Genomic DNA, 69,132 nt, shown 5'->3' on the forward strand with positions numbered 1-69,132 from the left:
ATATGTAAGAGTTTTACCTCCTTGTTCACGTGTGTAACACATCTATGCCTAGTGTCCAGGAGGTTGAAGAGGGTGTGAGATTCCTTGATGCTGAAATTACAGCCACTTGTGAGCTGTCACTCGGGAGCTGGGGATCGGTCTCAGGTACTCTGGAAGAAGAGATAATGCTATTAAATACCGAATCATTTCTTCATCTTCAGCAAATGCCATTTTTTTTTGTAAATGTAGTGCCTAAGCTGTCCTGTCTTCTGGATAGACCACTGTTTTCTCAAATGTGATACTTTAATATTTAACACACACCCACCTGCTTCTTACCTTAATATATATATATATATATATATATACATATATATATATATATATATATATATATACACACACACAAACACACATACACCAGAAACACACAAACTCACACACAGAGACACACGCACAACTGCTCTTTCCTTCAAGTTTACTTACATATTTACTTACACACACACACCCCCACACACACACCTGCTTCTTACCTTCAAGTAGACTTAGTTATTTTCATAGTTATTTATTTATGCACTTTACGTGCTGCACACTGCCTCCCTCCAGTTCACACCCTCACAATCCTTCCCCCAGTCCTTTCACCTCTGAGCAGGAGGGAACCCCACGGGTATCTCCTCACCTTCATATCCAGTCTCTGTGATCACATCCCCTGCTACTGAGGCCAGACACAGCAGCCTAGATGGATGGGGTGGGGAGGTAGAGGTCATATCCAGAAAGAGGCAGAGAGCTGGGATAAGAGATGCCCATGAATCAATGGGTGTTTAATTAGCTGAGACTCACAGCCTCAGTGATATGGACCTGAAGAAGTCATCTCCTGTAGCCAGAGAGCAACCAAAATGGTATGATAGAGACACCATCTTAGACCCAAAATTTATTCTGACCACAGGACATGCAGGGGCCGTGCATAGAGCAGAGAGAGAGGAATGATTAACCAATGGTTAGTGCAGATTGAGACCCACCCCATGGGTGAGCACCGATCCCTGACAGTATTAATGATGCTCTGTTAGGCTGGCAGACAGAAGTCTATCATGGCTTCCCTCTAAGAGACTCCACTAAGCCGCTCACTCCGACAGAAGCAGAAACCCACTATCCAAACCACGGGTGGAGCTTGGGGACTCTGATTGAAGAACAGAATGAAAAGGATTATGGCCAGGGTTGGGGATTTAGCTCAGAGGTAGAGCGTTTGCCTAGCAAGTGCAAGGCCCTGGGTTCGGTCCCCAGCTCAGAAAAAAAAAAAAAAAGAAAAGAAAAAGAAAAAAAGAAAGAAAGAAAAGGATTATGGCCTCTAAGGGCATAGGCACTCCACGCGCTTTGTCTTCATGTGGGTACATAACAACTAGAATTGGGATTTCCCAAAACATGTTGTCTGTAGATGGGACATCTGTGTCTTTAAAATTCATTTGTTTATTGACTCATTTTATATCCCAATATCGGTCTCCATCTTCAGGGTACGCCAACACCCATTATCGGGGGAACCCGTAAAAAGACAAAGCTACACATTTCCTACCTATGTCATGGGGCTCAGGTTCAGTCCAAGTTCACTCTCTGGTTGGTGGTTCAGTCTTTGGGAGACCCCAAGAGTCCCTGTGAGTTGACTCTATTTGTCTTTCTGTGGATTCCCTCATACCATCTGGGCCTCGATTCTTCACCTGTTTTTGTGTTTGTTTTTTTTTTTTTTAAGACTCTCCAAGCTCCAATTAATGTTTGGTGGTGAATCTTTTCACTTGTTTCTGTCAGCTGTTGGGTGGAGGCACTCAGAGGAGAGTTATGCTAGGATTCTGTCTGCAAGCACGATAGAGTATCTTTAATGTGTCAGGGATCAATAATTGCCCTCGGGGTAGATCTCAATCTGTGCTAACCATTGGCTGGACGTTCCTTCCATGTCTGCTCTCTCTATCTTTGTCTCTGAAGGTCTTGTAGGCTGTGTTCATTTTGGATTGAAGGTTTTTTGGGTGGATTTTTTTCCTTCTCACATCCTGGGAGCAATCCCTGGCTACAGAAGTGGCCAATTAAGGATCTGTATCCCGACTGTTAGAGTCACCCCAATAGACACCCTGGGGATTCACCTTTCCCAAGTCTCTGGCACTTTCTAGAAATGTGCACCCCACACTTGTGATTTCCATTCCCCTTTCCCTTTTTCTCCTACACCTGATTCCTTCAAAGCCCACTCCCTTCCCTACCTCCCCTCCCATTCCGTTTCCACCCTCCCTCCATCCTCCTCAATATCTATTCTGCTAAATGCATTTTAACGTCAATATTTAGGGAAAAACACTGAGTAAGTATAGGAAGTATCCCATAAGTAATTGTAGTGGATGTTTAGGCAAGATATGAACATATGAAATTTTATAGAGGCATAAATTACTATATATATTGTTAGAATAGTCACTGTCTTCATTACATTCAACATGAAGTAAAATCATTTATATATTCTATTAAGTTATACAAGGGAATCTATTAAATGAGTTACACATATCACACAACTTTATTACCTTTAAAGCTCTCTTTATTGCAAATATTTACACAATGAAAAGTACAAAGGTTTAAACTCATGTAAGTGTACTTTGTTTTAAAGTTAAAGTTTATATACAGGATGATGACAACAGTCATCTCAGATTCACAGGGATAAATACATCAAGGAATCATCTATTACCTTACCTGTCTTCTTTCCTTTATTCCTGATGAAGACTTATCTCATTTGCAGCCCCTGCGTTGACAGATGGATCAGAAAATGCCTCAGTGTCTACAAACCAGAATCCTTCGATAGAAAAGATAAAAGACAACATCTCCAAATGGTATATGCAATCGAAACTTCTTTGTAGATCTTGAAACAAAATGCAAAGAACAAACCCACATCCTAGGATATTACTTCATATAGGAACTGGTAGCTGTAAGAAGCATTCTCAGGGGATTTTAAACTTCTGCACCTAAGAACGAAACTGCCTCCGGGAACATGATGATTTATTCCTTTGATAAGAAAGTCAGTCTGTCTCTTGACAGTCGTGTTGTCTGTCCACCACTAGAGCGACGGCCATGCTTTATGAGTGTGTACAGATAAACACATACCGTTTTTCACGCCTTCAAAGAATTTCAAGAAGAACCTGAAAGAGAATATATAATGTTTTAGAGATGAAATATGGGTATTTAAAATAGCCAGCATAAATATGTTGTTAAAATTAATAATTTTGACTATTCCTGCTATGAATAAAAAGACGGTTATGTAATGTCTATCAATTCCCAAAGCCTGAAACATTGTGGAAAACTGTCTTATTTCTCCCTAACTTGGTCTTTGGTCACCAACCTTTTCATTGCCCATCTAAATTCTCTGTTTCTCAAGTAGATTAGAGGACTACGTGAGGGTGTCACTCTCATGTAGAAGAACAAGGAACTTTCCGTACTTGCATGTATTTGCTCTTGGGAGCATGTAAATAAAACTTTCAGTTCCAAGACAAAGACATGGCCGTCCAATGGGACCCACATGAAACAAAATCTTTCTTCCTGCCTTCATTGAACATTAGCACACTGGTAACAATGCAGATAACAATATAATGGAATAATCCTGTAATAATAATAATAATAATAATAATAATGATGATGATGATGATGATGATGATGATGATGATGATGATGATGGAGTAATCCCCTCAAGGGATCATAGAATAAGGAAAGTAAATGTTGAGATGAGTTTTTCAAGGTTTATTATATCAATGAAAGCAATTTTCAATAGGACAGACTCCTCACACATGAAAATCACTCAACCTGTCATGGCTTCACAGAGAGAGTTGAGAACAAGAGTGGTTTTTTATGAGAAGAGAAAGATTCGCCAACCTTCTAAAAAGAAAAACAATCTAGACAGTCTCTGTGAGGATGGTTAGCTTATGCATGACTAACACAAACAAACACACACACACACACATATGCACACACACAAACACACACAGATACACAGCGACACACAAAAAGAGACATAGACGGTTGGAAAAACAGACATACACACAGAGAGACACAGACAGACAGACACATTAAACTCGCAGACGCTGACACACATACACAAACACACAGACACACACACGTATACACAGACAGACAGACACATAAACACATACAGACTCACACACAGACACAGTCACACACACATACACACACACATATACACAAACACAGACACACAGACGATAACCAATATACAGATATACACAGACACAGACAGAGACACACACACACAAACACACATATGCACACACACACACACACGCACACACACACACATACACTCATCTCTTGTCTCCTTCCTAGAATGTCCAGGTGCACAACAGGTGTGAAAGGATTAAGTGGACCAGGAAACAGTCAGTCAGAAGAAGATTATTCTGCCTGCAAGAGAATTTTGGTGTCTTCCAAGGATTTCCATGTCACAGCTCTGTTAGAAGGTGTTCAGGGACGCGCTGTGTGCATATATTTTACTCAGGGTGAACAAGGGCTAAACAAACCTTGGAGAGCAGGAAGGGGTTTTCGTGGGCATTTACATCAGTTGCAGGCTTAAGGTACCAGGAAGGTCTCATTTGCTATATCTTTAAAATCTCTGTCCCAGCCTTGGTCTGTTGTTCAGGGATCTCCATTTGACCTCCTCAGAAACCGACTCCACTGAATGTGCCACATCCCCACCCCTGAGGTCCCACTTGATCGATTTCAAAGGATTGAAGGTTCGGACTCTGTGTTCTCTATCAGATTAAATCCTCCGGAGTTTGCCCTCTACATGCCATGAGTTAACCAGCGCATCCATCGAGTTTCTGCATTAACCCGTATGTCCCCTAATTCGGGCCGGTTCTCTCTGCACCGTGCTGTCCCTCCATCATCCCCACCAACCTTCTGCTCCTGTCATCAGTCGTCCTCACTCACCCTCAGAATCTGTTCCAGTTTTCCTTTCAGAGAGGTCGATGCTTTCCCCCTCACGGGCCTTCTCCTTTCATATGTCCTCTCTGCATTTGCGGATTGTAGATAGAATAAGATTTATCTCACAGCCGATACCATGCATAGGTAAAACGCCCACCATGTTTGTGTCTCTAGGTCTCAGCTCCCTCTCGGGCTGATTTTTTTTTCTAGTTTCAAATATTTTCCCTGAAGCTTCATGAAGTTACCGTGCCCCCATCCCTATGATATCATTCCCCCACCCCCATGATATCATGCCCCACCTCCATGATGTCATGACCCAACCGTACGATGTCATGCCCCACAACCATGATGTCATTCCCCACCCCCATGATGTCATGCCCCACCCCAATGATGTCACACCCCCGTCCTTGTGATGTCATGTCCCCGGTCCCCTCCTTGCCAGAATGGTTGTATCTACTCACCAGGTAACATTCTGAATGCTGCCCTGTCACCACAACCCTCCAGGCTCCCACCATTTACAGTCCCTCCTCCTATCCTCTCCCCTTCTTCTCTGAGAGAGTGGAGGACCCCTCTGGGTGCACCCTCTCCCCTGGCACATCAAGTCTCTGCAGGACGAGATTCATCGTCTCCCACCAGGTCCTGAAAACGCAGCCCGGGTAGGAGAACAGGATCCACAGACAGGTGACCGGTTAGTGACCCCACGTGAAGACTATTGTGCTCCTCTGCCTCTCTCAGACCTTCCCTCAGCTCCTCAGTGAGACTCACTGAGCTCCATCTGATATTTGTCCATGTGTCTGTGCTTCTGTGTCAGTCGGCTGCTCGGTGAAGCCTGCAGAGGACAATAACGCTACCTTCCCGTCTGCAAACACAAGAAAGGACCAGTAATAATGTCAGGGTTTGCCGTCTGCCGATAGGATAAGTCTCACATCCGGTCACGTATCCTGTCAACATTCCCTCATTTCCTCTTCCATCTCTGTCCCTGTGTCTCTTATAGAGAGGGCAATCTCTGGGTCAAAATTTTGGGGGTGGGTTTGTTTCCTTATCCTTCCACCTTGGGTCCTCCGTGGCTACGGAAAGTGATCATTTAAGTCTCCGTATCCCCACTGCACCGAGTCTCAGCTAAAGTCACCCTCATGGACGCCAGGGCAGCCTCTCCCATCCCAGATTGCAGGATAATCATAGAGATAGCGCCCACCCTGGACAGTCACTGATTCAGTTTATTCTCTTGGCCCTCTGTCTCTCTTGCTCGTCTCTCCCAAGAAATGATTCTCAAACCCCATTTCCCTTCCCATCCCCTCAGCCACACAATCCTTTCCTTCCATCTGCCTCCCCTCATTAGTTTATTCCTCGTTCTGAGTGAAATTCAATCATTTTTCTTGGGTCTTTCTTCATGTTTAGCCTCTTTGGTTCTGTAGATCATAGTGTGTGAATTCTGTACTTTATGGCTAATACCCTCTTTTAAGTGAGTATGTACATGTTATTTTCGGTCTCAGTTACCTCATTCAGAACAATACTTTCTCATCCCATATACTTGACCGCATCTTCTCAATGTCCTTATTTTTCATACCTGCGTAGTATTCCATAGTGTAAATGAACCATATTTTCTGTAGCCATTCTTTGGTTGAAGGGCATCTGGGTTATTTCTATGTTTGGTTCATTATTAAGAAAGCGGTTAGGAACCTTATGGAGTACATGTCCTTGCGGTATGGCAGGGTTTTTTCAAATATAAGGCCAGAAGGAGTATAGCTTGGTCTTTAGGAAGAATATTCCCCATTTTCTCATAATCCATTGGAGTGATATGCAAAGTCATTATTCGGATTTGATCTTCCCCCAGCAAATGTTATTTGTATCCTGATATTTATCTGCTTCCTCAAAGGAGGTTGCCCCTGGCTAGACCTTTATCATGGATTAAGGAAATCGCATATGAAACTTCTGTCCATTTTGACTGTTCAGTAAATGCTAGAGCCTATGGCAGGGAGCCAGAGGGGAAAGTTGATACTGGAGGGTTGAGGATAGGGTTAGGTAGAGAGGCAGAAGAGGGTAAGAGAGGTATAGTATTATTACTATATTATAATTTAATATACTAACATAATATATTAATATCAATTTTATTTTATCATGATATTAATATATAAAAATTTAATATATTAATACAATATATTTATTAATTATTATAATAATATATAATTTTATATATTAATATATTATATTAATATTTATTATATATTATCATAATGTTGATATATAACAATTTAGTATGTTAATATAGTATATCAATATTGATTATATTATTATAATGTTAATATATACTAATTTAATATATTAATTTATTATAATAGTATTTTATATATAAATATATATACACACACACACACACACACACACACACACATACACATATAAATATATATTGCATGGTATGAAATATCCACAAAGTTAATTCCAAGTGGAGCTCGCACGTTGATGGGAAATGCTGAGGGCAGAATATTTTTTTCAGTACAGTTTGCTTATATGGTGGATCACTTTGATGGGTTTTCATAGATTGATCCACTCCTGCATCCTCAGGAGGAAGCCAACATGATGGCACTGAATGGCGGATTGAAATGCCCTTGGATTTTGTTTTCAAGCATTTAACTGAGTATTTTTTCCACCAATGTTTGTAAGGGAAATTCGTCTGAAATTCTTTCTTTGTAGAGTCTTTTGTGATTTAGGTGTCAGGGTGACAGTGCTCTCCTGGAATCAGTTTGGCATTTTCCTTCTGTTTCTGTGTTTTGGAGTAGGTTGAGAATTCTTTGAAAATCTGGTAGGAGTCTCCACTCAATCAATCTGGCCCTGAGGATTGTTCAGTGGGGAAACTTTTAATTACTGTTTGTGTCTCTTTAGGGGTTGTAGAGCTATTTACATAGTTTATCTTACCTCAATTTACCTGTGGTCAGGGTTATCCATCTACACAATCATCCATTTAATTCAGAGATTCTAATTTTGGAGACAGCAGGTTTTTGAAGTGAGACCTAATGATTCTGTGACTTTAATCAGTTTCCTTCGATGCGGCTCCCTGTTCATTTCTGATTTTGTTATTTGGATGCTGTCTCTCCTCCTATTACATATCTGTCTGAAGGTTTGTCTGTCGGGTTGATGTTCCCAAGGAACCATCTCTTGTTTTTGTTGATCTTTTTATTCTCTTTGTTTCTGATGGATCACTTTCACCCAGAGTCTGATCATTTCTTGCTGTCTCCTCCTTTAATATGTATTTGCTTCTTTTCATTTTAGAAATTTAGGGAGTGCTGGGAAGTTGCTAGTGTGGGGTCTCTCCGGTTTCTTTATGAAAGTGCCCTGTGCAGCATATGCACGTTCCTCTTAGCACTGCTTTCCTTAAGTCCCTTAAGTTTGGAGAAGCTGTGCCTTCATTTTCATTAAATTCTAGGAACCCTTTTTGTTTTTCATGTCTTCTGTGAACTGGTGGTTCTTCATTTGCGAACTATTGAACTTCAATGAGTTTATACACTTTTTCTCACTGTTGAAGTCCAGTTTTAATCCATGTTGATCTGAGAAGATCCAATGGTTAGCGCAGTCTTTCTGAATCTGCTGTGTCTTGTTTCGAAAGGGAGAACATGGTCAGTTTAGGATAAGATTCCATGAGGTATTGAAAAGAAAGTGTGTACTTTTGTATTCATGTGAAATATTCTGTAGATATAAGTGAGGTCAGGTTAATTGAAACCCATTCCAGTTACATCTTCTATTTTTATTGTTTTCATTTTTAGTTTCTGTCTCAATAACCTGCCCTTGGTGAGATGCCACATTGATGTCCCCCACTATGAATGTGTGAGGTTCGATGTCATAGTTAAGCTTCAGCATATTTCTCTCACCAATGTGGCTACTTTTGTATTTGGGATATAGACATCCAGAATTGAGATGCCATTTGGTGTATTTTTCCTCTGATGAACATGAAGTGTTGTTCCCCTTCTTTTTGATTACTTTTGGTTGAAAGTCTGATTTGCTGTATGTTAGAATGGCTACACCATCTTGTTTCCTGTTTCAACTTCTTGGAAAACATTTTCCAAACCCTTAGTCTGTGGTTGTGTCTATCTCAATAGCTTGAGTGTGTTTCTTGAATGCAACAAAATGAGGGATCCTGTTTTTAAGTCCATTGTGTTACCTTCTCTCCTTTTATTGTTGAGTAGAGGCCATTAATGCTTAACAGTATTAATGACCAGTGATATTTACTTCATGCTATTTTGATGTTGGGGGTGCAGGATTTTCTTGCTTGCATTTATTTATTTATTTATTTTTTTGGTGGGATGTTTGAGTGTGTATGTTAGTATAATATCTGTTCTGTCGGGTGCATGGTTTTTTTGTTTCCATGTTGTTTTTTTTTGTTTTTGTTTTTGTTTTTGTTTTTTTGGAGGGGGCTGTTAGAGTATGTAGGCGAGTATGTTATCCCTTCTGTAGGTTATGCTGTGTAATTTTGAATTTCTAGTGGGAGGTTGGGATGGTTCAATTTCTGAAAATCCATCAGTATAATCCACTATATAATGAATCAGAAAAAAAATCACATGATAATCTCATTAGATGCTGATAAAGCAATTCCGAACCCGCTTCATGCTAAAAGCATGAGAGTGGTATGGGAGACCAGTCCTATTGAGAAACATAGTAGAAGCAATGAACAGCAATCCGGTAATGAACATCAAGCTAAATATAAAAAAAAAATTAAAGCAATTCCATTAAAGTGAAGGACAAGGTAAGGCTGCCCACTCTCCCTATTCAGTATAATATTTGAAATTCTATCCAGGGTAAAAACATGGTTTAAATTTGGTTCTGACATGGAGTGTGGCCAAGTGCTGTGAAGGAGGAATGCACAGCGTTTTAGAAATCCTGGGGTATGGCCCACTCTTTAGCACCGCCTCATTGCACCTTGGTGAGTCATAGCCCCAAGGACCAAGTGTACTGAGTACTTCATGCAGTGTTTCGCTCAGTTGTTCCCCTCATATCTTTCTAATTCTAAGAAGTACATAAAAATCCTCATAGAGCTTCCCACCACTCAGACAGCAACATCATTGGCATTTGCAATAATAGTGGTCGAGGTCTTTTAGGAGTTTCCTCTGTGGCAGACCAATGCTTCCACCATCACCCAAGGAAATGTAGAATAATGAGCGATGGCCACCACCCATAAAAAGCATTTGTAAAAATTAAGTGGTTCATTAACCTGGCTAACATGATTTAACTACTGGCTCTGATGTTAAAAAAAAAAACAAATTAGGGAACAATTTGAAGTTTGGAAATGCTGGGGCTTTTTAAGGTCATGGATCAAGAACATGGCCGCACTGGCTAATGGTGTGACTGTCACAGAGGCTGGACTCTTGAGGACTGGTTTCTGTCCTAGTTGTACCCTCAGCTTCCTGCTAGGATCTAATAAGGATTGACAATCACAGGTGTGCATTCTGATAATTTAAAATAGATATGACATTTTTTACACAGATGTTTAGATTTGTGCTTTTTAAAAGATTCTTATTAGAGCACTTTTAGAGATAAATAATATGATATTTAACCATTTCTCTGTATATTCAAATTGCTGCCTATAGAGAAGGGGAACCGACTGAGAAAACTACTTTGCTTATTCTTTGTTACTCTGTAACATATTGCTTACTTATGAAGTTATGTTGTCCTTCGGAGTAATTTGTTTTCTTTACGTTTACTGTTTAATATTGGTTCTCATACAGTATTAGGTATCACTTTTCTCAGTATCAAGAACGAGAAGAAACTAGATCATGGTCACATTTGCAGCTTTACAGGGCTTGAAAGATTTCACTAGGATTTAAGAGCTACTTGTTGTGGTTTGCCCTGAAGTTGTCTGTATTTTGATGCTAATTCCACTGCCCCAAGGACAGCTGCCTAGTCATGTATTCAGAACTCAGGTGACTGCACCAGAACCACATCCCATTGAATTTGTAAAGTACAGGTGAGGGGCAGGTACAGGATAGAAGGAGGCGTGTCATTGGAGGAGAAGGAAGGAAGGGCGGAGAGATGTTTGAAGGAAAAGGAGGAGACTAGAGGAAAGAGGAGAGTCAGAAAGAGAAGAGGGTGAGAAGCCAGGGCCGGTGAGGTTAAGATTCGGTTCTGTGTATTTACTGGTTGTTATTAATGTTCCTAAGGGATGGATGGTACCAGGCTTTGTATATTTAAGTGGGCAATTATATATTATCCATTGGGTCAAAATTATTGTGTTGTGCGTTCTTCTATGTGAGTGTTTGAGTATAGGAAAGTGTGTGTCTCCAAGGGACACTGGGCCGACAGGGAGTAGGGATGTGTTTTCACCAAGATATCTACCAGATATATTGGGACACTACGGTGCTCGTGATGGCAGGGTAAAAGACAAGTTTTCTTTTTTCTTTTTTCTTTTTACATCAACAGATGGCAAACCAAGGTGATGGGCAACAATCGACTACTAATCATAAAGGTTGAGAGGACCTTTTTATTTTCTAAGGAACAGGACACAGGTGCCATGTTAAGTCTTGAGAACTTAAAGGTGGGAAATCAAACAAAGAAATGGGGAAGCATCCTGGGCTGGCATGCTGTCCATCCCTGCTGTGTGATACATAATGGCAGCTCAGAGTGTTAAGAGATTAAAGCTGCTTTTTAAAGAAAGTTTTTTAGAAAGTCTTTCAGGATACTCATATGCTTTTTAACGTGGCCTCCACGAGAATTTTGGGTGGAAATCCTACTTACACAAGATACTTCTTTTTTTTTTTTTCAGGTATTTTTAACAAGTGATTAAGTGTGTTTTTAGAAAGAAGAGAGTAGAGAGTTTACCTGAATCAGGTGGGGATTTTCATCTACTGTTCAGAACTTAGGGAAAAATTATTCACTACCACGTAGAGAGTTGTGATGAAATGTCTATAACACCAGGGAAAGTGAACGCAGACATATATTTTAGAAGTAATTAAGGGTAAAGAAAAATCTGTGGCTTTGGGTAGAAAGCTTAACAGATTGAGATATTTTGGGCAAAAGTCCTGGTTTGATGTGTTGCTTATTGATATTAGAATTGATAGAAGGTATTTGTTTAATTTTATGAATTACCCCACTATATGGCTCGTTGATGATGGCTAGCAATGTTTTATGGTTACTTTTGATATTTACCACAATAGGAAGTTCAAATTTTCTTAATGTGATCTCCACGGGAACTTTGGGTTAATTTCCTGATGTCACTGAATACAGAGTGATATCAGGCTCATTGTGTACATAAATTCCTTTTTTAAAAATTGTTTAGTCTTCATGATGGGTGTGACTTTGAGTTTCATGCTTATATTATTACCCTGGGAGAGAGTGCAAGATACAAGCTTTTCTGGTTTCAGACTAGGGAACAGAGTATTTTGGGAGAAAGATTTTGTCCTTGTGTTTTTCAAAATTGTGATTAGGCTCTGGAAACCTCAGAGTCATACTGATCAGATTTGAGAGCGGTAGACCGCCTGAAAAAATATATTCAGGAAAATTAAACAAAAAGATATCTCAATTCTAAAACTTTGTCTTGAGAGTTGTATTTTGCAAAGTGTAACTCCTTGGAATCCTGGTCTCAGTGACTTTCAGCTGGGTCCAGTCAGGACATAGCGGCTATCAAATTTGCTTCATTCTTCATACCCTCTACCCCTAAGGATAACTCAACGCCCATGTACACCTTGCAGAAGTTATGGAGGAGTCCCCGTCTGAATTCCCTAGAATTTGTGGGGTTTGGCTGGAATTGGTTATTCTAAAGTTTTTTTATAAGGAATTTAAAATTGGCTGGAATTTAGCAGGGAGGAATAAGATAGATTGAGCTATTCAGTCCGAATCGTTTTTGGTAACTAAGCTTGATCTTATCTTTGTTTGGGTATAGAATTTATTTGACAAAAAAAATTTAAAAGTACAAGAAGAGACAGTCCTAATATTGTTGTCATTACAAACTTCTGAGTTGATTACACCTGTGAGTTAAGATTCACATAGCAAAGTCATGGCTCTGATTTGTAAGAGAACTTTCAAGACAATATTAAGATATAAAGACAATAGTCCAGATTATCTTAGATAGATAGATGGTTTTCAACAACGTCAGAAATCCACAAAATTTGAGATTTAAACTTATTATTTATCTTTAGTTGCTCCTAATTGTTCCCCTTTGGCAGATTTAATGAAGAATTTGAACATCTCTACCTCCAGGTGAGGCAATATTTGTGGCTAGGCAGTCACTGGAAAAAAATGCCTGTTTCATCTGCTGATTAATACTATCCAGAAAAGGACAAATTATGCAGAGGATTTGACTGATAAACCCTGCCATTACAGGGTAATCAGACCTTCCAAGTCTTTATTTCAAGAGGCGGTCAGTTGATCTTGGGACAGAAGGCTGAAGACTTGCGCTCACAAGTTGCTAACAGGGGACTGTGCTAGTGGAGATTTGTCTCTACAACCTCTCAGTTCTAGACGTCCTCTTAGGCTTCCTATGTACATAGATATTTGGTAATTCTCAGATTTCTGATGGGGTTGGATACTGATTATAGTCTCATTGGTTATCAGGCTGTATAACTGTGAATATACATATTTTATTGGATAGTTATCAGATAGTATACAATCTAGCCAAGACATAATATAGATTTTAAGCCTATTTGAAACTGGAATGAAGAACTAAATGTTCTTTCTAACTGGTATAGTGATGGACTGGGTCTTGAGTATATCATATGCTTTATAATTTTTATTATGGTAATAATATTACTCAATTGATATGTAAATGAAAAGACTGTTTAACTGGACAAAAAGGGAAAAATGTTGTTTACACAGAAGTTGTCTCTATTTTGATGCTAATCCACTGCTCCAAGGACAGCTGCCTTTTCGTGTATTCAGAACTCATGTGACATCCCCAGAACTACTTCCCCATTAAGTTTGTGAAGTACTGGTGAGGGGCAGGTACAGGATAGAAGGAGGCCTGTCATTGGAGGAAAAGGAAGGAAGGGCAGGAAAGAAGTTTGAAGGAAGTAGAAGAGAGTAGAGGAAAAGGAGAGACAGGAAGAGGAGAGGGTGAGAAGCCACGGCAGGTGAAAGTAAGATTCTGTTCCGTGTATTTACTGGCTGTTATTAATGTTCCTAAGGGATGGAAGGAACCAGGCTTTGTATGCTTAAGTGGGCTATTATATCTTATCAATTGGGTCAAAGATTATTGTGTTGTGTGTCCTTTTATGTGAGGTTTTGACTGTAAGAACGTGTGTGGCAGTAAGAGACACTGGGCAGCTGAGGAGTGTGGATGTATTCAACCAAGATATCTAGCAGAGACTTGGGAAACTACAGTGCCAGAGATAGCGGGTAAAAGACTACTTTTTTTTTTTTTTTTTTTTTTTATTAACTTGAGTATTTCTTATATACATTTCGAGTGTTATTCCCTTTCCCGGTTTCCGGGCAAACATCCCCCTCCCCCCTCCCCTTCCTTATGGGTGTTCCCCTCCCAACCCTCCCCCCATTGCCGCCCTCCCCCCATAGACTAGTTCACTGTGGGTTCAGTCTTAGCAGGACCCAGGGCTTCCCCTTCCACTGGTGCTCTTACTAGGATATTCATTGCTACCTATGGGGTCAGAGTCCAGGGTCAGTCCATGTATAGTCTTTAGGTAGTGGCTTAGTCCCTGGAAGCTCTGGTTGCTTGGCATTGTTGTACTTTTGGGGTCTCGAGCCCCTTCAAGCTCTTCCAGTTCTTTCTCTGATTCCTTCAATAGGGGACCTATTCTCAGTTCAGTGGTTTGCTGCTGGCATTCGCCTCTATATTTGCTGTATTCTGGCTGTGTCTCTCAGGAGCGATCTACATCCGGCTCCTGTCGGTCTGCACTTCTTTGCTTCATCCATCTTGTCTAATTGGGTGGCTGTATATGTATGGGCCACATGTGGGGCAGGCTCTGAATGGGTGTTCCTTCAGTCTCTGTTTTAATCTTTGCCTCTCCCTTCCCTGCCAAGGGTATTCTTTTTCCTCATTTAAAGAAGGAGTGAAGCATTCACATTTTGATCATCCGTCTTGAGTTTCGTTTGTTCTAGGGATCTAGGGTAATTCAAGCATTTGGGCTAATAGCCACTTATCAATGAGTGCATACCATGTATGTCTTTCTGTGATTGGGTTAGCTCACTCAGGATGATATTTTCCAGTTCCAACCATTTGCCTACGAATTTCAAAAACTCGTTGTTTTTGATAGCTGAGTAATATTCCATTGTGTAGATGTACCACATTTTCTGTATCCATTCCTCTGTTGAAGGGCATCTGGGTTCTTTCCAGCTTCTGGCTATTATAAATAAGGCTGCGATGAACATAGTGGAGCACGTGTCTCTTTTATATGTTGAGGCATCTTTTGGGTATATGCCCAAGAGAGGTATAGCTGGATCATCAGGCAGTTCAATGTCCAATTTTCTGAGGAACCTCCAGACTGATTTCCAGAATGGTTTTACCAGTCTGCAATCCCACCAACAATGGAGGAGTGTTCCTCTTTCTCCACATCCTCGCCAGCATCTGCTGTCACCTGAGTTTTTGATCTTAGCGAATCGCACTGGTGTGAGGTGAAATCTCAGGGTTGTTTTGATTTGCATTTCCCTTATGACTAAAGATGTTGAACATTTCTTTAGGTGTTTCTCAGCCATTCGGCATTCCTCAGCTGTGAATTCTTTGTTTAGCTCTGAACCCCATTTTTTAATAGGATTATTTGTTTCCCTGCGGTCTAACTTCTTGAGTTCTTTGTATATTTTGGAAATAAGGCCTCTATCTGTTGTAGGATTGGTAAAGATCTTTTCCCAATCTGTTGGTTGCCGTTTTGTCCTAACCACAGTGTCCTTTGCCTTACAGAAGCTTTGCAGTTTTATGAGATCCCATTTGTCGATTCTTGATCTTAGAGCATAAGCCATTGGTGTTTTGTTCAGGAAATTTTTTCCAGTGCCCATGTGTTCCAGATGCTTCCCTAGTTTTTCTTCTATTAGTTTGAGTGTGTCTGGTTTGATGTGGAGGTCCTTGATCCACTTGGACTTAAGCTTTGTACAGGGTGATAAGGATGGATCGATCTGCATTCTTCTACATGTTGCCCTCCAGTTGAACCAGCACCATTTGCTGAAAATACTATCTTTTTTCCATTGGATGGTTTTGGCTCCTTTGTCAAAAATCAAGTGACCATAGGTGTGTGGGTTCATTTCTGGGTCTTCAATTCTATTCCATTGGTCTATCTGTCTGTCTCTGTACCAATACCATGCAGTTTTTATCACTATTGCTCTGTAATACTGCTTGAGTTCAGGGATAGTGATTCCCCCTGAAGTCCTTTTATTGTTGAGGATAGCTTTAGCTATCCTGGGTTTTTTGTTATTCCAGATGAATTTGCAAATTGTTCTGTCTAACTCTTTGAAGAATTGGATTGGTATTTTGATGGGGATTGCATTGAATCTGTAGATTGCTTTTGGTAAAATGGCCATTTTTACCATATTAATCCTGCCAATCCATGAGCATGGGAGATCTTTCCATCTTCTGAGGTCTTCTTCAATTTCTTTCCTCAGTGTCTTGAAGTTCTTATTGTACAGATCTTTTACTTGCTTGGTTAAAGTCACACCGAGGTACTTTATATTATTTGGGTCTATTATGAAGGGTGTCGTTTCCCTAATTTCTTTCTCGGCTTTTTTCTCTTTTGTATAGAGGAAGGCAACTGATTTATTTGAGTTAATTTTATACCCAGCCACTTTGCTGAAGTTGTTTATCAGCTTTAGTAGTTCTCTGGTGGAACTTTTGGGATCACTTAAATATACTATCATGTCATCTGCAAATAGTGATATTTTGACCTCTTCTTTTCCGATCTGTATCCCTTTGATCTCCTTTTGTTGTCTGATTGCTCTGGCTAGAACTTCAAGAACTATATTGAATAAGTAGGGAGAGAGTGGGCAGCCTTGTCTAGTCCCTGATTTTAGTGGGATTGCTTCAAGTTTCTCTCCATTTAGTTTAATGTTAGCAACTGGTTTGCTGTATATGGCTTTTACTATGTTTAGGTATGGGCCTTGAATTCCTATTCTTTCCAGGACTTTTATCATGAAGGGGTGTTGAATTTTGTCAAATGCTTTCTCAGCATCTAATGAAACGATCATGTGGTTCTGTTCTTTCAGTTTGTTTATATAATGAATCACGTTGATGGTTTTCCGTATATTAAACCATCCCTGCATGCCTGGGATGAAGCCTACTTGATCATGGTGGATGATTGTTTTGATGTGCTCTTGAATTCGGTTTGCCAGAATTTTATTGAGTATTTTTGCGTCGATATTCATAAGGGAAATTGGTCTGAAGTTCTCTTTCTTTGTTGTGTCTTTGTGTGGTTTAGGTATAAGAGTAATTGTGGCTTCGTAGAAGGAATTCGGTAGGGCTCCATCTGTTTCAATTTTGTGGAATAGTTTGGATAATATTGGTATGAGGTCTTCTATGAAGGTTTGATAGAATTCTGCACTAAACCCGTCTGGACCTGGACTCTTTTTGGTTGGGAGACCTTTAATGACTGCTTCTATTTCCTTAGGAGTTATGGGGTTGTTTAACTGGTTTATCTGTTCCTGATTTAACTTCGATACCTGGTATCTGTCTAGGAAATTGTCCATTTCCTGAAGATTTTCAAATTTTGTTGAATATAGGTTTTTATAGTAAGATCTGATGATTTTTTGAATTTCCTCCGAATCTGTAGTTATGTCTCCCTTTTCATTTCTGATTTTGTTAATTTGGACACACTCTCTGTGTCCTCTCGTTAGTCTGGCTAAGGGTTTATCTATCTTGTTGATTTTCTCAAAGAACCAACTTTTGGTTCTGTTGATTCTTTCTATGGTCCTTTTTGTTTCTACTTGGTTGATTTAAAAATATGGAACGCTTCACGAATTTGCGTGTCATCCTTGCGCAGGGGCCATGCTAATCTTCTCTGTATCGTTCCAATTTTAGTATATGTGCTGCCGAAGCGAGCACAAAAGACTACTTTTTATTTTTATATTTTTGCAACAACACATTAACTTCTGTATTTGAAATGCTCTTGGTGTGTCCCTTAGGGAAGATCTGGTTCCTGACAGAATGTGCTTCTTAGGTTCATCAATCTTGTCTAGTTTTGGTGGCGGATTATATATATATATATATATATATATATATATATATATATATATATATATATATGTGTGTGTGTGTGTGTATATATGTGTGTGTATATGTGTGTCTGTGTGTGTGTGTGTGTGGTTCCTACAGCTATGAGATTAGGTGGAATTTTAACACAGATTCTGAGCAGCTACTTCAAGAATGTAGAATCCACAAACAGCAATGCCAAGTAGACTCTCTCCTGTTCTTATGAGCCTAATAAAGTTGAGATTTCATTTGACCTCAAATTCTTCCCTCCCTGCCAATCCTCCTGTATCTTATCTTTGGCCTGAAGAAAGAATCATTTTAAAACATCCAAAACCCTGAAAAATCACCCTTGGAACACAGGAAGGTAAATATTACAGAAATGATATGTAATGGGACTACATAGTCCACGCTGTCCTTTGATTTATTCAGGCAGTTATATTTCTGCATATAATATAAATTTGGGAGGTTATCATTTTAAGTAGGTACACAATATTTACACTGTTACATTCTCTTCATAGCTTGGCCACGATTGTTGCCATAATCATTGCCAAAAAACTGGAATTTGAAAACAGAACTTTTGTGTACACATTCAGGAATATCTATAAAGTCCCCTTTCAAGGAATGAACAATTAGAAAATAAAATACAAAATTCACTGAATTAAATGTCTGTAGAGAAAAAATGGCCTGTGGAAAATGGAAAAACATAGGAAATTGAAATTGTTGTCACAGAAATGGACCTGGGAATAGAATTATTATCCAGAAGAATCTCCTACATCCCGTGTTCCTAGATCTTTTCTACTCAATATAAGCCCCTAACTGACTTTCTTCATGTAGAGCCTGTAACCACTGATGAAGCAAAGAGAAGTTTCCAGCTGTAGAGAGCTTTAGTACGTAATGGTTTCCACTGTGTCACAGTAGACATTCCGGGAAAAGCCACACTCAAATCTGGTCAATGTAAGGAAAGCTGTTCAGCAGGTAGGACATGGCGGTTCTCAGTGACATCATCATTTGGCCCTCCCTGAAAAATTTCTTGTACCCTGAAGAGCCCTAACTTTTGATGTCACAAGGAACTGCATCACCTATATTCCTGTAGCACCTCTAGGGATTACTAAATGGCCTCTATTTCAGTGCAAACAGCCATTTTGGAAAGAGAAAAAAGAGGATGTATAAAAAAATGAGTAGAAGTAAGTTGACCTTCTGTTTTAGTTTAAAAAACTGAAGAAATATGTGGTACACGGGAAAGCACAGTGAGTGCTGTGTAGGGTTGTGAGGGTTCACTGATCACATAGCCTTGATCTGAGCCTTCCACATATGGGATTCAGGAGGTTGGAGCCTCTCAGTAGCATCTGGATTTCCTTGCTTGTTACGGTTCCTGGAAGTCAGAGATTTTTTTTATCATTAATTTCATTATTCCAAAAGCCAGGTGTTCGGACAGGTACAGTTTTTTTTTTTTTTTCTGAGAGTGCATGGCTTTTATTTTTTCTCCCAGAAGGAAAAAGTAGTCCTAAGGAGGAAGGTAAAGACAAGCATTGCATCCTCAGCTCAGAGTAAACTCCTCCATGATTTGGATTCCTAAAGTGCAGTTTCTGTCTGACACTGGTAACTGGGAGAGAGAAATGACTCTAGTTGAGACTTCATCATCTCCGTCTTTCCACTACTGTTATGCTGACTACCATTCCCTGACAGTATCCCTCTAGATTTCTGAATCAATATGTCTGATTACTTTTCAGTTTTATTTACTTTTATTTCTTTCATTATTTTTTTAATTTTAAGCTAATTTTAATACTTTTTGGTTATTTGTATATCTACATTTAAATGTTATTTCGTTTCCCAGTTTCCTCTCCATAAGAGACCTAAATGTTTCCCTTCCTTTACATTTAAACCACCCTTACTGCCCCTTGACATTTCCTTGAACTGGGAGTCAAACCTAGGGAGGACCAAGGGCCTCTCCTTTCTTTGCTGTGCAACAAGGGCATCCTCTGCTACATATGTAGCTGGAGCAATAGGTCAGTCCATGTACAGTCTTTGAATATCAGTATAGTACCAGAAAGCTCTTGTTCATTGGCATTATTCTTCTGATGAGTTTGATAGCCTCTTCAGCTCTTGTAATCCTTTCTGAAAATTTACCAACAAGAGATCCGTTTACAATTCTCTGGTTTGCCACTAGCATTCACTTCTGTAATTGACATACTCTAGTTGTGTCTCTCAGGGAAGATCTATAACCTGTTAATGGCAACATGCACTTCTTAGCTTTATTAATCTTAATCGTGTCTAGTTTTGGTGTCTGATCTATCTATTTATCTATCTATCTATCTATCTATCTATCTATCTATCTATCATCAATCTATCTATCGTTATCTATTTATCTCTCTCTCTAGCTCTATCTCTCCTCTATCTCTATCTCTATGTCTTTTATCTATATCTATATATCTATATCTATATCTATATCTATATCTATCTATCTATCTATATATATATATATGTATATATATTTGGTGGCTTATATGTCTATGAAGTTAATTGAAATTTTAACATGGATTCTGAGGTCCTAGGTCAAGAATGGAGAACCCACAAAAGACAATACCAAATATACTCCCTCCTGTTCTTATGCGCCTTTTGAAGTTGAGCTTTTACTGCACCTCAAGCCATTCCTCTCTCTTCCCATAATCCTGTATCTTTTGTATGGCCTGAAGAAAGAATCATGGTAAAACATCCAAAAGCCTGAAGTCTCACCCTTGGAACACAGGAAGGTAGATATGCCAGAAATGATATCTAATGGGACTACAGAACCACATTCTATAGTCCATGCTGTCTTTGATTTACTGATGTCAGGTAATTTCTGCATAAAATAAAAATTTGGTAGTTTATCATTTGAAGTAGGTACACAATATTTAGACTATTACATTCACTCTTTAGCTTGGCCAGATTTGTTGAGAAAATCATTGCAAAAAACTAGAATTGGAAAACGGAATTTGTGAGTACACATTCAGGAATATCTATAAAGTCCCCGATCAAGGAATGAACAATTACAAAATGAAATGCAAAATCCACAAAATTAAATATCTGTAGGGAAACAATGGCCTTTGGGAAAGAGATAGAACCTAGGAAATTGAACTGTTTGTCACAAGAATGGACCTGATAATAAAATTCTTATCCAGAAGAATCTCCTACATCCCATGTTCCTAGATATTTTCTACACATGCCAAGCCCCTGAATAACTTCTCCATTCAGAGCATGGAACCACTAATAAAGCAAAGAGAACTCTCTAGCTTTAGAGAGATGTTCTACATAAAGGTTTCCACTGTGTCACAGGAGACACTCCTGGAAAGGGCACCCTAGAATCTGGTCAATATAAAGAAATCTCTTTAGCAGGTAGGCCATGGCGGTTCTCAGTGAAATCATCATTAGGCCCTGAAAAATCTCTTGTATCCTGGAGATCCCTAGCTTCTTCTGTGATGTCACAAGTGTTGTTGTGACTGCAACTCCCTTTCTGATATTCCTTCAGGAATTCTAGGGTTTACTAACTGGCCTGTTATTCAGAATAACGAGCCATTGGTTAGTGAGAAGAAAGAGGAAGAAAAGATCAGAGATGGGGAGAAGGAAGCTGGTCTTCTGTCGTTATATAGAAAAAGGAAGAAATTTGTGGTCCTTGGAAAAGCTCAGTGAGTCCTGGGTAGGGGTTGAGTAGGATCACTGAAGAGATAGACTTGATCTGAGCCTTCCACATATGGGAGTCAAGAGCTGCGAGCCTCTCAGAAGCATCTGGACTTCGCAGTTTTTATGGCTCCTGGAAGTCAGAGATTTTATATCATTCATTTCTTTATTCCAAAACCCAAGTGTGTGGAAGGTCATACATGTTTTCCTGAGAGCTCATGGCATTTATTCTTTTTGACAATTATAAAAAGGTCCTAAGTAAGAAGGGAAAGACAAGAATTGTGTACTCTGCTCAGAGTAAACTCCTCCAGGCTTTGGATACCAATAGTGCAGTTTGTATCTTTCACTAATATCTGGGAGAGAGAAGTGCTTCTAGTTGAGACTTCATCATCTCAGTATTTCCAATATTATTTCCGCTGACTAACACTTTAGATTTCTGAGTTAATTGGTGAGATAAGCTTGCAGTTGTCCTTTATTTTATTTCTTTCATATTTTTTTTTTTATTTTTTTTAGCAAAACTCTCAAAACTCATCCTGGGTGATGATGTAAATTAGACCCATCAGTTGAAGTGAATTGAAAAACTCTCCTGGGAATGAAAGTGGTAAGGAAATCACATTGATGTATTATAAATGCACAGCCAAGAACAATATTCAGACTAGTCTGTGGAGATGCTGTCTTCATCAGAGACCACAGACCTTTTGTGGAGAATGATTCAGTATTAAACTGGGAAGGGAAAAAGATGATTGATATTGTTCTAGTAGATCTCACAACATTATAAAGTGTTTCTTCCAGATCACTGAATGATTATTGTAAAGCAAATCCCGGAATGCACTTATGAGACCCACCATCAGCTTGTGAAATAATGTGTGAAAGAAGAATCTGTGTCTCTTCAGGGACAAACTGTTGCTTTCAAACAAACAGTAAAGTGCCCATTATCTGAATGACACATAGATATATACACATTATAGCAGGACAGATACAGAGTTTCTTCAGCTCCATGAATGAGGTATTCAGCAGTTGACCTGGCTCAGCAATAAAGGAAATTTTTGCCAACTCTTGAGACCTGAGCTCCTTCACTAGGAGCCCCATGATTGAAGGAAAGAACAAACTTCAGAAAACTTGTCTCAGATTTTTATGTAGTTCAGGTTTCCTGGTCTTGGTCCTCAGAAGGAAGGACATCTTGCTTTCCAATTCTTGTTTATCCTATAATCCTTCTCTCTGCTGCACTCATGCAAATAAATTATTGTGTACTTCATTGATAGGTTACTATTGCTATTTTATTATTTGGTTCAGGTTACTATTGCTATTTTATTATTTGGTTCTTTTTTTCAGAGCTGGGGACCAAACCCAGGGCCTTGCGCTTCCTAGGTAAACGCTCTACCACTGAGCTAAATCCCCACACGTTATACTCTTATGTTGAGATATCCAACTTGCATTTTAATCCTAATAACAACAAACACATGAGGTACCAGTAGGTTTATTGAAAGAATCAAGTATGAGTTTGGACATTCCTTTCTCTCTCTCTCTCTCTCTCTCTCTCTCTCTCTCTCTCTCTCTCTCTGGAACACAGTTTTTTTTTTCCCTTTGAAAGCTAAAATCTCTAATTTTATTCAAGTCCATTAACAATCCATATTATTCTTAATTTTTAGATGGGAATGACTTTAGTTATCTACAGACTGGCCTGCTCCACCCCCCTCTTTCCATGAGTAAAAGGAAGGCTGCCTAATGGAAACCTAGTTTTTTTCTTTTGTCAAATATTATTTCTTGACTTCTGGATTTTTTTAATACCAATAAGGCAACAACTGTTCCCTAGATGTCTCCCCCACCCCCATATTTCTTTATTCTTTGGTAAACATGGGGTGAGCCCCCTCTATGCTCATTTTCAAATGCTTCTGATTCGATTTGTGGACAAAAGCAACCTACCGTCTGTCTTTTTCAAGTGGTGTTCCTTTTCAGGGAAAGAGAAATACCAAAGACTGCCTGAGAATTAGGATTTTTCAAAAGTCTCATCTCATTGTGGATTCCAATTTTCAAAGTTGACATTCATTAAGGGGAACGGATATGGACTTCCCATCACGGTTTGGATGGTTATTATTATCCCTCGTTATATTTATTTTCCCATTATGACTTGAGATGTAAGCTACCCATAGAAAAAAAGAGCTATCTAACCAAGTTCCCATCTTCCCCTCTCTGTAAGTTGAGATTTCTAAGGCTGAAGAGGAGAATAAAGCAAAATGAAGCGAGTCTGCAGATGTTGTCCATGTACTTCCTAGAACAAGAAACAGAGAGAGACATGTTCCATGGAGAGGTGTATCAGATGGACCAATGAAACTGCAGGGGCCCTGGCTAGCTCTAAAATCCCTGTAAATGGTGTGTGTGTGTGTGTGTGTGTTTGTGTGTGTGTGTGTGTGTGTGTGTGTGTGTATGTGTGTGTGTGTGTGTGTGTATGTGTGTGTGTGTGTGTGTGTGTAAACCTAGGTGTATATGTATATTTATATATGTATGTATGTCTTAGGATTTTACTGCTATGAAAAGAAACCATGACCAATGCAAGTCTTACAAGGACATTTAGTTGGGGCTGGCTTATAGGTTCATAGGTTCAGTCTATTATCATCAAGGCAGGAGCATGGCAGCATCTAGGCAGGCATGGTGTAGGAGGAACTGAGAGTTCTGTATTTTCCTCTGAAGGCTGCTAGAAGACTGAATTCCAGGCAGCTAGGGTTAGGGTTTTAAAGCCCATGCCCACAGTGACACACCTACACCAACAAGGCCACACCCACTCCAACAATGCCAAACCTCCTAGTAGTGCACTCCTATTTGGCACTATTTGTCTTTAAACTTGAAAATTATTCATAAAACTGTTCAATGGACAACAGGTTACTTTAATGAAATAAATACAGAAGGACTAGAAAAATAGACAGAAAGATGTGTGCCTTACTTACTGTTCTATTGCTGTGAAGAGACACCGTGACCAAATCAATTTATGAAAGGAAACATATTAATTGTGGTCTTACAGTTTCAGAGGGTGAGTCCATGGACCACCGTGGTAGACACCATGACAGCAGGCTGGCAGGCAGGCAGGCATGGCTGGAGTAATTCCTGAGGGCTCCCATTCTGCTCCCCAGATGAGAGAGGGAGAGAGAGAGAGGGGGAGAGGGAGAGAGTGAGGGAGAGGGAGACCGAGAGGGAGACCGAGAGGGAGAGGGAGAGGGATAGAGAGGGGGACAGAGAGAGAGAGGGGGGGGGAGACGGAGATCGAGAGGGAGAGGGAGAGGGAGAGGGAGAGGGAGAGGGAGAGAAAGGGGGACAGAGAGAGAGAGAGTGAGGGAGAGGGAGACAGAGAGGGAGAGGGAGACCAAGAGGGAGAACGAGAGGAAGAGGGAGACCAAGAGGGAGACCGAGAGGGAGAGGGAGGCCGGGAGGGAGACCGAGAGGGAGAGGGAGAGGGAGAGGGAGAGGGAGAGAGAGGGGGACAGAGAGAGAGAGAGAGGGGGAGAGGGAGACCGAGAGGGAGAGGGAGAGGGAGAGAAAGGGGGACAGAGAGAGAGAGAGTGAGGGAGAGGGAGACCGAGAGGGAGAGGGAGACCAAGAGGGAGACTGAGAGGGAGAGGGAGGCCGAGAGGGAGACCGAGAGGGAGAGGGAGAGGGAGAGAGAGGGGGACAGAGAGAGAGAGGGGGGGGAGAGGGAGACCGAGAGGGAGAGGGAGAGGGAGGGAGGGAGGGAGAGAGAGAGAAGCCTTGTGTGCTTTTGAAATCTCAAGGACCCCACCTCCCATTGACACATGTCTTTTAACAAAAGCACAACTCCCAATTCTTTCTAAACAATCCACAAACTGGAAACCAAACACATTCAAATATTTGAACCTCTGAGGGTCACACTTATTCAAAATCCTAAAGTGTGTGTGTGTGTGTGTGTGTGTTTTTTTTTTTTTTTTAAAGAAATCAAGTAATGAGAGTCCATCCCATTTGGTAGTATATTTTATTGTTACATTTCCTTTCTCAGAGGTTAGGGTTATTTGCATAACAAGTTTACAATCAAGCCATCTCTCCCTCATAAGCCAAAGGCATCATACCTCCCCCTTTTCTACTTGATTATCCACATAGGGGTTACGAAAACATATCCCTTCATCCTGATTTAGTTCAAAGCATAGGGAGCTATTGATGTGCAATTAAATGCTATTCATAATGGGATAAAACAGAAGCCAAACTGATTGAGTCTATTGTTGCTGGGAGCTGAAGATTTCCGTTCCATTTAATAAAACGTGATAAATATGATTTTAACGCAAGCCTAGAAATCCCAACAAAGCCTTTAGTTTATATTTGTTTCAGTATTTCCAGATCATTCTCTGTCACACAAAGGAACCTAGAGGAGGAGAACTGTGTGGAGTCACTGACACACACTCAAAAAAGGAATCGTTTTCACAATAAGGAGATATATGGTGTCCTCTGAGAGTTGGCCCCAGGACTCCCAATGATCTAAAAGTCCACAGGTTCTTGGATAAAATGACACTACATTTGCGTATAACCTATGCAAGCCTCTTGTATACTCTCGTCATATTTATATGTGTGTGTAAGTGTGTGTGTGTGTGTGTGTGTGTGTGTGTGTGTGTGCATAGAGACATGTATGTTCAGAGGCTGGGGGAGGGTAGAGGGTGTTCTTCTTCTTCACTACCTACTGTATTCCCTTGTGACAGGGTCCCCTGCTGAACCTGAGGTGAGGCTCACTGTCAGGAAGCCCCGGTCATCCTCTTGTTCCCATACCAAGCACTGGTGTTGGCCTGTGTGACCACACACTTGGCTTTACCCCTCTGCCGTCTCCCCAGATCCTCCTACATTTTAGATAATATCTGCATTACTTTGGTACTTAATGGAATGAAATCACGAATGTCTGTTATTTAGGAGATGACAAGAAAAATGGTTTGTATGTGTTCAGTACAGATATGGTATTTTAAAAACCACTTTTATTAGTTCCTTGAGAACTTTGTACATTATACAATTATAGAATTTACTTCTCACATCTCTTCCTAACTCCTCCCAGATCCATCCCCACCTAATCCCTTTTCGCAAATTCAAGCTCTCTTTCTCCCCTCTTTAATAACCCACTCAAGTCATGTATGCTGCCCATAAATTCATGGGTATTAGGCAAGCCCCTGGAGCCTGGCCAGCTTATCACCAGGTATATTTTGTAGAAAACTGACTCTCCCTTTCCTGTCAGCTAGGGCTGACAGATAGTGGTCCTGTCGTGTACAGAAGACACTGCTTTGTTCTGGTTCTCCCTGACATCTGTATCTTATATTTCCACTCCCTCTTCCTTGAGGGTTCCTAAGACTCAATTCTTTCCCTTTTTGCCTCTCTCTGTGAGTCTGTGTAAATGCGTTTGTGTCTTTATTATAGATGTCCCATTTTACATTCAAGCACACACATGGTGGGGGGCATCTTTACAATTGACTGCTGACGGTGTCTCACCCCAGACAAAATGCTGCAATGCAGACATGGTGTAGCTCAGTCCCAGAAAGAAATAGGAGATGTTGAGAAACCTACTAAGCTGTTTCTAGTGTGTGTGACATTATGACCTCTGACACAACCTTCTGGCCCTACCCTATGAGTTTAAGATAAACATTGTCCCAGTACAATGTTCAAAGGTGGGAGTATGAAAAGCAATTGGACCCTGTGGGCTGTAATCAATGAGTTCATCTGTTGATGGATGTGTATGAAGGTGGCAGGAAACTAGGAGATAGGAAATTAAGGGACTTGGTCATTTGGGAAATGTCTTGGAGGGTGTTTTTTCGTCCTTGGTCTCTTCCTGTGTTGATGCTTCTTGGATGCCAGTGAGGTTAGCAGTTGAGCTCTACCATGCCGCTTTCATCTTCATGTGACCATGGACCAAAACCTATGAAACCATGAACCAAAATAAGTTTGTTTACTATGTGAGTTTCTAGGCACCTTGTAAGAGTGATGAATGGGATTAACATGAAAGTGGCCAAAAGTGATGCTGACCATAGCAGGTCAGGTCTGGATTTGATGTAGAAAGACCCATAACTTAATACTTTAAACCCTTTGACTGGAGGCTGCACGCTAAGAGAAGACCCAAGTGGTTTTATCCCGATGATTCTGCCAATGTATCTGTCGTCTTAGCAAATCAAGAACATCCTGCTTCCCGCTCTGGTCCTTCTCCTGACTTCACTTCTGTTCTTTTAATAGACTTTGATATCATATGAAATAGTGGGAAATGAGTATTAAAAAAAGGGAAGGAAGATATAAATTTTGCTGTAAAATCATTAAATTACACTTGAAATAAATGGATTTTTTAAATATGTAAATTATACTTCAATAAATCTGCAGAAAAGACTTGGACAACTGTGATGCTTGTCCTGTGATTTGATATTTGTCATAGTTCCTGTTACTTTGATCTTAACAGTAGTGGGTTTTGTTACAGATGGCTCAGACACCATTGTAACCATGCAGGGAGAACACTCCGTTCCATCAGGGAAAAAAAATCAAGTCAAATTCATTGGCTTTCTTGATGAGGGATTTTCTGGTCACAGCTGAGTTGGCTGGAAGTTGGACAGCTATTGGCTCAGAGCAAAGATGGAGAGAGCACAATGTTTACGGGGATAACTGAAGGTTGTGCTCACTAAAGGGGCTGAGTCTCACGGAGTGCAATTGCAGAAGCTCCAGCGGATGATGGAGCTGAGGCCTAAGAGACTTGCAAGACGGCTATTATATGTTTTGTGATATCACGGCCGAGTCTGAGATAAGGGTAGATGAAGTGGAAAAATTTTGGTTCCTTTGGAAACTCACTTGTGTCACAGGATGTTTTTCTGGAAGCTATGTTAGGAGAGGATGTTTTGCTGAAGCAGACACATGAGAAGGCATGTGATATTTTGCTTCAAGCTCCTGCTTTGGTTTCCATCAGTGATGGTCTGTAACATTTAAGACAAATAACCCTTTCGTCCCCAAGTTATTTTGATCATGGCGTTCATCACAGAGAGAAGGAAGCAAACTAGAACGTCACAGGTCAGTACATGAGCAAGTCTTACTTTAAATTAAAACAAAGTGTCTATACGTCTCTATTTGTGGTTATGAGGTAAGCATCGGAGGCTCTACTAGACACACTGTTTCTATAAGTAATTGTCTTACTTAGGGTTCCTATTGTTGTAAAGCAACATCGTGAACAAAGAGCAAGTTAGGGAGGAAAAGGTTTCTTCAGCTTACACATCTACATTGCTGCTCATCAGCAAAATGAAGTTGGGACAGGAACTCAAACAGGACAGAATTCTGGAGGCAGGAACTGAGGCATTGGCTATGGAGTGGCACTGCTTACTGTCTTGCTCCTCATGTCTTGCTTAGCTTGCTTTCTTATAGAACCCAGGACCACCAGCCTAGGAATGGTGCCGCTCACAGTGGGCTGGGCCCTACCCCACCAATCACTAAGAAAATGCCCTACACTTGGATCTTATGGAGGCATGTTCTCCACTGAGGTGCCCTCAGATGACTCTAGCTTGTGTCACGTTGGCATAAAATCAGGGCGGTGGTTAGAATGTGATTGTCCCATGGGAAGGGTAGCACAAGTAGGAGGTGTGGCCTTGTGGGAGTCGGTGTGGCCTTGTTGGAGGGAGCATATCAATGTTTGGGTGATATGCTTCTTCTCCAACACCATGTCTTCCTAGACACTTCCATGATTCCTCCCTTGATGAAAATAGACTGAACTTCTGAACCTGATAGCCTGCCCTAATTAATGTTGTCCCTTGGGGTTTGGGATTTAGCTCAGTTGTAGAGCGCTTGCCTAGGAAGCACAAGGCCCTGGGTTCGATCCCCAGTTCCAAAAAATAGAACCCCCAAAAAATGTTGTCCCTTATAAGTTGCCTTGGTCATGGTGTCTTTTCGCAGCAATAAAACCGTCATAAAACCAGCCAGTATAAAAACTCCCAAATAGCAGAATTAATCAACGATAGAAAGTATTTTCTAGTCCTGCAGTGAGAAAAGTATTCTTGAGAGAAGAAACAGCAATGAATGAGTCCAAGATAAGGTTTTCTCCAAAGACACTCTTGGAGTGTAGATGTGGCTCAGAGAGACCCAATGGAGTGCACAGGTGCTTCTCCGGAGGAGAGAGCTACATGGTCAGGAACCGCAAAGCATTTTAATGTCACGGCAAATGGCATAGGAAAAAGCTCAGCACCTCTACATTGGAGGCACCATCAAGAGTTTTCTGAGGATAAGCTTACATGTGAGTAAAAGACGGGAACTTCCTGGGGCTAGATAGGGTAACAGGGCCCACAGGTGTGTAGGAAGCCATCCAGTCGAAGGAGAGCCAGGCAAGACAAGCCAGTGCAGGAGCTCTTTGTGGTCATCTAGGGGCATTGAGCCGAGACCTCAAAAAATATTACAGGATGCAACAGAGTCTAACGTGCTCAGGGAAGCTAAACACAGGATCCAGGTAACACCTGACAGAAGGTCATGGCATCCTCATATTCCCTTTTAAATTACATTTAAATTAATATAATATAATGGGCTTTATGATACTTTCAGGAATCAATAGATATAAACTGAGTTTGGCATTCACTACTCTTGAGTTATCCTCATCAAAATGTCCTCCGAGGAAGCCTCCACCTGACATCCACCTTCTGTAGTGATGTCTTGGCTGTTTTTTAAGGAACCAAAGAGACCAATATGGATGCAGCCCAAGTTCAACTCATTCTAGACCCTTTCTGTGCTTCCTGGGTCTCCTGCTTCACTTTTTGAGAACTCCATTTGGAATTCCTTCATCCCTCTGTGTCCTCTACTCCCTCATGTGTTCTTTAGTCTTTCTTCCACGTTCCCATCAATTTAATCTTTCTTACCCTCATCCTGGTCTCTTCTCTGCATGTGAAGGTTGGATTTATTTGAAAAGATGACTTTATGGGCCTGGAGAGATAACCAATGGATCAAGAGCTCGTGTGCTTTGAAAGAGGACGTGGATTTGTTCTTTGAGCTCATGTCCAATGGCTTCCAACCACCTTTAATTCCAGCTCCAGGGGACCTGACTATTCTTGTCTCTGTGGTCTCCTGTGTTCATGCCTTGCCCCCACCCACATAATTAAAAATAATACATCTTCAGATGAGAAACAAGTTTCAATAGGTTTCGTTAGTCAAACAATCCCCGATCTTCTCTGATTCTCTGTCTGCTTGGATCAGTTTATTGGGTTTCCCCTTATGTTCCAAGACCACCTCCCTGTTACCTTCCCCTCTTTCCCCGTCTGTTTCTCCCTCAAACTTCACCTCAGAGAGTCTATCTATTTCTGGCCCCTCTCCACTGCTTCCTAAACATCCATCTTTTTTTTTCCTGTGCCATCCCTGCTCCTCTAAGCCTCATCTCCAGTTCTTTTCTCTCCCTATATACCAGACCAGCTCAGTCCTGTTTGTTTTAGCCTATGGGAAATCAGACTCACTGTCCACAGCCTTGACCTTTCCGGATTCCTCTCCATGGTCCATCCACCACAGCCCGTCTCCTCCACCAAAGTGTGCACACACAACACATCACATTGCACATTTTAATTTTTATAGCAAAAACAAATTCCACTGGAAAAGATACTGGGGTTGTGAAAGGCCCTTGGGTATCTGAAACACAGAAAAACAAACATTTCCCCCCCAATCCTATAAATTCCCCATCTATGTTCCCCTCACATTGTGAATTTCACCTTAACGGATCTTATCCACCAGATTATAGACATAGATGTGGACGTCACCATCAAACTTGATCAAGTACACGGAAGGCGTGGCTGGAACTTGGTAAATGACTTTGCCGATCTTTTTGGACCTGTCACTTCTGGTGAATTGCACACATTGACCTGTTAAGATGTCACTGCAAATGTCTGACATCACCTCTGCTGGAGGAGTCTCTGGAATGATACAGAGGTTACCTTCTGCGTAATCATCCAGGAGCTGATAGATGTATAGGACTGGATCTTTCTCCTTGGTGATTTAAAACCAGTCCTTCATGATCGGGACCTGGGCTAGGACCACCTCCCTCCAGTTGTTCTTAGAGCCATGTTTGCCCTCAAATTTATGCTCCACAGCTCGGCCAACCATGGCTCTTGCGAGATGGGCGTCTTTCACTTGAGGAAACACTACTTTGTGAGGCAAGACCTTAAGCTTTAAAATCCTCTCATCTCTGTGAAGTTCCTGTCCATAGACACAGTTAATTCCGTCATACTTGACCAGATAAAGAGAGGGATTTGTTGGCAGTTGATCTAGAACAATGGCCTTCCATTGGGTGACGGGCTCATCACCTACCTTCCATCCATTAGAAAATCAGCAGCCCACAATGTTCCCCAGAGCCTCGGGAGAAGGCCTCCTCCTCCTCCGCTTCTGGAAGGATGGAGTGCTCATACTCCTCAGAGACATCCTCTTCTTCTTGGCTGTAGACCTAGTGTGGTAGGCCATGACATTCTGGTCCACTGTCTTGTGGCTACCGTTCTGTGTTCAGGCTTCATACTTGCCCGTGGCCTGGGTTTGAAGCGCTCACCTGCTTAAACCAGACACAATGCTGTTGCCTCTGTCATATGAGTGCCTGCAAGAACAATAGGGGTGGGGTGGGGAGGGCGCTGGACCAAGGCTCTTGTCTAAGAGAACTTTGGAGTAGGTGAGGAAGGGGATAGTAAACAGGGTTGAGCATCTGAATCTAATTCTGTCATAATCAGAAGTTCGTAGGAGGGCTGGGCAATGGTGGAGCACACCTTTAATTCCAGCACTCATGAGGCAGAAGGAGGCCGACCTCTGTGAGATCAAGGCCAGCCTGGTCAACAGAGTTAGTTCCAGGATAGCCAAAGCTACCCACAGAAAAACACTGTCTCAAAAATCAAAATCTAAAGTTCAAAGGGAAATGAACAAATGGTTCTCTACAGCTCAGAGTAACAAATTCAGACACATTTCTTCAGCCCGAGGCACTTTGCCTCTGCTGAGGATCCTCTCCTTGAATGGCTAGGTCAGTGTGGGATTAAGTATCCCTGTCCCCACTTTAAGCAAGCAGAACAGAAAAAGGATAGCAAAGGAGCCAGTAGGGTGGCCATACCCCTCTTCTACCCTCTAACTGTGAGCTATGTGGCAACATCCACAAGTGTCTGCCCAGAGACACAGCACACCAGTCTACTGGCTTTCTGTACTGTGCATCCTTACCAAGCCCCAGGTTTATTCCGCGACGCTGTTGCATCTTCGACCGCAACAAGAGTCTTTTGTGTAGGCAACAACAGCCATTTAGAAATAATATCTCCTGGGGTTGGGATTTAACTCAGTGGTAGAGCACTTGCCTAGCAAGCACAGGACCCTGGGTTCGGTCCTCAGCTCCGAAAAAAACAAACAAACAAACAAACAAACAAACAAACAGAGAAATATTATCTCCTAAAATGCACAGGCACAGAGATGAGCTTTGGCATTTTAGTAGAATTATGAATTAGATATTATTAGCAAAGTATAATAAACTCTGGAAACTGAATAGCCTAGATCATCTGCCTAGCTCTCAAACGTGGAAGACATCAGAACATATGGTTACTCGCCGTACGAGGCAAAACTTTTAGCTTTCTGGGCTACAAGGGTCCCAGTTATCTTCATAAACGTATATACTGAAAATGTCCTAGTCGTCCAGATTCTGTCTTCGGAAACCGGTCAGGCTCCAAAAGCCTGTTGAGTAATTGTGGTGTTCAGGAGCTGAACTGGCTTTCACACCCCGCTGCGAAAATAGTGAACCCACCTTCAGGGGAGTCTAGCGCCCCCAAGTGGAAGAGATGCGCAACCTCTGCCCTTGTGCTCTGTGACATCATCCAGGTTCTGCTTGCGTCATAGAAGCCATCTCAGCCCAGTTCCTTCCCTAGTTACGCTTAGAAACTTCCAGCATCTAGGCTTTAGCTTCTCATGTAGCCTCCTGGAGGCCCAAAGTAAAGTCCCCACCCACATATTCTGATGACTCGAGTCACAGTCTGTCCAAGTAGCTCTTTTCATGCATTTTTTTTTTTTGAAAAAGTCTTTGGTTTCTGAGTCACCAACATCCTTGGTGGTTATTTTCCCAGCTCCTATCTTTCCTTTGGTTATCTTTAAGTCATTCTCCGTATCAGAAATAATGCTAGGCTCTCTCTCCGAGGCAGCCCACTGGATAGCACACCAAAATTAGCTTTATCAAAACCCACAATTAGAGGACGGCCATTTTTATTCAAACAAAGCTGGAATTTGACAGGATTAAATACCTTGTATTGAAGTCAATGGCGATCATGAATTATGGATTATTTGCAAAGAGCGAGGAAAAATTAGCTCTTGGACCTGCTTCCAAGTCTGGATAAACTGATGACAAACCCGATATCGACCAGTCATATTTTAAATGTCTTTAAAATTTACCAGCACTTCTGGTTACAAGGAATTTATTAGATAAAATGCAGCAAAACAGGAGGAAATAGATGAGGTAATTTTATTTTTGAAATATGGGTAGACAGAATACTGGATGCAGATAAGTATGGAGTTTACCTGTAAATTACAGGGCACTTTAATTGTTTGTGTCACATAGTTCTTCAGATCTTCAAAAGGATTCTTTTCAGAACCCTCCACTGTCCCCACTACTCTCTGACCCTCCCTTCCCTCTTCCCAGTAATTCCCTTCCCCTTTAACATTATAATTTTTTTAAATGTACTTAGAGCTTAATAACTTATGGCAGCTTTTTAAAATCTGTCCACTTTTCTAAGTGCATCGTTTTCTTTTTCTACCTTCTATCGTAGTTTTAAGCACATTTTCCTTCACACTTTGAGTTTTCCTCTCTCTCTGCTCTTATGACTCCTCTGCCATTATGTGACTGTTGGTCCACTATGTGGCTGACCTCAATGTTGGGTTAACTCAAATGACATGATTTTTCCCCCTTTTCTCCCCTTCATCTCCCTTTTCTAGGCACCTGCTGAGATTTGCAGCCTTGGGGAATTTTTTTTTAAGTCTGGAAATCACACACACACACACACACACACACACACACACACACACAAACACACATACAGAAACGCTCATACATTAACAGAAACACAAACACACACATACATACACACAAACACACACATAAATACACACAGAAACACACGCACACATACACACACACAAACATACATATATACACACTCAAACACACAAATACAGTGAGAGACAGAGACAGAGAGCGACACGGTGAGAGACAGAGAACCCATGAGAAAACATGCAATATCATCTTTCTAAGAACAATAAACAGAGACAACTTTCAAAAATGGGAAGTGCACGTAGGCATCAAGAAGAACAATCTCATCATAGCCGTCAACTTGAAGAGGAAAGAGTTTGTCTTACTCTATCTTCTAGGTTCCCGTCTGTTACTGAGCGACGTTGGGGCAGGAACTCAGGCAGGACTCTAGAGGCAGGAAAGGAAGCAGAGACAACTTAGAAATGCTGAGTACTGGATTGCTATCCATGACCTACTCAGCTTTCTCTCCTTCTCATACAACCCAGGGCCACCTTCATAGGGTATGACACTCCCCATACTGGGCTAGACCCTTCCACATCAACCATCAAAAAAAAATTCCTTACAGATGTGGCCAAAGGCCACTCTGATGGAGGCAATTCTTCAGCTGAGGATCCTTCTTCCCACGTTGAGTCAAACTGACAATAAAAACAATCAAGGAACCCTGCACATCCATTCTGATTGCCATACTGTGTGTAATAGACAAGCCATTGGAAAAACCTTAGCTGTTGATCACTGGATGAATGACTTAAAAAATGTGATATACATTGATGTGATTCTCATCTATGTGTAAGACCAAAGGGTTTTGTTCTCAGAAAAATGGATGGAGTGTAAAATACAATATGTTAAGTGAAACAAGCCAGACTCAAACAGACGATTGCGGAATTTAGATTTTAATAAGGGATATTAAGTCAAAGGGGGCATTTAGGAAGAGGAAGGGGAGAAGCAGGGTGTGTGTGTGTGTGTGTGTGTGTGTGTGTGTGTGTGTGTGTGTGTGTGTGTGTGTGCAGGTGGAAATGGAGGTGATTTGTGAGGATGAAGATGGCTAATGTACAGTATACACATGTACAAGGAGTCACCAGTAAGCCCACTGACTTGTACATTTAAAGCACATCGATATAAGAGAACTGAGTCTAAAACAATGTTTAAATTGGGGGTTCATAGTTTAGAGATTGCATAAAGTTTATTCATATTTTCCTTCCCACAGGTGGCTCTTGCTGTTTCGAACTTGATACTGGTGACAGGATATGGCAATGAGCTTTGGTGTCTTTACCTCATCAATCACCTGGAATTCACGTCATTCAGTGAGGCTACTGTGGTGAAGGAGGTAGTTAGAGAACTTATGGGTACACGATGTGGGAAGAATAATGCCCACCCCCACGACAGATATCCAATTTTTCACCTCATCTCTGGTTTGAATGTGTTTGCCCAAAAGTAATTTTCTGAAGATTAATCCCCAGTGGGAACGTAGTTGTGAAGAATTGATTAGGTCAAGAGGGATGCGACCTACAAATAAAGATCCATTAATGATGCTATTGTAGTAAAAGGTTAAATTATGAAAGGGAGATTGGCTCCCTCTCTTTTCTTCCTAGCCCATTGAATCCCTTCTGCGGTGACAACATCCCACAAGAACTCCTTCCTCTGCCGATGGTCTCTTCATCTTGGATTTACAGGCTTCTGAATCAGAATCATACAGAATCTGTGTCATTACAGACTAGGCAATCGGTGCCATTCTGTTTGTCCATAGAAGCATGAAAATGTCTCAGAATTGTGAGCAGCCACGTCATATGGGAAAATGAAGCTGGCAGAGAGGACAAGGTTGTTAGTGCTGACTGAGGATAAGATGGGTTCAGGGTTAGCGTGTGTGCTCTTCATGAAAGAAACAGCACAGAGAAAGAGTGTAGATTGGAAAGGTGCAGCTTGGGAGGGAATCAGACATCTACTGTTTGCCTTGTGTCGACAAGGAGCCATTAGGTAAGGGAAAGATTGCCAGGGATAGCTTCAGCCACTGCTTTTGGCTAGCAGAACCCTTTTTATAATCCTCATCTTCGAGGATGTAAAGAAAACTGCCTGGAGTCAGTTGATCCATCATTAACCATCAAGGGTGTGTCCACTATTCCAGAGGGACCCAAGAAAAAGCCTGACCTTGGAAGATCCTTTGCCTTCCAGAGATGGAGACTCCTCCCCAGCAACACTGGGCAACCCATCTACTTCGGTAACGGCCTCCCACCATGTCCAGATCAGTGGTTCTTAACCCTTGGATTGAGACCCCTTTGGGAGCTCAAATGGCCCTTGCACAGGAGTCACATATCATATATCCTGAATTCCAGACATTTACATCACAATTCATAACTACAGCAAAATTAAAGTTATGAAGTAGCAATGAAATAATTTTGCAGTTGGTGGAGCTGTATGAAAAGGTTATGTTAGGACGGTTGAGAACCACTCTTGTTGACTCCTCTAAAATATGCCTGTTGGTATGGACTGGAGGTATAATCCCTTTTATTCAATAAGGCAAATCCAGAAAAACCAAAACACCACCATAAGTTTATGAAGGATTAACAGCCACTGTACCCAGAGTGTCAGGACTGCTGACATCGTAGACAAACGATGTCAAAATGGAAATCACGGCACACCATGACCATCCCCCTAAATGAAAAGCGGAGGAGAAAAACCAGTTCCCTGGTGGTGGCAACAAGAGAAAACCCTTGTCAGAATTGTCAGCAAGGATTTTAAAGCCAGGATTCAAGCGTTGTCAATGAGAAACTTCCAAAACAAAAGGATACACATCATCTTGGTGAGGTAATAGAAGAAACAAGAGAAAATCGAACAGGAACTCACTGAATTAAAGCAAACACTAAGAGTAGGCATTAAAGACATGTCTGGGCAAGATGAACAATGAAGTGGAGATTAGAACAGGCAGAAGGGCCAGGGGAGATGGCTCACTGGTAAGAAACACTGGATACTCTTGCAGAGGATCAGGATTCAGAGGATTTGATGGACTCTTTGGTCAAAACACACAAACACACACACACAGAGGCACACAGACACACACACACACACACACAGCGTAGAGATGAATTAAAAAAATTAAAAAAAAGAAGGAGCCAGGTATGTCCCTTTAATCCCAGTACTCAGAAGCAAGCTGATCTCTGTGAGTTCAAGGCCGACCTGTTTTATACAGTGAGTTTCAGGCCAGCCCTACCTACATAATGAAACCCAGTGTCCAAATAAAACAGAGAAGAGTGTTATATTTATTTCTGATAGTGTAGGCAACAGAGAAACTATTTCTACAGAGAAAGAACTTATTGTTGAGAGAATCAGTGGGCTGGAAGGAGACCCCAATTCTTTTTGTCACTAGGCTGTGTCCATCACAGCCTCAACAGGAAGCAAGAATGGGTACAGCTAAAAGGAAGCAGGGTGTTTATGAGTAAAGCTGTGGACACGGATCTGCCCATCAGCAACAGAAGCAGGCGGTAAACCAGCTCGGATGAGATGGCGTCACCAGCCAATGTCTCTGACTGACAGTCCCTAGTAGCACCAGGATGTTATTTTCCTTCAAGTATCCTGAACTTTTCAGACACTCAGAAACCACAGAACAAAGTGTGGCAAATGTGTAAGAAAGGATGTCTTGTGGGACATATTTGTTTATACAGGTTTCATGTAGTCTAGGCTGGCCTCAAACACCCTATGCACCCAAGGATGATTTTGAACTCCTGATTCTCCTCCTGGTAAAGGGGACTATGGGCATGTACTACTACACCAGCTGATGAGGTACTATAGGTGGAGCCCAGAGCTGTGTGAGAGCCAAGTGAGCACTCTGTCCACTGAGCTGCACCTCCAGCCCCTCGGGATGTGTTCTGCTAATACAACAACAACAAAAAAATAGAAGTCTTCAATGAGAAACAGGAGTCTCCCAGACCAGAAACATTAAATTACACATTCACAAATAATGCATATGTTAAGAAATAATGAAACTATTTAACAGTAAGAAAAAAAGAAGAAGATAGGAAACATACTATCAAAATGTGTGAGACATAACTATGATGGTGCTAAGAGGAAACTTTAGTTACAACACTAATTCTTAGACTAGAAACAAAGACCAGAAACCTATATTTTTATCTACACTAGAAAATAAGAAAATAATTAATTCAATGAAAAATAATTGTTAAAATGAATCCCAAAATACAAAACACTAAAAATAAGAAATTAACAAAAAAAAGCCAATGAAACACAATTAGTTTTTTTTTTTAAGCAAAGAATTTTATTTTTACGTCTCGATTAAACCTAGATAGAAAAATATAAGATCCATTCTGTTTGGCGATTTAAAAAAAAATAAGAAATTGCCGTGTTTTAAAGTTTATGCAGAACACTGAAGGTCCCACAGACAAAAAAATTAAAAAAAAAATACTCATCGTTTAAACACTTTTTAATGACAGTGTTTATACTCAACTTATCTCTCCAATAATTTGTTTGATATCAGACTAGATTTCCAGGGTGGCCATATTGAGATTATGCAGTGTTGAAATGGAAGCACAGCATTGTATTCCCAACATAGACTCTGGTTGAGAACATCATTGTTTTTCTCACGAGGAAACTAGCACAAGATCCAAGCCCCGTCTCCAGAGGCATTGTCCCATCTTAGAGCCATTTCTTCAGACAGCACTTCCCATGTTTCATATTTTTCTTCAAAAATCGAAACAGACTTGTTTGCTGCACTGTTTGGTTTGCCGTGCTGCTTGGGAGTTCCTGGACTATCAGACATGAAGAAACTTCTCGCAAACACCCCCAAACTACAGCACTGGTATCAGTGTAGAGGAAATAGGAGAGACAGAAACTAAAAAGGAAAAAAAAAACCTGTTGTTGTTTGGAGAAGAGTCACATAAGTAGGCCAAGCTGACCTTGGACTTTCTATATAGCCCAGGTTGGCCAGGGACTTACTATGTAGCCCAGGCTGGTCATGAACTTACTTTGTAGCCCAGGCTAGCCTTGATATATGATGTAGCCCAGGCTGTCTTTGGACTTTCTATGTAGCCCAGGCTGGATTTGAACTTGTGATCTTCACGAGTATTGAGAATATAGGTATGCACTACCACACTCATCTTTGTATCTGTTATTATAAGTGACTCAGCTGTGCCTCCTCATTTGCTAGCCTCCCTCAACATCAACAACAGCATCCACAATCACCCACTAGGATAATCCCAACTTTTAACTCATCTGTTAAGGTAAGACTTTACAGAACAAAGAGTCAGCAGGGTCCTCCTCCTTATTAGAACACATTTGTGTGGAGGGATTTGAGTGATTGTTTGAGTGAGCCAGTCATACCTTAACCTGGTACTTATATTATGACCAAGACGAAAAAAAAAAAAAAAGAATAAGAAAACAAAAGTAAAGGAGTTGGGCCCAAAACCGGGACTTGAACCTTAGCAGTTGAGGAGATGGCTCACAGGTCTCAGGTAAATGATGGGTAGGCTTTGTGGTCCACATAGAATCCCAGTCCAGGGAGGTAGAGATAGGGCAGATCCCCAGGGGAAGATAGCTGTCAAACTAGTCATATTGGTGAACTCTGGGTTTGACTGAGAAATGCTGCTTCAATGAATAAGGTAGAAGAGAAATGGATTAGTCCCTACATTATACAATGCACGTGCATGTAGGTACACACACACACACACACACACACACACACACACACACAGGAACAAAACAAAAAGCTTGGACTTAAGGAATTGCCTCCACTGTAGTAGCACATAGTAGGAGGTGGGGATCTAAATAAGTGTTCCTTTCCAGCCCCACAAAGACCAACATACTTATGAACCCTCAGCCCTGGATCTGTACAATCTGCTGAGGACTCCCAGATATTTAGTTTAGACTCCTCGCTCTCTAACATATTCTGGTGTTCTGTTTCAGGAATCTGAGCTGGGGCTCGACTGACTTGAGCCTCATTCTCAGTCTTGCATCCAAGAAAACTTTCAGCTGCCATGTACTGATCCTTGGAATTCCCTGCAAAGGTACCCTGACTTGCATTTCTCACGAGGCAATGCCGTGAATCCAGAGAAAGTGCGGCTTTCTTACTTTGCCATTTATTAGCTTACAGTATTGGGAAATTGGCTCGACGTTTAAACCTCACTTCCCTCATATATAAATGAGCAGGCGAACAATTCCAGTTCATCAGATCTACACTAGGAGTGAGTTAGAAAAACACATCAAAACGATTAGTGCCAATGTGTTTTATGAATGATAAGAAGTATTAATTATATTATTCGTAACATTGGAAATTAGGGTACCTGGAAAGTAACGGTTTTCATTATCCTTGCACAGATGATGCGAGGAAAGCGTCTAGGATGGAGAAATGTTTCCTTTTTTGCTTTATTTCCAAGAAGTATTTCTTTCTACTCCATCTCCGCTTAGGTGTTTAGGTTAGAACAGGTTTTGGTGAGAGGGGTTATAAAACGTTGTGTTATACAATATATCTAAAAGATCAACTGTTGAGTTCAAATGGAGGCAGCCTCCATGGATAAGACATGCTCCCCCTGAAGCTATTGATTTCTTTTCTGTTTTATTTTCATTGATTTCTTTTGATGGCTAGTCTAGGAGGAAAGAACCTCCCTTGAAGAGCTTCCTCCATCAGATTGGCCTTGACAATATCTGGGTGGCATTTCCTTGACTGTTAACTGATGTTGGAGAGCCTGGTCTACTGTGGACAGCATCGCCCTATGCGGGTGTGTCTGGACTCTGTAAAGGTAGTTGAAAGTGAGCTTAGAAGGAAGCAAGAGAGCAGTCTCTGTTTTTCCTGTTTCACAATCCTGTCTTGGTTTTCCTTGATGATGGGCTGGAACAGAAAAGATGAAATAAAGTTTTCCCTTCCCAAGCTGGCTCTGGTGAGTGTATTCATCAGAGCAACAGAAAACCAAAATTAAGCAAAAATCCCAGTGCCAGATGTGGGATGTCTTCCTGAACGTTGCTGACCAGCGAGATCCCAAAAGCCCTCACAACTTTACAGGTTGTTGACATTGTTCTTCGTAGCCCTCCAGAACTTTATGGTAAGACCCTATTGCTGAGGACACTGAATCCTTTGGGTCACAGGTCACAGAAGGGTCAATCTGAAGTTGAGGTGGAAGCATCCTCTATAATGGATAGCATTCATGGTTCAAGAAAGTGCTATGTAGACTTCTAGGGGAGAAAATCATCGACAACCTTACTCAGGGGTGAACCATTCAAGCTAAAATGTCAGGCAAGATGTGCCCCTAATATGTTAGTGGCATCACAGTCATTGGAGTAACCTGTGGATTTCCAATTGGATACAAGACATATTCCACACGAGAGAATACACACCAGGTTCTGTAAACTGGTCAAGAACATATGGTTAGGGTGATATAGGCCAAATGAAAGAACCTAATGCAAATACATTGTCGAACTTCCTTCCAAACATCCATATTTGTATCTACAGGTCAGCATTGCACTTAGCTCTCATCAGACAAGAAGCCTCTGAATACCATGGGCAGAGACGTACAGCTGGACAAAGTGCTGGGAATCAGTGGTGTTGGACTGTTCAAGTGGAAATAGGACAGTTAAGTCTTCTCCTCCACAGCTCAGAGAACATCATGAAAGAGTGGGTGGAAGGAATATAAGAATCAGAAGATGGGGAAGGGGACAGCAAAAGGATATCTTTTAGATTGGACCTAGTCATTGAACTCTTAAACTGATGGTGGCTATGGTCATGGGCACAAGACTGGGCCGCTCAACACTTCACCACAGATGGGAGAGGCCATGAAGACCCTCCCCTCCCTTGGCAATCAACATTTGTTGGAGGAGGGTTTCTATCCTGCAGGCTTAGATTTTTCAAGACCTAATTTAGTAAGAGTTTTTAAACACTTTAACCTTCTTCTAGCCCACCACCCTCCAGAGGTAGTGGAAAGGAAAGGACAATAGGGTAAACAAAGGACGATGTGGACCTGCATAGAAATACTTCTCTGGGGCGATTTAAACCTTCATCATCAGGATATCAGTTCTGTTGACATGAATCAGCAGAGGTATGTCGATCTACTTGCAAACAGCATTCACGAATCACCAAGGAATGTTCAACCCAGAAGAAATTGCTGAGCTCTTCTAATTGGCCTGGGTTCGAGGAGGCCACAAGAAGCCACCGCACTGTCACCACAAGAAGTTCTCTGGTGCTTTTCTCTCTAAAAATCATCACAAACAGTGGTCAGTGAGGAAGGAAAGCTGAACCAATGCCACAGCATGGTCAATGAAGACCAGTGTCATCAAAGTCCATTAAGCATCAGCGAAGAGTGTCAAGGCAAGCCAATGCCATGGTGTTGCCTTGTGTTATCCAGGCTTATACTCGTACCCTTTCTAAACATCGCATGCCCTTTTCCCCAGCAGCTACCAGAAACACCATGTGTTTGTACTCAGCAAAACATCCTCTCCTAAGACAGTTTACTGAATAACATCCATGACACAGTTGAGTCTCCAAAGAAACCAGAAATTTCTGCTTCACTCCCTTCTTCATTCCTGTACCCATAGATAAGCTGTTCTGTCGAATACCTCTGTACTCATGTAATTAATTAAACTTAGGGATTACTCTCAGAAAAGAGACATGAAATAGGAGGGGTGACTTATTCAGAATATCAGTGCCAATTGGAGAGGGAATGGCATGAGAGAAGGGGTTGACTGAGGGGATGACGGAGTAGGATGAGGGAGGAAGCAAGGGAGAACTGAAGGATGGGATAGGAGAATGAGGGAGGGGGATGAGGGAGGGGAATTGGGAAGGGAAATACAAAAAGGAAAGGTCTAAAACTCATTATATAAGTATATGAAATCGTTAAACAAAAACATCAAAATCAATTTTTAAAAAAAAAAGTTTAATGTTTCTCTTTATAGAGGGTCAATCATTACAACTTAGGGCTTATTTGTTGGATCAATTTTGTCTTTAAGGTTTTTTAGTTCCTTGGAGCAAATTGTCAGATGTGAAGTTTGAGTTCGAGTCAGTGCCGTCCAGGGTTCTGTGTAACTGAAAAATCAAGTCAATAAACACTTTGTATTAATCGTCAAAATCCCAGTGAGTTCTCTCCAGTAATTTTCCTTTTATCACACTCCACCCACAGCCCTTCTAAAAATGCTGGCTGAATTAAGTAGCTGCCACTGAATGGGACACAAGTTCAAACCAGTGGAAGTGGGAAAAAAAAAAAAAAAAAAAAAAAAAAACTAAAAGCAAACGAAGTAACAAACAGCAAAACTTCTTCCCTCTGCATCTGGGATTCCATTTTATGGTTTTGGAGAGTCTACTACACTGAACAAAATTAAAGAGTAGAGTCTGAGTTAGTGTTTAACGTAGTGAAGAAAGGCAGGCATAGCTGCAAATGGAGGGGAGGCGGGGGTAGGCTGACAGGGCGGTTCCTCTCTTGATGATGTATGTAAACACCTAAGCTGAGAATGAAGAGAACCTCCAAGTGAAAATGGCGATGCCAAAATTTATGAACACAAGAGCGTTTGTATCACACTGACTGAACATTCACACTAATAAATCACACCAGAAGTCTAGTATGCATGTTTACACCCATCAAGTGGTGCTGTGTTAGGGGGTTGTATAAACAATGGTTGTGTGTGACTGGAGAGGTGTCTTGGTAGTTGGGAACCGTTATTGCTCTTGCAGAGGACCTGAGATCAGACCCTGGCACCAACATGGTGGCTCACAAGCATTGATTTTTCTTGTTCAGTTCTGTGCCCTGCTCCTGTCTCCTGTCTTGATGAATACACATGCGGTTGTGAGGGAAACCGACTTGAGCCCTGTTGCCTCCCATGTCTTATTGAAAGCTATACCTGCTTTTCTTCCCTAAGTTTCTTGTGGCTTCTGTATATGTATCTTTTATACAGATACATAAAAGCAAGGGAAACATCCATATATGGAATTTAAACAAGGAAACAAAGAAACAAAGAAACAAAGGAACAAAGCAACAAAGAAACAAGGAAACAAAGAAAGAAAGCTGAACACCCTCCAGGTCTGCAATGTGACCATTACACTCGAGTTGGTATGCTTTCCCCATCATGATGGATGGTACCAGCTCAAACAATGGGTCAAAATAAACACTTCCTGTCTCTTTTTTTATTGGAATTTTATGTATTTATATTTCAAATGTTATCCCCTTTCCTGGATCCCCTCTCTCCCATTCTCTCTCCTCCTGCTTCAGTGATGATGCTTTTCTTCCCACCCACTCCAATCTCAACACCCTGACATTCCCCCACTTTGGGGAAATGAGCCTGCAAAGGACCAAGGGCTTCTCCTATTGATGACAGACAATGCCATCCTCTGCTATAAACATGGCTGGAGCCGTGGGACCCTCCATGTGTCCTATCATTATCCCTCCAATCATAGGTTATGGGCTGTCATGCAGGTGCTGGTAATTTCACAGCAGGCACTGATTCCCACAAAACTATCTCCCCAGCTTGCATTTTATCCCATGTTACTGGCATGTTGGAGATCCTGTATTTTGTTTATTTGGCCCATAGCTAGACGCTCCTTCTTGGACTATAATTAAGTGATCTACCTTCCTAATGCTGCCCCCTTTAACACAATTCCTATGTTGTTACGTCCCTTGATTACAAAATTATTCTTGTTGCTTCTTCATAGTTGAAATTTCACTTCTGTTATGAATCATAGTCGGTAATCATTTTGGAGACTGAAGTTTGTCAAAGGGAACATGACCCACACTCAGGTTGTGAAACGCAGCTATAACCGGATGGTGGCAAGATATATTTGAAGGACAACCTGGGGAAGACAACCACCAGCCATGGGTCCTAAAGCCATCGTTTTATGGATTTAGCTCACATCTTCACCTCCTTCAATATGGAGTCATGGGGGATCGTTTGTCACTTTGAATAAAACAAACCTTAACAGACACATGATGGATCGTTGTTGCTACCATGTTGTAATTTCCTGCCCCCAAACCTCACATTTTAAACATCATCTAAAGGCAAGAAAATAGGCATAAATATCTGTCTGTTTGAGGCACTGCCCACAATTCATTGCGTTCACCTGGGCCTCAATTTTAGAAGACTGTAAGCATTAGCCACTTGAGACATCTACTTCTTGCTCATTTTTTGTTGAAGAAAAAAAATCAAGCTAAATAGAACAATAGAGATGGAGTGTACAGGACGGGTTGGGTGGTTAGAACTCTTAAGGAAAGCTCGCACACAGTGAGGTATGTCAACACACCTCAGCTGACTCAGAAGCAAACAGGTGAGGACCATAGGAAGCCTTGGGCATGAACAACAGGGATGAAGGTGTCTTACCAAGGCAGCGAGACAGAGCAGAGCATCCTTCCTTGGGCTAGTTGAAGTTAGGAAGCTAGTGGTTCTCCATCTAAGTCATCGCACACTGAGCCGACTCGTGAAGTTCTGGAACCTTCACTCTCCAGTGCCTGAGGTTGAAATGCCGCCGTCCACCCCCAACCCCATAGGAACAAGGACTTGTTCCAAGGAGAGGTGCTTGAAGACTTCATTCTTTGAAGTAATCTTCTCTGAAGGGCAGGTCTCCAATTCCTTAGCAAGGAAGGCATCACGTCTTCAACCTTGTCTTCTTTCCAAATCTGCCATCTCTGTGAAGCCCCATCTCGAAGGTCTTGGCCAGGGCATCTGGCTTCCTGAACTGATGTCTCCAACAGGTTTCCTAAAGTCTCAGCTTAGCAGTTTTCGACAGATTACCTGTGCCTTATCTAGAGTGGAAACAGGGAATGAATTCTGGCTTATCTGAGTCCCTGGAGGTAGTAGGTGCTTATAGAGAGCAGGTGAAGGAATTATAGATATGAAAGTGCTAATCCATTCTTTGGGTACGAACTTCTCTAATTTTTTATACATTTTTAATCATTTAATAAAGTAAGTCAGTATCCCAGACAGGGTGAGTGTCTGGCTTGTGCACCAGCCTCTCTTTTCATCCTAACTCCTGGCTGCTCAGGTGTGATATCCATTGGATGTAGAGTCATTGCAGATGTAAGTGGTTATAAAGAAGACCACACTGGAGTGTGCTGGGCCCCTAATACAATATGATCATCGACCCTATCAGAATAGAAGCGTCAGTGGGCTGAATGGCAGGCAGGATGGATGGGACCCTATGTCAGGCTGTGGTTGACTGGGAGCTGGTTTTATTTCCCAACCAGGAGTTTGGGCTTTAGCCTGAGTTTTTAGTAATCACTGGAGAATTTTTATCAGGGATTTCCCTTAAGGGATCCCTCAGGATGATCCCCTGGAGATGTACACAGGAGGAACTAGAGTAGGCTGCAAGGGCTGTCAGCTCAGGCAACACGGAAAGCTGTTGGCTTCCCAGGAGCCACAGGCGGAAGAGTGCAGTCCAGCAGAGACAGTGACTGAGCAGTTAGTGCAATGTCTGTCTTTTAATCAGAGCATCCCCCGCCCCATGCTATTCTTCTGCCATGCCGCTATTACATGTTCAACAGACCGTCAAAACCCAGTCTGACTGAAGGGACACCATTGCACTAAGGAACAAACACTGCATAGTACAAGACACAGTGGATGGTAAGATGTTTCACAAATGATGGGAAATGGAAATAATCTCAGTTAAGATGGTTTGCATTGCTCTCAGAAGACTCGGGTTCAGTTCCCAGCAACTATATCAGATGGTCCCCAACTCTAGGGAGGCCGATGCCCTCTTCTGACCTCCGTGGGTCACTGCACATGGGTGTACATACATACATACATACATATATACATACATACATACATACATTCATACAAACATATATACTACATATATACACATATTACTATACACATACTACATACATACGACACATATATTATGCAAGTGCGTTACTCAGTGATCTGCTATCCTTGGTCAGTGGATTACTCATGCCCTCAGAGGAAGTAGAACTGTCCATTTCTTCTTCTCTGTATGTTCCCTTCTGGGGTCTAGGGCGCTCTTATTGACTGAAGCCTTTATATGATCTTTGAGTTTCTGAAGCATTTCTGTAACACGGGCATCAGGTTTTTTGAATCTCTGGTCTTCATAGGGTTTTGGGCATCTGAACATGGCTGAGTCCGTCTAAGTAGTCCCGGAGGTGGAAAATCGCTCGGGTCTCTGCTGTTCAAGTGCTTCCCCCGTTGGGGTAGGATGTTATAATCCGGTTGGGGGACACTGAAGGCTGTCTCAGGTGGCAGAGGCTGGGAACCCTTCATGTGCTTTCCCCATTGGAGTCCGGTGTTATAATCCGTTTGAGGGACACTAAATGTGCTTCCAGGCTGTGGAGGCTGGGAATCCTTCCACTGATTCCCCTGCTGCACTCCGGGGTTATAATCATCTCGGGGGACTCTGAAGGGGATCCCAGGCCATGGAGGCTGGGAAATCGCTGGTGCATTGTCAGAGGGTAAAGTCCGGGATGAGGCTCTCTGTCCTCTCTAAACACTACCACGTGGAGGGGCAGTGAAATGACTCAGCAGTGGTGAGCCATGGTGAGCATCACGTGAGCTGTATCCTTCGAGTATTTCTCTCTCTCCCGAGAACTGTGGACAAGTCCGGAAGGCAAAGCAGGGAAATATCGAGTGACCTTTGATCTCAGGAAACAACCAAAGCTCGAGAGGGGCTGTCCTCGAGTTTGCAGGAGGCAGTAGCGAGGTCTGCACGGGGCAGTCTCGAGGTCGGCAGGGGCAATAGGGAGGTCTGCACGGTGCAGTCGCCAGGTCTCACGGGGCAGTCTCGAGGTCTGCACGGGGCAGTGGCCAGGTCTGCACGGAGCAGTCGCCAGGTCTGCATGGGGCAGTCGCGATGTCTGCACGGGCCAGTCACGAGGTCTGCATGGAGCAGTCTTGAGGTCTGCACGGCCCAGGCAGGAGATGCCTCACTTGTCAGTTCTGCTTTTAGTAGCAGGGCGATCATCCATGCTTTCTGCATGAGGAGGAACCATGTCGACTCTCTTCCTTTGAGTCCAGAGTGCTACCTGTTTTGTGCACACTGTCAGGGGACAAGACATGTGACTCCTGAAGGAGCAACATGAATGGAAAGGGCAAAGAGTGCTTCGGAGACTGTGCTGTCAAGTGCCTCTTACACCATCTTTGGTGCAGGGATGGGTCTTGGAACCTCATAACCGAGTGGGAAAGGCTGATCCAGACCCTTGTTCCTCAGAGACTGCAGGAACTAGAAAATCACTGGTGGACTGTGATAGGGAAAGAGCATGTGATAGGATGTGAATAAAGCACAGAATGCATGGGATTGATATTAGAATTCCATGTGAGTTCCAGGTGTTACTGTGACGCTTCTGCCTTGATGTATCACTCCCCATTTTTTCTTGTCCTAAAGCTCTTAATATTCTTTCCAAGATGATAGTTTTGAAATATTGAGAATGCTACACAATGGAAAATATTTTCTCTAGCCAAATATATTGAAATTATCAATGTCTCTTGAAATTGTATGCAGTTTCCTGGCCACAAATCCTGGGATGCGTTCAATACTGTAAGTTGACTGAACACAAACTGTTTGTGTTACATGCTTTGCTTGTAAATAATTCTTTTGGTGACCCCCAATTAGGTTGTGCAAATGCCTCCTGCCGTTTACAGACATATCTACAACCACCCTTGCTTGGAGAAAGGAGTTAAGTGTTATGCCTTCTTTGAATGAAGAGGAAGATCTAAGGCTACACTCCTCAGAGAAAGAAGAAATCAGGTACTTTTGGAAGAAATACACATCTAGGCAACAATAAATGTTCCAACCTAACCTGTGCAGTAAAGAAATGTATGGAAAATATCACTCCTTTATTATTAGTATTATTCATCATTGTATTTGTTTTCATTTCAAATATTAACCCCTTTCCAGTCCCTGTTAATAAACTCCACGACCACATACTCCTCCTCTTTGTCTCTAAGGGGGTACCTCCCCAAATCTCCCAATAATTCTTGCCTCACCCCTCAAGAATCACTCTTCTTTGAATTTCTTTTCTCTGGGACATCAAGAATCTAAAGGACCAAGTTCTTCCCCTTCCACTGATGTGAGGTGGGCCCGTCCTCTGCTACATACATAGGGTACCAGACCATGTATATTCTATGGTTGGTGGGTAGGTCCATGGGAGCCCTGAGGTGTCTGTTTAATTGATATCATTGTTCTACCTCTAATTACAATAAAATTCAGCTCCATCGTCCCTTCCCCTACATCTTCCATTGGGATCCATAGGCTCAGTTCAATGGTTGGCTGTGAATATCTGCATCTGTATCAGTCAGGTGCTGGCAGAGCCTCTCAGAGGACAGCCACACCAGACTCCTGTTTGCAAGCACATCTCAGCATCAGCAACAATGTCCGGTTTGGTGTCTGCAGATGTCTGGATGGCCTTTCCTTCAGCCTCTGCTCCATATTTACTCCTGCATTTCAATAGACACAGATAACTCTGATTTAATAAGAGATGGGTGAGTGGTCCCATCCTTACAATGTGGTCATGTCTATCTACTGCAGGTGGTGTCTTCAGGTTCAGTTTCACTGTTGTTGTGTATGTTGGCCAATGTCATCAGTGCTGGTTCCAGGGAACCTGTCGCATCCCTAGTATCTGGGACATTCTAGAGGTTACACCATCCTCCACTGTTCCTTCTTTCTATACTCATTCTCCTGGTCCTCTGTGCTTCTCTCCTGTCTCTTCCCACATCTTATCCTGCTCTCCTGTTTTTCCATTTCACTCCCCTCTCCCACATATGGTCCTTCCTCCATGTGCCTCCCATGATAATTTTCTTCCCCCTTCTAATTGGGATTGAAGCAGTCCCTCTTTGTCCTTTCTTGTTAAGCTGCAGAGTGTATATGAGTTTATTGTGGATATTCTGAGATCTTGGGCTAATTTCCACTTACCAGTGAGTGCATGCAATGTATGTGCATTTATTTGTGTTTGTGTTATTTCACTCAGGATGATATTTTCTAGTTTGATCCATTTGCCTATGAATTTCATGAAGTCATTCTATATAATAGCGGAGTACCACACCATTGTGTAAATGGACCACATTATATGAATCTGTGTCTCTTTTGAGGGACATCTGGGTTCTTTCCAGCTTCTGTCTTTTATAAATAAGGCTGCTATGAACATAGTGGAGCACGTGTCCTTGTTGTAAGTTGCAGCAAGTTTTGGGTATATGCCATCGAATGGTACAGCTGGGTCCTCAGGCAGTAAATACTATGTTCAAATATCTGAGGAACATCCAGCCTTGTTCCCAAAGTGGTTTTAAAAACTTGAAATGTTCCTTTCTCTCCGCACCCTTGCCAGAGTCTGTTGTCACCTGACTTTTTATCTTAGCCTTTCTGACTGGTATGAGGTAGGATCTCAGGATTGTTTTGATTTGAATTTCCCCAACGACTAAGGATGTTGAACATTTTTTAGGTGCTTCTCAGCCATTCATTATTCATCAGCTGAGAATGTTTGTTTAGAACTCTAGCCCACTATTAAATAGTGTTATTTGATTCTCTGGAGTAAATCTTCTTAAGTTTTTTGTAAATATTGGATGTTAGCTCTCTATTAGATGTAGGATTGGGAAAAAACTTTTCCCAAACTGTTGGTTGCTCTATGAAACTAATGACAGTGTCCTTTGCCTTACAGAAACTTTGAAATTTTATGAAGTTCCATTTGTCGATTCTTGATCTTAGAGTAAATGCCATTGGTGTTCTATTCAGGTAATTTTCCCCAGTACCAATGTGTTCGAGGCTATTCCCTGCTTTTTCATCAGTTAGTTACAGTGTATCTGGTTTTATGTGGAGGTCTTTAATCCACTTTTACTTGAGATTTGTAGAAGGAGATAAGATTGGACTGATTTGCATTCTTCGACATTCTGCCCCTAATTTGAAAAAGCACAGTTTTTTTTTTTTTAAATGCTATCTCTTTTTCCACTGGATGGTTTTAAATCTTTGTCAATTTTCAAGTGGCCACAGCTCTGTGGGTTCATTTATGCGTCTTCAATTGTATTCCATTGATCTACCTGCCTGTCTCAATACCAATATAATACAGTTTTTCATCACCATTGCTCTGTAATACAACTTTAGCTCAGGGATGGTGATTTCCCCAAAATGCTTTTATTTTTCAGAATAGTTTTCTCTATCCTGGGATTTATTTTATTCCAAATAAATTTGCAAACTGCCATTTCTATGACTGTGAAGATTTGAGTCAGAATATTGATGGGGATTGCATTGAATCTGTAGGTTGCATTTGGCAAAATGGCCATTTATACAATATTAATCCTGCCAATACACGAACATGGGAGATCTTTCTAATTCCTGAGATCTTCAATTTCTTTCTACAGAGCAATGTGTTCTTGTCAAATATTTCTTTCACTTGCTTGGATAAAGTCACACTGATGTATTTTATATGCTTTTTGACTATTGTCAAGTATGTCATTTCTGTAATTTCTTTCTCAGCCTGTTTCTCTTTTGATAGAGAAAGGCTACTGATTTGTTTGAATCAATTGTATACTCTGCCACTTTGCTAAAGTTGTTTATCATGCTTAGAAGTTCACTGGTGGAATTTGTGGGGTCAGATCATCTGCATATAGTGACATTTTGAATACTTCCTTAGCAATATATATCTCTTTACCTCCATTTGTTTTCTAACTACTCTAGTGAGGACTTCGAACACTATATTAAAAAGATAGGGAGAGAGTGGGTGTCCTTGTCTAGTTATTGATTTTAGTGGGATTGCATTTAGTTTCTCTCCATTTAGTCTCATGTTGGCTACTGGTTTGCTGTATATTGCGTTTACTGTGCTTCAGTATGGTCCTTGAATTTCTGATATTTCCAAGACCTTTAACATGAAGGGGTAGGTTCTGTAAAATGCTTTCTCAGGATCTAATAAGATGATTACTTGTTTTGTTTTCATTGAATTTCTTTTTATACTTAGATTAGTATGATTAGTGATCAGGTTCTGTATATTGAACCATCCTTGTATCTCCAGGATGAAGCCTACTTGACCATGATTGATCATTGTTTTGATGTGTTCTTGGATTTGGCTTGCAAGAAATTTACTGAGAATTTTTGCAGGGAAATTCATGAATAAATTGGTCTGAAATTCTCTTTCTTTGTTGGGTCTTTGTTTGCTTTAGTTATAAGAATAACTGTGGCATCAGAGAATGAACTGTGTAGTGTTCCTTCTATTTCTAGTTTGTGGAGTAGTTTGGAAAATATTGGTAATGGTATTCTATGAATGTCAGAGACAATTCTGTACTAAACATTTCTGGTCCTGGGATCTTTGTTTGGGAGACATTTAATGACTTCTTCTACTACTTTACGAGTTATGGGAGTATTTAGATGGTTTATCTGATACTGATTCAACTTTGGTAACTTGTATCTGTCTAGAAAATTATCCATTTATCCCTACCTTTCCCGTTTTGTTAAGTATAGGCTTTTATAGTAGGATCTGATAATTTTTTGAGTTTCCTCATTTTCTATGGTTATATCTCTATTTCACTTCTGATTTTGTTATTTTTAATTTGAATATAAAGGATTTACCTCTTTCTGGATTTTTCAAAGAGCCAGCTAGTGGTTTTGTTGATTCTTTATATAATTCCTTTTGTTTCTACTTGGTTGATTTCAGTCCGGAGATTGATTATTTCCTGCTGTCTAGTCCTCTTGGTGTATTTGGATTTTTATTGGTTCTGAGATTTCAGGTGTTCTGTCATACTGCGAGTGTATCATAGCTCCTGTTTCTTTGTGGAGGCTCTCAGAGCTATGAGTTTTCCTTTAGCATTGCTTTTTTGTGTTCCCAAGTTATGCCTTCATATTCATTAAATTCTAAAAAGTCTTTAATTTTTTTTCTTTATTTCCTCCTTGAACAAGTTCTCATTGAGTAAATGATTCTTCAGCTACCATATATATGTGGGTCTTTGGTTGTTATCGTTGTTATTGAAGACCATTCTTAGTCTGTAGTGATCTCATAGGATGCATGGGATAAATTCAGTCTTCTTGTATCTGTTGAAGCCTGTTTTGTGATGGATCATATTATCAGTTTTGGAGAAGGTACCATGTAGGACTGAGAAGAAAGTGTCAGGAGCCATAACAGGACATGCTAATAACTAGCAGGTGATCATCCTGAGATGGACAGCCTCGGATTATCTTATAATCCACTACTGGTTCACCCTTATTAAGAAAGGCTGTGAGGGATTCATTTTGGGAAAGTTTCCTGCTATTAAAATGCTATTCCTGTTGTTATTATTAGACATATATAACAATCATTGAGTAAGAGCACACCCCTTTGGAGCAGATCTCTGCAGGCCTACGAAGTTGTACTGTCCCGTAGTGATGCTATACATAGAAATAGATGAATCTTTAGTCTTAATAATGATCCTACAATAAGTCATAAAATTATATCAATGGTTATTAAAGCTCTTTTATAGTGGGACTGCTATAAGTCTCTTTCTAGTAGTCAAAATTGCAGTGAAAACTCTGCCAGTCTCCCAGGTGTCAACAGTTAATTGTTCTGAGATAGTGAACAGACTTTCTCCTACTCAGAACAATTCCAAGAGGTTGCAAAACAGTCATCACGGGTTATAAAAAGAGAAGAAGTGATTTGTTACAGGTGCAAGGACAGAGGAAAAGATATTGACTGGGTTTATCTGTAAATAACTTTTGTAAGAACTATGGTTTTAGCTTCATTGAGCCTGTGGAGCTGACACTGCTGATGAATATTTAGCCAGATAATTATTCCTGACGGATATTCATGTAAACATTCTCGGTTGTAAATTATATTTCAATTTATGCTTTGATCTTTCATATGAACTTGTGATGAACATTGTAACATGTGATCATGTATTCTGAAATATGTTTAAGCGCTGAAGAGAAAGAGAAGACACACAGAAGGACTGAGGGAGAAGGACTGAACGGGAAGGACAGCACAGATGGACTGAGCTGGGGAGGGGCTGAGCTGAAAAGTCAGGTTTGAGCTAAGGAGAACTGAGCTTAGTAGAACTGAGCCAAAAAGATCTGGGCTGAGAAGAAATGTATAGAGGAATTACTTAGAGACTATAGGTAACATAAGAAAGCAATGTGCAGAGGAGAAGAGGAAAAGAGAAGAAGCTGAAAAGAACAGAAGGTGCAGGCAGGTTTCTCCTTACCATGGGACAGAACAGGTCATTTTTTCATTTTCTTTTTTTATTAACTTGAGTATTTCTTATTATGTTATTACGTTTCGAGTGTTATTCCCTTTTCCGGTTTATGAGCCAACATCTCCCTAAACCCCTCCAACTTCTTTATGGGTGTTCCCCTCCCCATCCACCCCCCATTCCTGCCATCCCCCCAAAAATCACGTTCACTGTGGGTTCAGTCTTTGCAGGACCCAGGACATTTGATTACATGTTGCAATATTCTCTCATTTGTTTTGCATTTAACAATGTATCTTGAATACATGTGCATGGGGAATTTCTTCATGGAATATCATGCGTTTAATAAATGGTAGTATACTCATTTGTTTAAATAATAACCTAATTGTGCCTTTCACATTATTTTCATTTTCATTAACTAAAGTTCGCTACAGAAAAACAGCATGGACCCTGACTCAGGCACAGTACTCAATGGTGATTATTTACATTATATTTTGTATAAATTACAAAACACATTGTTGGAATGATGTCAAGGCTGTTAAGTAATGTAATACTTGTATAAATACTGCCAAATTTCCATCTCAGAAGACTATAATAAGTATATATTGCCATCAATTTTACATGAGAACCCATATTATACCATTCAAAATTAAATGGTACACATACTTTAAAAAGGTATCAGTTTCTGACTTCTGTCAGTTGTTGAATTAGGGAAAGGATTGACGAAGTTGAAGGGGAGGACAACATCTATAGGAAGACCAGCAGTCCCAAATAATCCGGACTGCTGAGATCTCCCAGACACTGAGCCACAAACCAGGCAGAACACACAAGATTGTGTGAGGCCCTAACTCTTGAGAGACGAAGTCCCAGGGATTATGGTGCCTGGCATGATCTGGGGAGCATCCTCGTGGAGTCAGGGAAGAAAGGGGTGGAATGGGATGAGGAACTGTGCGAGGGGAACAGGAGAGTGTACAATGAAATGAATGTAAATAAATAAAATTATTTATAAAATAGTTTCACTCATAAATCAAATGCTAGGTTCTTTTTAACATCTACATTGCAATTCAATCGTGAAGTTTAGCGTTTTGTGCTTACTGAACTGCATAAGCATTAATCCTTAACTTACTCTTCATGCTATTTGCGAATTTTCTCCTTTGTTATTACATTGCATCAATTGTGTTTGCATATGTAGAAGGCTTACTATTCATTATTTGTGCAGAAAATACATTCAGAATCTTTTTATTTTAATGATCTGTTATGTGTTAATGTCTATGTATAGATTTGTGCACATGAACACAGGCACGTGGGGAGACCAGGAGATGTCAGATGCCATGGAGCTGCTTTTACAGCTGGTTGCAAGTGGCCTGATGGATGTTGGAAAGTGAACGTGTTTGCTCTTAAGAGCAGTAAGTGCTCTTAACCACTAAGCTTATACTACAATACTTATTCCATAATAAAATCAACCTATTTAAAATTTTCTCATGTATTTTAGGGTATCTTTGAACTTGAGACATCTTGCCACATTCTAGGTGCTGAGACCCCATTCAGGCATTTTTTTCCAGTTTTCTTTCCTTTATCATACTAAGATGTGTTGGATTAAATATGTTAATATTATGCAGTAAATCCTTCAAATGTTTACTTATAGAACCTTTGGTTAGTTTCTGTTTCTTTCCTCTGCAATGACTAAATTAATTTTACAGATTGCAGTTCTCTCTTTCTTTACACAATCCATCTCATGTGTTTTTGCTTTCATATAGAATGAAGTAAAAGCCTTTTAATTTTTCTTTGAATAGTTAATGTACTAAAAAAAGTGTTGATTTTCCTATTTTAAGGCCAATACAATACATTATTTCTTTAAAATGTTCCTAGAGTTTTGTTTTTTTCTTTTTCTTATTATCAGTGTTCTCATTAGTCTCATTATTAATATTCGGTGTAAACTTTTTTGTGTTCTGGTCATGTAGTGAAAATAGAAATCTTCCAAACATATATGTGTAGGTATCAAATTTAGGTTCTTGGTTTTTCATGGCATGAAATTTTATCTGCTAAACCACCTCACTGCAACACACTATAACACTTTAAGGTGACATATAGCTCCAGACTGCTTTTATATATAAAATGTTTTTATCATTTGGCTTTTAATAAATAGTTTTGATTACTCTAATATATTTTATTTTCCATGTTCACTTGGTAACTCTAGTATGCTATTTTAATATTTAATTAATAATTTAGTCATAATTATTATGCATTTGATACCTAGGTAATATGAAATAATCTTAGATACAATTGAATACATGCAATTAGTTATCTAAAGCATGAAGCTTGGTACAAAATTTTGTTCATTATTACTATGCATTTGCATAAAACAGAGAATATTTCATCGTCACAATCCTGATGCTTATTTTACACAGTATGACAGCTACCAACTATCTGTGACTTTTAATCACTTAAATAGAGTTAGTATTATATTGTTAAATGATATTTCCCAACCATCAAGTAAATAGATTTTATTTTGCTTCAATTAATTAAACATGCTATAGCAAGAAAATTTTATTTCCTCCTTTTGGTTAAGACTAAATTTAACTTTTAAATCCTCCTGCCTATCATAAAGTCAATATTCTTATACAGGAAGATGTGCCAGGCACAGGTCGATTTCTAGTATAACATGTACTTACAATCATCAGTCTTGTCAGGTTCAAGTGTTGTTCACCTCATGCCTGTAAAACACAATGATCAACATGGCAGGATAACCATAAGGGCAGTGCAGTGGCATAAATAACTTGGTGATAGCCAACATCTCTCTAAATTTGCTTAAGTCCTGTTCAATGAACATGGATGGTCCTGGTAATTCAGCCACATATATAAGGCTATTGAAGCTGTGGTTATGGGGGAGAATTTACAGCCCCTTACTTACTTAAGCCAGTATCATACGTAACAACAATCAAAGCCATGTGTCCTTATATACAGAATTAATTACAGTCTCTGCAACAAAGATCACAGTGAAAATCCCAGCCATAAAAAATGCAGGATAGAAATTTCAAATCCAGTGTCAATGTCTCTATCTACAAAATGTCACTTGATTCAAGGCTGAGGAATATTACAGAAGAGGGGCAAGAAGATTGTAAGAGACTAAAGTTTACTATGAGATGGTGTCTCAAAGTAGCACCAGAAATTACACTCATAATGTCTCACTATCACAACTGCCTAAACAACAGCTGAGGAAGAGAGGGAATGGGGAAGAATGGAAGTTTAGTTTTCTTTCTGTTACAATTCCCTCTTCTTCTTCTTCTTCTTCTTCTTCTTCTTCTTCTTCTTCTTCTTCTTCTTCTTCTTCTTCTTCTTCTTCTTCTTCTTCTTCTTCTTCTTCTTCTTCTTCTTTTTCTTCTTGTTCCTCTCTCTGTCTCTCTCTCTGTCTCTCTCTCTCTCTCTCTCTCTCTCTCTCTCACTCTCTCATTTTTGGATATTTCTCTTTTACATTTCGACTGTTATTCCCTCTCCAGGTTTCGAGTCCATAAATCCCTTAACCCTTCCCCCTACCCTTCTATAATGGAGATCATATCCCCACACGGCCTCCCCACACCTCAACACATTCCCCTACACTGGGGGTCCAAGCCTGTCAGAAAAAAATGTTTCTCATTCCATTGTTTCCAGCAAGACCATCCTTTGCTCCATGCAGTAGGAACCATGGGTCAGACCATGTACAGTCTTTCTGTTGTGGTTTGGTCCCTGGACTCTCTGGTTGGTTGGCATTGTTATTATTATGGGGTTGAAAATCCCTTCAGCTCTTTCAATCCTTTCTCTAATTCCTCCAACTGGGGTCTGATTCTTGGTTCAGTAGTTTGCTGATGGTATTTGCCTCTGAATTCGACATATTCTGGCTGTTTCTCTCAGGAGTGATCAATATCCAGTCATTGTCAGCCTGCACTTCTTAGCTTCATTTATCTTTTCTAGTTTTGGTGTCTGTATATGTCTGGGCTACATGTGGTCCAGGCTCTGAACGGCAGGTCCTTCAGTCTCTGCTATAAAGTTTGCCTCCTTATCCCCTCCTGTGGGTATTTTGTTTCCCCTTTTAAACAAGGAGTGAAGCATCTGAATTTTCGTCATCCTTCCTGAGTTTCATGCATGATGGGTAATTCAAGCATTTTGGCTAATATCTGCTTAACAATGAATGCATACCAAGTGTGTTTTTCTGTGATTGAGTAACATCACTCAGGATGATATTTTCTAGTTCATTTTACTTGCCTAGAATTTCATAAAATCATTGTTTTTGATAGCTGAGTAATATTGCATATTGTAGAGGTACCACATTTCTGTATCCATTCCTCTGTTGAAGGGCATCTGGGTTCTTTCCAGCTTGTGGATATTATAAGAAAGACTGCAATGATCAGAGTCAAATATATTTCTCTGTTGTATGTTGGACCATATTTTGGGTATATGCTCAAGAGAGGTATAGCTGGGTCCTCAGGTCATGGAATGTCCAATTTTCTGAGGAACCTTCAGACTGATTTCCAGAATGGTTGTACGAGTCTGCAATCCCACCAACAATGGAGGAGTGTTCCTCTTTCTCCACATCTTCACCAGCATCTGCTGTCACCTGAGATTTATATCTTAGCCATTATCACTGGTATTATGCACAATTTCAGATTTATTTTGATTTTAATTTCCCTGATGACAAGGATGTTGAACATTTATTTAGGTGTTTTTTGGCCATTTGATAACCTTCAGCTGAGAATGTTTTGTAATTCACTGTACCCAATTTTATTAGTATATTTTTTTGCTTTCTAGGGTCTAACTTCTTAAGTTTTTTGTATATTTTGGATATTACCCTCTATCAGATATAAGACTGGTAAAAAGGTTTTCCCATTCTGTTGGTTACAGTTTTGTCCTAATGACAGTGTCTTTTGCCTTACAGAACGTTGCTGTTTTATGACGCCCTATTTGTCAATTCTTGATCTCAGAGCATAAGTCATTGGTGTTTTGTTCAGGAAATTTTCTCCAGTGCCCTTGTGTTCAGGACTCTTTCCGACCTTTTCTTCTATTTGTTTGAGTGTATCTGGTTTGATGTGAAGGTTTTTGATTCACTTGGACTTTAGCTTTGTACATAGTCATATAAATGGGATAATTTGCATTCATCTACATGCTGACTTCCTGTTGAACCAGCACTATTTTTGGAAAATGCTATGTTTCTTCATTTGGATGGTTTTATGTCTTTTGCCAAATATCAAATGATAGGTGTGTGGGTTCATTTCTGGGTCTTCAATTCTATTCCACTGGTCTGTCCATCTGTCTCTGTATGAATGCCATGCAGTTTTTATTACTATTGCTCTGTAATTCTGCTTGAGTTCAGGAGTGATGATTCCCCCAGAATTTCTTTTATTGTTGAGGATAGTTTTAGCTATCCTGGCTTTTTATTATTCCAAATGAATTTGCAAATTGCTCTTTCTATATCTATTAAAGAAGTGAGTAGGAATTTTGATGGATATTGCACTGAATGTGTACATTGCTTTTGCAAAATGGTCATCTTGACTATATTAATCCTGTCAATCCATGAGCATGGAAGCTCTTTCTATCTTCTGAGTTCTTCCTCAATTTCTTTCTTCAGATACTTGATCTTCTTGTCATACAGATCATTCACCTGCTTAGTTAAACTTACACCAAGATATTTTTTATTATGTGGGACTATTGTGAAGTGTGTGATTTCATTATTTTCTTTCTCAGCCTGTTTATCCATTGAGGAGAGGAAGACTCCTGGTATGTTTGAGTTAATTTTATACCCTGACACTTTGCTGAAGTTATTTATCACATTAAGAAGTTCTCTGGTGGAACTTTTGGGGTCACTTAAGTATATACTATCATATTATCTGCAAATAGTGATATTTTAATATCTTCCCTTCCAGTTTGTATCCCTTTGACCCCCTTTTACTGTCTGGATTCTCTGGCTATGATATAGAGTCCTGTTTTGAATAAGTAGGGAGAGAGTTGGGCAGCCTGGTCTCGTCTCTGATTTTAGTGGGATTGCTTCAAGTTACTCTCCATTTAGTTTGATGTTAGCTACAGGTTTGCTGCATATTTCTTACACTATGTTTTGATATGAGCTTTCAATTCGTGATTTTTCCGGGACTTTTATCCACAAGGGTTGTTGAATTTTGTCAAATGCTTTCGCACCATGTAATGAAATGACCTTGTGCTCCTTATCTTTGAGATTGTTTACATGATGGATTACATTTATGAATTTTCCTATATTGAACAATCAATCCATCCCTGGGTTCAAGTCTACTTGATCATGATTGATGATTTTTTGTTGTGCTCTTATATTCGGTTTGCAAGAATTTTATTGAGTATTTTTTTCATCAATATTCATAAGGGAAATTAGTGTGAAGTTCTCTTTCTGTGCTGAGTCTTTGTGTGGTTTAGGTTTAAGAGTAATTGTGGATTCATATAAGGAATGTGCTAGTGCTCTGTCTGTCCAATTTTGTGGAAGAGTTTTGACAATATTTGTATGAGGTCTTATAAGAAGGTCTGATAGAATTGGGCACTGAACCCATCTCGACCTGGACTGTTTGGTTGGGAGACTTTTAATATCTTCTTCTATTTACTTAGGAGTTATGGGGTTGTTTAGATAGTTTATTTGTTCCTGATTTAACTTTGTTACCTGTTATCTGTCTACAATCTTGTCCATTTCCTCCAGATTTTGCAGTTTTGTTGAATATAGGCTTTTATAGTACAAGCTGATGATTTTTTTTAAATTTCTTCAGATTCTGTTGTTATGTCTCCCTTTCAATTCTGATTTTTGTAATTTGGATACAGTCTATTTGACCTCTGGTTAGTTTGGATAAGGGTATATCTATCTTATTGTTTTTCTCGTAGATACAGCTCCTGTTTTTTTTTTTTTTTTATTATTCTTTGTATTGTCTTTTCATTTCTACTTCATTGATTTCAGCTCTTTGTTTGATTATTTCCTGCGTTCTATCCCCTTGGGTTTACTTAGTTCTTTTTGTTCTAGACCTTTTACATGTGCTATCAAGCTCTTGACATATGGTCTCTCCTGTTTCTTTTCCCAAGCACTGAGAGCTATAAGTTTTCCTCTTAGCTCTGTTTCCTTCTGTCACATATGTTTGGGAATGTTTTATCTTCATTTTCATTAAGTTCTAAGAAGTCTTTAATTTCTTTATTTCTTCCTTGACCAAGTTGTCATGGAGTAAAGCATTTTTCAACTTCCATGTATATGAGGGCTTTCTGTCATTATTGTTATTGTTGAAGACCTGTCTTAGTGTGTGGTGATCTGAGAGAATGCATGGGATTATATCTGTCTTCCTGTATCTGTTAAGGTCTGTTGAGGGATCGATTATGTGGGCAATTTTGAAGAAGGTTCCCAATATCATGAGAAGAATGTATATCCTTATTTTTTTAGAATGGAATGTTCTATAAATATCTGCTAAATCCATTTGGTTCATAACTTCTATTGCTTTCTCTACATCTCTGTTTAATTTCTGTTTCCACGATCTCTTCAGTGATGAGGGTGGGGTGTTGAAATCTCCTACTATTATCATGTCAGGTGCAATGTGTGCTTTTAGCTTTAGTAAGGTTTCTTTTATAAAACGTCAGGATTTCTGGTGAATCATTTTTATTGCACAAATTCAAATGTAAGTATAACATTCTGGTTCTTGAGTTGATATTCTGGAAATTTAACAGGGAGAGGCAAGGCCTCACTCTCTAACTAGAGAGCGACCTATACAAATACAGAAACTAATAATGAAAAAAAGTTGCTTTAAAAATATTTCAAATTAAAAATGTAATCATTTTCTGTGCTGATTGTGGGAAGGTTGTTTATTTGTTTTTGTTTGTTTTTTTTTGTTTTAATTTAATGTGGAGAAATATTTACAGTAGACCAAATAAGTGTGAAATGCATCACAATAGAATCCTATGCATTCCAGCATTTTTTCTACAAAGCAGAGTCCACTGAATGGTCATGTATGTACAACAGCACTCATGCTTCATAATTGTCAGAGCTTTAAGTCTACCCTATTATCCCTACACTTAGATTTTTATAACTTTTGCATGAATGGGTCAGATCTAATCTGATAGATCTAATATGCTGATATGCCTGACTATCTCCCCTGCCCCCATGAGAAAACTGTGTATTGTTTATCTTTTGTTGTTGTTGTTGTTGCTGTTTTGGGGAGCTTTGTTTTTCATTATCCCCAATAGAAAATTAATCTAGTGATCAATTAGTGAATAGATACAAAAATTATGTATTATGGTGAGAAATTCCCCAAAATAGAGTGTACACAAAGTTAAATCTAAAATGTTTGTGGGTAGACATGCACACATGCTCATGACCCACGTAGCTGACAAGCATTCCACATCCAATGAACTTAAGTGATTTGGGAAATTAACTTATTCACACAGAAGAAAATTTATGGGGAATACATTTTTTTCTTAGCCGTGTTTATAAGTGACCAAATGGTGAAGCAGGATGTAAACAAATACTGTTATCCTTCATTGTTGTTTATACTAAAATTTTAATTCATGTACAATCTCTATGTGCAATTTCTCTATTGGGTTTCTTTGTGTCTCTATCTCTGCATGAATATATAGGCACACATGTGTATGTGGCATACCAGTGTGTGTGTGTGTGTGTGTGTGTGTGTGTGTGTGTGTGTGTGTGCATGTGTGTGTGTGTCTTATATGGTATTTATGAACATACGTAACATGTTTATTTATTTATAATTTGGAAACACTGAAACCCACATTTGATTTGTGGATCAACCATGTGCTGATCTACTCACATATGTCTGACATTTCATTATATCAGGTGAATAGAGAGAGAGCCTAATAGGCTGGTGATATCTCCTTCTCTACTCTTGTAAGGAAAATGTGGTGTATCTTTTGGCAAGAAAACCCAAACTTCAGCAAAGACATATACACTTCACAAAACAGGAGACGGCATCTCCTTTGAAGGGGAAAGTTATCAGACTGGGAGAAAAATGAGTTTGCCTCATTCCAATATTTGAGGGACATGAGACTGAACTACAGAAGATATAATGGGAAGGGACAGGCAGAATCCTCAAGGAACCAAAGTAAGCTAAACACTGGAGCTTCTCATTACACAAGAGCTCAGAGATTGGTAAGGATAGTAAACATAATGATAAGAACTTTGCAGTCCATACTCAGTCTCCATATAAGGCTACAATGTGAACAAGATGAGGAGTAGTCATCACCACAGTGCTAACAGCTACTTTAGCAGTCACATTGTGAAAAACAAAGTGTAACTATAAAGAGAAGAGAAGGATGATATTTGAAAACAGACAAGGCTGTGCTGGAACTGAACAGTTTTCGATGTAAGTAACCAAGCAAGCACACAACAGGTGCCATATGCAAAAGTGAGCAAAGAGGAATGAACTGCATAGATACTATGTGTACAGAAATACAGGTTGTTTGGTGGAATTCTATGATGTTGAGATGAAAGAATAGGAAGGAATTTCTATCAAGCCAGGCACCATGTCTTGCTCTTAGAATACTCACATTCAGGAGACTGAGGGGGAGAAATTTGGAATTTCAGATTAGCCTGGACTACATATCCAGACAACATCTTTTATTTTTTTCTTTATTTAAATCAATAGTCCGATTGATAGAATATCATGAACAATATTAAGAAAACAGAAATTTAAAGCCAACACAGTCATACTCTCTCTAAGAAAACATGTTCTATAAAGAGACAGGAAGTATTAAGTTACAGATAAGAGCTGCCATATTGAAGGATGCAGCATGAAAGGTTATGGTTCTGTTTGGTTGATCCTTCTTCTCTTGCATGGCTCATTGTACACTTCTTAATATGTTTTTCTTTCCACATCATTATTGTGCACACATCTAGATGTTCCCTACCTTTAAATTTATGCAGGTAAACCAGTAATTATTTATTTATCAATGGTGATTTGATTATAATTTATCTTCAAAAAGGATGAGTCTTGAGGAAATGATTCTTTTATTGTGTGGGTTTGAATATTAATAATTGCAATCAGAGAATAATCTGGGCCCCCCCACACACACACAGGGTGGTTGGAGAGACTATGGCTGTGGCAACACGAAAGCATAGAAATGAGTGGGTTGATCAGTTTCTCTGCATAACATTGATAACTAGTTAATGATAAGAATGTAAAAAATTGAGATACACTCAAGGTTTTCTTTTCCTTAATTTGAATGATTGCTTATGCAGCATCTGAAACTGAACTCAGACCCATGGTAAACCTTCTGCCTGAGCTTCATTAGTGCCAGGACTACATGTTTCCACCGTCTATTGTAAGTATTTGTACACTTGGCTCTATGCTTAGCACACTTTGAAAAATCCTCTGGTGTTAAGAGAGAAAGTACTAGCTATGAAATTATGTGAGAAAAAAATCTTTTCAAAGCTTTGATTTTTGTGACTGCAGACAAAGACTTTGACTCTGATGTAATTGAGCCTCTAAAATATTAAAAAATAATATCTCTCATCTGCAAGAATCCTACTAATTGCTTACTGCTCTGTGTTTCTGGAGATGAGTGTCAATTGTGTCAATTGCTCTTCGTGGCAGGAAAACGGCTTGTCTGTCAAATGCTTTGCAATTGCCAAGAACTGTGAGGTCCCTGGAGAATGCTTTCTCTGTTCACCCTCATTCTGCTCTCATAGCCTTTGCTATCTGCACCCATCCATCTCTACACACCCCCATGTACTTCTTTTTGGTGAACTTATGTATCCTGGAAATTGAATACACTGGCTCTGTCATACCCAAGATATGGAGAGCCTTGTAAGTGAGATCTGAGGAATCTCTCAGGAGGGATGTGCCACACAGATGTTTTTCTTCACACTTTTTGGTATAACTGAGTGTTTCCTATTGGCAGTCATGGCCTTTGGCCACTGTATGGCACTGCTTCACTATGCAACCCAAATGTGTCGTGGTATGTGTGTCCATTTGGCAATTATTTCATGGGGAATAGGTTGCCTTGTAGGGTTGGGACAAAACTACTTGAAGCCCAAATAAAACCACCCACCAAGAGTTGATAAACTCTTGGTCTATACAGCAGTGATATCCATGCTGAACCTCATCATCTATAGCATATGAACCAAGAAATCAAGGAAGCACTGGGAAGAACTCTGGGTCTGAAAAATGTTTTGATGATAATTATGTGCACAGTCTGTGAAACAAAGAAAACAAAACATTGTGATGTTACTGGCTGTCTTGAAACACACTTTAAGAAACATAACTTTGTTTTACAGTGTTCCCTATATTTACCACCATTCTTAATTGCAAACAATGGTAAAGTTTGCTTGCTATTAAATAACTTTAGTAGATAAGTCCAGTATTTAAAGATTTTGATGTGGGCAGAGTTTAAACCACATGCTAATGTCTCAGGGGCCTTGAAAGTCCTCTGTATCCATTCTTACATATTGGAAATTTCCAAGAAAATACTTCTAAGTGAGCTCAGCACATTATGCTACAAGTCCATACTCCTCAGTACATGTAAATTCATTGTATTGGACTGGAACTACTAAGTAGTTCTCAGGTCAGTAAATTTTTAGTGTCTTCTTTATGTACTATTAGGTGAGTCCACATGACATATTTGGGCACCCAGGGCCTATGATGTTGGAACAGGAATAATCTTTCATCGGTTTTGTGATTTCTAACAGGGAGGTGGAAAAGAATTTCAGCGAGGAGGTCCTCAAAATCAACATCCTTTTTTCAGATAATCACACACACACACACACACACACACAAACACACACACACACACACACGCATTTATCTGCACATTATACAGGAAATTAAGTAGGTTTACAAGTGACAGATGACTAATATAAAAGGTCAGCTAGTGTTAGATATTTAGATTCTGGTTGGTATTCCCAAATAAAATAAAATAAAATAAAATAAAATAAAATAAAATTAGAATAGTGTATAATGAAAGAAAAATAGAATTCCTTTCAAGTGTGAAGAAAATATAGAATACTTTAAAATATAAATTTCAATGACACTAAAATTAGAGTACTATTTTAGGCATGAGTCACCCATACAGAAAGACAATGATTAGATTCTCCTCAGAATCATCGTTCTCAGTCTACTTACATGAAGTAAGGCCAATTAAGGCCAGAGCGTTGGAAAAAAATGACAGAGTAGCTGAAAAAAAGCCTAAAGTTTTGAAGAGACACACAGTCTTTCAATAGTCTTTAAGTAATTCTCCTATAACTTTTCATTACTTAAATGAAAATATAAAAGAAAAATACATTAAAATATTTAAAACTACAAAAGGAAAATAATTTAAAATAATTTCATTGTTCCTTAATTGGGTGCTATTAAGAAGCCAGTCATTCACCTAATGCTGAACTGAGATAAACAAAGCAGGAAACACTTTTTGGTATCTGTGCCAAGTACATAGAATCTCGACCTAAAAGAGAAAAACCACTGTCCAAATCCAAATTCAGAGACATTCTAGCAAAGTAATTATTTCACTTCAAATGTGTGGTCACAGAAGATAAAAATAGTAATGAATCATCACAGAATAGAATAACCAAAGATATGTAATAATTAAGGGTCAACTGGTTTCTGGATTTTATATGGGCATAGAACATGTACAGTAGTAGAACCATTGCTTTTATGATTTGCTCAAACTACTGTGGTACATGTAATATGTTAATGTTTTTCAATTATCTGATTTTTGAGAATTACTCATTAGATGGATTATGGAATATAAAATTGAGGAATTGTGGTACGATAAAAAAGAGTACTGTTTCCTATCGATTAAATTTGATTTTCCTGTATATTTTGACTTCAGATTTATTTTTTTATTTATTCATTTTATTAATTTATGTCTCAAATGCTGCCCTCCTTACTGTCTAGCCCCACAGAGTCCTTTGCCTCAACCCCCATCCCTTTCTGATTTCTTCTTCTAAAATGACAGAACAACAGTTGTTATAAGGCATGTTTAGTCCCTGAATAGCTGTTTTTCATGTATTTGAAAATCTACAACATTGATAGTGCAGACATCAGGAAATAGCTTCAAAAATGATCTTCCAATACTAAATATTCTCAAGTTATCAGCTATCAGCTATCATCTTGACAAAACTGGAAGAATCCAAGAACAAAATTATCCTTGTAATGTACGTAGAGAAAATTGATCAGACAAGAAAAAAACAGAGAGCAACCTTCTTGGATTCAACACAGGAGGGCCTAAGTTCTTGTACTGTATTCTGCATGATTTTACAGAGAATATGGGATAATACCTGGAAATGAACTACAATAACCAACAACATACTAACCACAAACTGCAATATTTATAAAAGCCAAACAAATAGGTGGAAAGTATTATTTTCAGCTCTATATGAGAATATTAATGTTTATTATTTGTATATTAATAAAATTTTAATTTCATGTCTGCAAATTTTATTGCAAATTTTTAAATAAATAGATTTTAAGTGACTCATGTGATCATTAACTTTAGTGGCTTTGATTGCATTGTAAGAGTTTTACTTGCTTGTTCACGTGTGCAACACATCCATGCCTAATGTCCAGGAGGTTGAAGACAGTGTGAGATTCCACCTGAAATTTCAGACACCTGTAGGCTGTCACATGGGAACTGGGGATCGGCCCCGGGTTCTCTGGAAGAACAGATAGTGCTATTTATTAATCACTGAATCATTTCTTCATCTTCAGCAAAAGCCATTTTTTTTGTAAATATAGTGTCTAAGGTGTCCTGTCTTGTGCATAGACCACTGTTTTCTCAAATGTGATAATTTAATATTAAACATACTCACCTGCTTCTTACCTTCATATATATATATATATATATATATATATATATATATATATATACATACACACACACACACAAACACATACACACACAGACACATGCATAACAGCTCTTACCTTCAAGTTTACTTACACACGCACACACCTACTTATTACCTTCAATTTCACTTAGTTACACACACACACACACACACACACACACACACACACCTGCTTCTTACCTTCAAGTAGACTGACATATTTTCTTAATTATTTGTTTATTTATTCACTTTACATGCTGCACACTGCCCACGTCCAGTTCACCCCTCTCACAATCCTTCCCCCACCCTTTCTCCTCTGAGCAGGGGGGCACCCCACAGGTATCTCCTCACCTTGCATATCTAGTCTCTGTGATCACATCCTCTGCTACTGAGGCCAGACACAGTAGCCTAGATGGATGGGGTGGGGAGGTAGAGGTCATATCCAGAAAGAGGCAGAGAGCTGGGGTAAGAGATGCCCATGAATCAATGGGTGTTTCCTTAGTTGAGACTCACAGCCTCAGTGATATGGACCTGAAGAAGCCATCTCCTGGAGCCGAAAGCAACCCAAATGGAATGATAGAGACACCAACTTTAGACCCA

The 69,132-nt window shown here is 40.1% G+C and overlaps 1 non-coding gene and 1 pseudogene across 1 annotated transcript; both read right to left on the reverse strand.

Moving 5' to 3' along the window:
* Nucleotides 1-17,774: 17,774 nt before the first annotated feature.
* LOC134484527 (U6 spliceosomal RNA) lies at nt 17,775-17,881 on the reverse strand. The gene has a single exon (XR_015647485.1). It is a non-coding gene; the product is annotated as a U6 spliceosomal RNA (small nuclear RNA).
* Nucleotides 31,360-48,563, reverse strand: LOC103694701 (Y-linked testis-specific protein 1-like; annotated as a pseudogene).

This window comes from Rattus norvegicus, chromosome Y, assembly GCF_021556685.1.
Source record: "Rattus norvegicus strain SHRSP/BbbUtx chromosome Y, alternate assembly SHRSP_T2T, whole genome shotgun sequence".
NCBI lineage: Eukaryota > Metazoa > Chordata > Mammalia > Rodentia > Muridae > Rattus > Rattus norvegicus.